The sequence below is a fragment of the Rhinoderma darwinii genome, chromosome 2 (genome assembly GCF_050947455.1).
Source record: "Rhinoderma darwinii isolate aRhiDar2 chromosome 2, aRhiDar2.hap1, whole genome shotgun sequence".
NCBI classification, from domain to species: Eukaryota; Metazoa; Chordata; class Amphibia; order Anura; family Rhinodermatidae; genus Rhinoderma; species Rhinoderma darwinii.
In genome coordinates, this window is record NC_134688.1 from 238,708,036 (window position 1) to 238,760,845 (window position 52,810).

Consider the following 52,810-nt stretch of genomic DNA (forward strand, 5'->3'; position numbering starts at 1 on the left):
TCCATGTACTACATTTAGTTGAATGGCCGTCTGCAGCTTACCCCGAAGATAACAACTGGTTATCGGTGGTTTCTGAAGCCAGACAAGCAGCAGCTAGGCCAACTTAACTGTAACAGGCTTTCTGCAGAAACCAACCACTATAATAAAGTGAAGAACATTTATAAGATGACTCCAGTAAAACATAAGAAAATCAGCTTTACAAGCCCCAAAAGTTTCATTGACCTTAAAAGGGTTGTCCCAAGATTAAATGTTATTTCCTAACCACAGAATATGTTGATCGCTGGGGGTCCGACTGCTGGGACCCCCACCGATCACGAGAACGACGGTCCCGTTCCTCCGAATGAATGAAGCGGAAGGTTGAGCATGCGAACTGCTGCTCCATTCATTCTCTATTCCACTGCTGAAGATAGCAGAGCGCTGTACTCGGCTATCTCTAGCAGTCCTATAGACAGTGAATGGAGCGGCAGTGCTCATTCTCGACCTCCCACTCCATTCATTCGGAAGAACCTGATGTCCCCTCCTAGGTCGCAGCAAAAGCGTTGAAGTCAGTATAGGAAATATACACAAAGAGAATCCCATAATTTTGCAATGATGACTACTCCCCTGCAGGATACTAAGTAGACACCAATGATGGGGCTTGGATAATGTTAAGATGTATAAATATCTAATTTTTCGATCGGTCAGGCTCAATGATACATTGTTTCTAACTACAGTTTTGCATTTTCTGCATGTGCTGGCTGATTTAAAACTTTTGGGCTGGAGTGTTCCTTTAAGTAGTAAAAAATGTTCTTTGGTAATCTTTCAAAATAAATGTCCTTAAAATTCAAAACTGTATTTGTATACTAATGATGAAAAGAAAAAGTAAACCACTTTGATGGGTTTCGACATGTCTTTACTCATATATTCATATGAAAGACTAATGGTATTAAAACGGAAACCAATCATAGGAGAAATGTAAATGTTCCCTGAGATTCAGTAGTGATTGATAGGAATAGAAAGGCACGCCATTCTGAATCCATTCATTAGTGAAATGGCCTTGATTGATTTTTTTTTCATTATGTAATTCTAGAAGGTCCATTTCAAATAGAATTAGCCAATGAAAAAGAATCTTAGAGACATTTCTGCCTAGTTTGTGTAGACACACGAAAAGGATCACAACCTCCTCCGTAGTTCGTCTTCAGCCTTATTACATTGAAGTCCTCAGCGTCTTCCGACGTATTTGGAGTCTTTTTATGTTATGGACGTTAAGTGGCTTTTTTGACAATGGTCTATTTTGATGTTAAGTCACATGACAAGGACATACGTCAGCGGTTGTAGACAGTTTCCCCTGAAGAAGCCACCGTTCATAGTGATACACTTTGGGATATTTCTTTACCTACAAAGCCTCTTGCCAGACTTTCATGATGACTTTTGTTTATCTACTAGACCAAGTATCTTACATAATGTTTTTGTGTGTTCCTCCTGGGCATAATGGTTATTTAGGTTACGGACACTGATCAAATTATAAGAGACTTAATGAATTTGTTATTATTTATTATCTACTTTATAGCAGTGTATATTTATGAATTAAGTTTCTGATGGTAGATGTTTATTTATCTGACTGTGTTTGTATCACCTGTATTAAATGCTTTGATTTATTTTGCACACATGCACTTTGTAATTTCTGCCTGGGGTCACCTTTTTTGCTTCTATTTCTTCATTCATATATACTTATTTTGGACAGGAGGTCATAGCAAGCCATGGGTTTGAGTGCCATTTCTATGATAGGACGCACCTTACAACTTATTTAGTTTTTAAGTGCTTTTAAATTGTTTGTTTGGAAGTATTTTTTTGCATACATACATACATAATATAATTATTTTGATTACTTTTCATACATTTTTGAGGGGCCTTATTTTTGCAATTGACTACCAGGTAATGTATAATGGACGGAGCAGCACCCATGTTAGGTTGTGCTCATATTATTGCACAACATGGTCCTATTCTTCAAGTCTCCCTTTCTCTCTTTTCTATGTTTTTTTTATATGTATACGTGAGTAAAAAACAGTGGGGCATGTTAATTACAGGGGTATTCTCCCCTAGCAGCATTGGGAGAATATAGTGCTGCACAGAGGACTATGCTTTCACTTCTTATCAATCTGTTTTTGGGTTTGTTTTATTAACTCCTTAACGCCGAAGGACGGATATATCCGTCCTCAGCAGCTGCTAGTTCGCGCAGGAGGACGGATATATCCATCCTGTGATTGCGCGGGTACTGACAGTGTACACACGCGATCAGCGGCAGGAGCACGGCTGTTATACACAGCCTGGCTCCTGCTGCAACTGCCGGAATCGAAGCGCGCGCCGATTCCGGCAGTTTAACCCATTAAATGCCGCTGTCAATAGTGACAGCGGCATTTAATGTGTTTGACAGAGGGGGGAGCTCCCTCTGTCACCCGATCGGCGCTACCCGCAAACAAATCGCGGGTCGCCGTCGGGTTTCCATGACAGCCGGGGGTCTAACAAAGACGAAGTATACGAAGTATACCAAAGCATTATATATGCGATCGGCACATCACATAGTGAAGTCCCCTGGTGGGACAAAAAAAAATAAATGTAAAACAGTTAAATAAAGTTTGTGAAAAAAATAAATAAATAATTACAGTCAAAGTCAAATAAAACTACTTTTTTGCCCCAAAAGGTGGTTTTATTTAGTAAAACGGTCAAAACAAAACCACACATACACATATATGGTATCCCCGCGATCGTAACAACTTGACCAATAAAATGAACATATTAATTAAACCGCCGGATGAACGGCGTCCAAAGAAAACGCAAAAAACAACGTCAAAATTCTCTCTTTTCTCCCATTCCCCCCATAAAAAATAAAATAAAAGTTAATCTATAAGTCCTATGTACCCCAAAATAGTACTAATAAAAACTACACATTGTCCCGCAAAAATCAAGCCCACGTATGGCCACATCGACGGAAAAATAAAAACGTTACGGCTCTTGGAATGCGGCGATGCAAAAACAAGTAATTTTTTTTCTAAAAGGGTTTTTATTGTGCAAACGTAGGAAAAACATATAAAACCTTTACATATTTGGTATCCCTGTAATCGTGCCGACCCATAGAATAAAGGTAACCTGTTATTTACGCTGCATAGTAAACGGCGTAAATTTATAACGTGAAAATTAATGCTGGAATAGCTGCTTATTTTCAATTCTCTCCTAAAATAAAGTTAATAAAAGTTAATCAATATGTTATAAGCATCTAAAAATGGTACAATTACAAAATACAACTCGTCCCGCAAAAAACAAGCCCTTATACGGCTATGTCGACGGAATAAAAAAAGAGTTCCGAGTCTTGGAATGCGACCGTGAAAAAAAAAAAAATAATCCTTGGTCATTAACGTGCAAAATGGCCCGGTCATTAAGGGGTTAAACTTCCATACAACATGGTAGGAAAGTCTAAAATCTGCTTCTTCCTAATATAATTATGCTACTTGATACTGGTTGATTATAGAATTGAACTTTTTACAATAATCTACAATTAATTACAGCCCAATAATAAAAAAAATCTTACAAAAAATAGAGAGCAAATGTCTCTAGGATTATAAAGTCGCTAAATCCATTTGCAAGCCGCTTATGCACAGACAGTGGATAATTCATTTATATGAACTCTGAAGATACACAGCACATGTAATGAGTTGAATGAAAATGAGCCTAATTAATGTTCTGGAAATTGAATAGAAATACATTACGACACATGGAGAAAAATTTTCATAGCAATAGGTGACAGATCTGACATCCTCATTAAACTTCTAGTCAATTAAAAACTTTATTCTCAACTCCAGTCATTGCCACTACTAATCATTATAGATTATTTTACAAAATGTATTCAAAAAATATAATATCAAAATATTGATACTGTAATTTCAAGAAATATACTTTGTGACTAACACTTCATTTAGTATAACCAGTCAGATATTAATTTCTTACTTTTATGTGTACAAAATCACTTATTTCAAATATTTTATCTGCACTTATAACCAAATCCTACCAAATAAAAGCCATTGTGTTGAAGGGGGACCCCAGTGAAAACTATAGTTTCCCACGTGAATTCCTACTTGTAATCATGATGTCTGGTGTCATTGCTGCCTCCAGTAGCTTTATTATTAGGCAGAATATGCCTGGGCCATTGCATAGCAACAATATAGGAATAAACTGGGTGACAACTGCTAATCTTATTAACATTGTGTATTCTGCTGTTGTCACTGAACCTCCTCCAGTTTCCTTTTTCCTGTAGATGATGTAACTATCACCAAAATGAGAAAAAAAACCTCAGAAACAGTAGTAATGCAAATACACAAACTATACATCTTTATTCAAGTATTAAAAACCCCATAAAATCCCCTTATTCCATGAATATAGGAATACATAACCACAACATTTTCTTTGCCATTCAATATATACTGCTACAGTATCTAGAATAATATATGCCGGTCAGAGAAAAATACTATTTCCAAATATGAGTGTGTAAAAGTGCAAACGCAATCTCAAGAGTAACAAATAATGGTCAAATAACAATGCTAAACAGTATATAGAGGATATTTTACACGATGGCAAATATACTGCCCAGGAGAAACACAGCTTTGTTTGTGGTTAGCGTCACATTGGGTGGAAGTACTATTTAATTACCGAGGAGCCAATAGGAGCCTGAAAGCCACAGCTGAGATAGGTACAAACAGTGCAAATAGGTGGGGAGAATACCTACTTTTATTGCACAGATGAAGTGGATTCAGTATTGCTGTGTAGAACTTCTCTCTAATGTGCAACACCGAAATTGGGAGTTTGCGTGACCATGAGCGCTAGAAAGATGTAAGCGTAGGAACAGCACACTTTGTCACTTTTTCGAAGGTATGACACTCGACACAGTAATAGGCTATAACAGCTCAGCCCAGCTCATGCCTAAGTAGTAAATCCACAAAAAGGTGTGAACGTCAGCATGCAAGCCCTAGTTATCAACAGTCGTGCAGAAGTGGATATTTTACATCCATATAATTAAAATAAAAATCCCTGTACTGCTTAACCCCTATATTTCTGTAGTCCTATGTCCTTTGATTGTTAACATTTCAATAAATACAATAAACATTCGAATTTATTATATACCTCTCATGAGTGATACAAAATAGGGGGGAAAAAAAAAGATTGTGGCGAATAAAAACATGCGATGAGTGAGTAGTGACCGCATGCATAAAATAAATAGTCCCTATGAAAAATATAGTTATATAAGTTGAAGACGCATTATTCAAATAAAATAAATTCACATTAAAAAAATCCTAAATATTTTTTAATGTAAATCAAATCAATCTGTGAATCAATTAGGGAAAAAGATTTAAAAAAAGGAATCATAGACACGCATTACATTAGTGGAACATTCTTGTAGGGCAACTTCAATAAAAATATATGTAGGAAATATATAAGTGAATATACATATTGGAATAAAAATATAGCTAATACATAAGATAGTATTCAAAAAATAGGCAGCACTCCGTAGTAAATGTGAAAAAAGTGGGTACTTTATTGCCCCATGTGCAGTACCCACTTTGCTGCCTATTTTTTGCATACTATATAGTTGGGAACTTGGTCTGTTCCCTGTGGCCTGCACCCACACTTCACCGGTGCTGCTGGATCCATTTGTTTTTTGTTAATATATAAGATAACTATATTGAAAGTGAAGATGAATTACCATATAAAGTCATATATAGGAATATTATTATAGGACTCCAATAAAAGTTTATGGGACAGTAAGCAACATCCCACAGGTTGTGAGTGGTATTGCAGTCCCTGTAACATCTATGGCCACGGTCCGTCGTTCGGTCATGGACATCTTACCTCGCTGCAGCGTCGTCCTCCTGTGAGGTGCCGGAACTCACTTCCGGACCTCGAGTGTCGCCGGCGGACACGCCCGCCCGTGCGTGCACGGCCTTAAAGGGCCAGTGCGCGCATTTTTGAAGGAAGTCTGCAATCTAGCCCAGGATGCCCTGGGCTATAAAAAGGGCTCTGTCCTCTTGCTCTTTGCCAGAGCGTTGTTTGTTACACATCGTTTGTAGTGCTTTTGGTCTCCCAGTGTCTTCCAGTTTCCAAGTGTACCTGGCCCCTGTATCCCGTATCCTGTTTCCGTGCTACCTAGTTCTAGTGCCTGGCTGTGCTATTGCCGTGCTGTGCTACAGTCTAGGCTTGATCTGCTACGCCTCACCAGATGACTTCCCGCTGCCTGGTCCTGGACATGCCTGCCTCGCTACTGCCTACGATTGCCTCAGGTACCCTCGCTGAACTAATTGAACCCTGTACTTACCTGTTTGGCCAGCTGCCATCCCACTACGCGGTACGGCCCAGTGGGTCCACACCCCGCATCGTGACAGTACGCTCTGGCCATGGACTCCACCGGTCAATTCAAGGGCTTGGCACCCTCCCAAGCCATGCAGGCGGATCTGCTGGATCTCCGAGCTAGGCAGGATCAGCTCCATGTGGCAGTGGACTCTATGGCGCAGCAGGTAGGGATGCAAGTTGCTTCTCTTCCTGCCTATATGCAAGTCCTTCAAGCAGATCCTCCTGTTACTCCCCCTGGCAGTTCCTGTCCGGATCCTCGGTTCTTGCTGCCATTGCACTCTCGGTTCGATGGAGACGCCAGTGCTTGTTGGGGGTTTCTGAACCAATGCCACATTCATTTTACCCTGCACTCTCGAGCATTTCCGTCAGATGGAGCCAAGATCGCATTCATCATATCCCTCCTGACTGGCAAGGCCCTGGCATGGGCTAATCCTATCTGGGAACGTCAGGGACCCGAGACCCGAGATTTCCAGGAGTTTGTGCAAATATTCCGAACTGTTTTTGAGGAGCCTGGGCGAATGTCATTGGTAGCCACTGCCATCTTCAACCTTCACCAAGAGGACACCTCCGTGAGCGAGTATACGATCCAGTTTCGGACTCTGGCAGGAGAGCTATCCTGGAACAATGAGGCCTTCGTGGCATTCTATTGGCATGGCCTGTCATCCGAGATCAAATATGAACTGGCTACTCGAGACCTGCTTTCTGCCTTGGAAGACTTGATTCTTCTTGCCACTCGGGTAGACATAAGGCTGAGGGAAAGATCTCACAAGGTTCGTCAGGTGCGTTGGTGCCCTAGACTGGCGCCCAACTTTCAGCAACCCCTCTTGCCTGCTTCTATTGCTTTGCCCGAGGTCCCGATGCAAGTAGACCGACTAAAATTATCGGTCCAGGAGAAACAGCGCAGGCGCACCTCTGGACTTTGCTTATATTGCGGCCTCGCTGGCCATGTAGTGCGTCTGTGTCCTCACAAGCCAAAAAAAACCAGCGCCTAGGTTTGGTTGGAGAGACAACCCTGGGCGTCAACACATTGAATCAAGAACTCTCTACCAAACTATTCATTCCCGTAACCATCATTGCTGGCGAGAGGTCCCATCAGGTCTCCGCATATCTGGACTCCAGCTCTGCAGCCAACTTCATCTGCCAGGACCTTGTGGATCTCCTACAGTTGCCTACTATCCCGCTTGAAAGGACGCTGATCGTTGCCTCGGTGGATGGACTGCCATTGCCGGACCCAGTTGTGTCCGTAACCAAGCCATTGAGACTCCAAGTGGGAGCCCTTCATGCTGAACTCATCTCCCTGTTCGTCCTGTCCAAGGCCGTCAACCCCATGCTGCTGGGTTTGCCTTGGCTTCGTCTGCACGCTCCCGTCCTGGATTGGAACTCTGGAGAGGTCCTCCGGTGGGGTCCGAAGTGTCTTGACCGCTGTCTGGGCCATATCCAGCCGCCACAGCCTGCTCCTCTTCAGTCTTTGACAGGGTTGCCTTCTTGTTTCTCCATGTTCTGCGATGTCTTTAATAAAAAGGAGGCTGAGACCTTGCCGCCACACCGGGCATATGACTGTCCGATCGACCTGGTTCCGGAATCTTCTCCTCCTTGTGGTAGAGTGTACCCTCTCTCCCTGCCAGAGACCCAGTCCATGTCTGCCTACATTAAGGAGAACCTGGAGATGGGTTTCATTTGTAAATCCTCATCCCGGGCTGGAGCGGGGTTCTTCTTTGTTAAAAAGAAAGATGGATCGTTACGTCCTTGCATTGACTACCGAGGCCTAAACCAGATCACGGCGAAGAACAGGTACCCCCTGCCTTTGATTTCTGAACTGTTTGATCGCATACGGGGGGCTCAATTTTTTTCTAAACTAGACCTGCCGGGGGCCTACAATCTGATTCGGATTCGTCGAGGTGACGAATGGAAGACTGCCTTTAATACTCGTGATGGGCACTACGAATACTTAGTTATGCCCTTCGGTCTGTTTAACGCCCCTGCAGTATTTCAAGAATTTGTCAATTACATTTTTCGTGATCACCTTTATGTTTGTGTTTTGGTGTATCTCGATGACCTTTTAATTTTTTCCCCAGATCCAGTAACTCATCAGAGTCATGTCCGCCAGGTGTTGCGCCGTCTAAGAAGGAATCGCCTTTATGCCAAGTTGGAGTAGTGTGTTTTTCAGAAGTCTCTATCCTTCCTGGGCTATGTTATCTCCGATCAGGACCTCAAGATGGACCCCGAGAAGGTAAAGGCTGTCCTGGAGTGGCCACGCCCCCAAGGCTTAAGGGCCATACAACGCTTCCTAGGATTCGCCAACTTCTACCGACTGTTCATCCCCAACTTCTCATCTTTGACTGCTCCTATCTCCACCCTCACTAAGAAGGGTATGAATGCCAAGATGTGGACTTCGGAAGCTGAAGCCGCATTTGAATCCTTAAAGAAAGCCTTCACGTCTGCCTCCATTCTGCACCATCCTGATGTATCCCTACAGTTTTCGTTAGAAGTAGACGCTTCCTCGGTTGGTGCTGTTGGACTGTTGTTCCAGAAAAGATCGAAAGGCAAGGCTGTGGTATGTGGCTACTATTCCAAGCTGTTTTCTTCCGCAGAGCGCAACTACTCGATTGGGGACCGTGAGTTACTGGCCATCAAGTTGGTTCTGCAGGAGTGGAGACATCTACTGGAGTGCGGGGTTCATCCTATCCTGATCTTCATGGATCACAAGAATTTGGCCTACCTACAGACGGCCCAGCGGTTGAATCCTCTCCAAGCCAGGTGGTTGTTGTTCTTTGCTCGGTTCCGGTTCGAACTCCTCTACCGTCCCACCGACAAGAATGTGAGGGCTGATGCCTTGTCTAGATCTTTTGAAACCGAAGACGCCATGGAATCTCCATAGAATATTATTGACCCATCCTGCATCTTCTCTGTGAATCCCCTGCAAGTTAGAGACATTCCTCCGGGTAGGACTTTTGTACGTCTGTCTGACCGAGGAAGAGTTCTTCGCTGGGGTCAAAGTTCTAAGCTGGCAGGTCACGCGGGTACTCGTAAGACCCAAGATCTAATCACCCGTCAGTTCTGGTGGCCCACGCTGCCCAAAGATGTTATGGACTTTGTCTCCTCATGCACGGTATGCGCAGCAAATAAAGTTGCTCACTCCAGACCTGCTGGCCTGCTCCAACCACTGCCTGTGCCCGTTGCCGCATAGCAACATGTCGCTATGGACTTTGTCACGGATCTTCCTTCTTCTGAGAGTTGCAGCGTGATCTGGGTGGTGGTGGATGGATTTTCCAAAATGGCTCACTTCATTCCCTTGACCGCCTTGCCGTCTGCTACGCGATTGGCTGACCTCTTCATACAACACATCTTCCGTCTGCACGGCTTGCCCCTGCATATTGTCTCGGACAGAGGGGTCCAGTTCACCTCGAAGTTTTGGAGAGCACTCTGCGGCCTCCTCGGTGTAAAATTGGACTTCTCTTCGGCCTATCATCCCCAGTCCAATGGGAAAGTCAAGATAGTTAACCAGATTATGGAGAACTATCTACGTCACTTTGTTTCCAGGTGCCATGATGATTGGGTGCAGTTGCTCCCGTGGGCAGAGTTCTCTTATTACAACCACACCAGTGAGTCGACCACTTCCAGTCCATTCTTCATCGTCTATGACCAACATCCTCGGATACCTCTTCCTGTTTCTACTATGTCCCAGGTGCCTGCAGCCGATTCTACCTTCAGGGACTTTCTACAGATATGGCAACAGACCCGATCTTCTATCCTGTTGGCGGTGGACCGCATGAAGAGAAAGGCAGATACAAGAAGACAGGCGCCTCCGCAGTTCCTTCCAGGACAGTCTGGTTGTCTTCTAGGAATATCCGGCTGAAGGTGCCGTCGTGCAAATTTGCTCCTAGGTTCCTCGGACCTTTAGAAATCCTGCTACAGATCAACCCGGTATCCTACACGCTGCGGCTCCCCCCTACCCTCAGGATTCCTAACTCCTTTCACGTCTGCTTGCTGAAACCCGTGATCCTGAACCGCTACTTCAGGACTCCTAGCTCCACAGTGGCCCCTGGCGGCTCATCGGGGACTTTCGAAGTAAAGGAGGTTCTGGCTACCAAGAAGGTGGGAGGAAGGACATTTTATTTAGTCGATTTGAGGGGGTTCGGCTCAGAGGAGAGGTCTTGGGAGCCAGAGGAGAACATCGATGCTCCTGTCCACGTGAGGAAGTTTCTCTCCCGCTCTGGTCCCAAGAAGAGGGAGCATAAGAGGGGGGATACTGTAACGTCTATGGCCACGGTCCGTCGTTCGGTCGTTAACCTCGACGGCCATGGACATCTTACCTCGCTGCAGCGTCGTCCTCATGTGAGGCGTCGGAACTCACTTCCGGACCTCGAGGGTCTCGGGCGGGCGCGCGCGCCCGCGCGTGCACGGCCTCAAAGGGTCAGTGCGCGCATTTTTGCAGGAAGTCTGCAATCTAGCCCAGGATGCCCTGGGCTATAAAAAGGGCTCTGTCCTCTTGCTCTTTGCCAGAGCGTTGTTTGTTACACATCGTTTGTCGTGCTTATGGTCTCCCAGTGTCTTCCAGTTTCCCAGTGTACCTTGCCCCTGTATCCCGTATCCTGTTTCCGTGCTACCTAGTTCTAGTGCCGTGCTGTGCTATTGCCGTGCTGTGCTACAGTCTACGCTTGATCTGCTACGCCTCACCTGACGACTTCCCGTCGCCTGGTCCTGGACGTGCCTGCCTTGCTACTGCCTATGATTGCCTCAGGTACCCTCGCTGAACTAATTGAACTCTGTACTTACCTGTTTGGCCAGCTGCCATCCTTATACACGGTACGGCCCAGTGGGTCCACACCCCGCATCGTGACAGCCCCATTTACTTGAATGAAGTGGAGCTCAAATACCAGACACAACCTATGGACAGGTGTGACAAAGTTTTAAGAAGAAAGCAGCCATGTTTTTCTAATCCTTGATATTCCCTTTAATAATGGACTGTCAAGGGCAAATGTAAGAGGACTGTTACAAGCAGATTTAAACAAACTGAGTGCTTGGGCGTCCACTTGGCAAATGAAGTTTAATGCAGATAAATGTAAAGTTATGCACCTGGGTACCAACAACCTGCTTGCATCATATGTCCTAGTGGGAGCTACACTGGGGGAGTCACTTGTTGAGAAGGATCTGGGTGTACTTGTAAATCATAAACTAAATAACAGCATGCAATGTCAATCAGCTATTACAAGACAAGACAAGATATTGTCGTGTATTAAAAGAGGCATGGACTCGCGGGACAGAGATGTAATATTACCACTTTACAAACCATTAGTGAGGCCTCATCTAGAATATGCAGTTCAGTTCTTGGCTCAAGTTCATAGAAAGGATGCCCTGGAGTTAGAAAAAATACAAAGAAGAGCAACGAAGCTAATAAGGGGCATGGAGATTCTAAGTTATGAGGAAAGATTAAAAGAATTAAACCTGTTTAGCCTTGAAAAAAGGCGACTAAGGGGGGACATGATTAACTTATATAAATATATGAATGGCACATACAAAAAATATGGTGAAATTCTGTTCCATGTAAAACCCCCTCAAAAAACAAGGGGGCACTCCCTCCGTCTGGAGAAAAAAAGGTTCAACCTGCAGAGGCGACAAGCCTTCTTTACTGCGAGAACTGTGAATCTATGGAATAGCCTACCGCAGGAGCTGGTCACAGCAGGGACAGTAGATGGCTTTAAAAAAGGATTAGATAATTTCCTAGAACAAAAAAATATTAGCTCCTATGTGTAGAAATTTTTACCTTCCCTTTTCCCATTCCTTGGTTGAACTTGATGGACATGTGTCTTTTTTCAACCGTACTAACTATGTAACTATGATTAAAACTGTCCCTTGCCGTCTGGTGCCGAATCACTGACCACAAAAAAAGCCATTTGTTTTACCAACTTTAAGCAGACTTGCCCTGCGGTGGAACTCTATGTAAAGTTCCTTCAAAAAAGCAGAAAAAAGTGTCTGTGCTGTGGCCGATGCAGCCACTTGTTTCAGAATTTTTTAAAGCAGGGAGTTTATTGAGTAACTGACATCAGACACGGTAAAACCACTCATTTTAGCATTCTGCCAGCTAAGAGACAGCCTCCTCCCTTCCGTACCACTTTACATATTTTGAAAAAGATTGTTATGTTCATTTTCCTTTAAAACCTGCAATACGCTATCCCAAACAACTCTATGAAATGTTTTTTTCTCCACAATATTACATAAAGATCTTCAATATAATAAATACAGGAGCATATTTATAAAGAGAATATAGTCATATATATTTCTTCTGCTTATTTTGCTGAAGGACACAAGACATGCAAAAACTCTTATAATAATACATCCAAAAGATGTTATTTAAAAGTTTAATATATTGAATCCAATTTAATTCTAGCTTTCAAAACAAGGTATTTTTATGATTGGATTCCCAGAAGAATTAATACAATGGTTTATTATAACATGATTCAACGTTGAATGGAAATGGAAATAAATTTTCTGGTAAACAGATACCGTATTTAATAGGGAAACTTATTTAAGTATCAGTAACTCAGGGAGATATGTTACAACAAATTGTCATGAGATATTACAGCTAATTATTAAGCGGAATATAAGAAACACAATAGCTGCAAACTATGCAAATAAGGAATAAGAAAATGAAACTGTAATGACTTCAATTATACACTACTTACCATTCAGTTGAATACGAGTCAAGTAATCTCTAACACATTTCATTCCCATGGTGTTCTGAAGCTCTTTAGTGACAGGTTAAAGCCAAACTCCAGTCCCTTGAACTGGACTGCTATTTTATACTATATTTAGTAAATTTAAGAGCCTTTGTTTACATAGTAAAGCACTCGGTTTATTCTTCTACCCGACACTGCAGTGAATTTAGCTGTTTAGCCCCTACATTTTATGAAAGTGACCCTCTGACTGGAGGCTTCTATCACTATTACAGAAATGTTACAAATGAAAATTACCAGATGAAGTTCGGTTCAGACACTGAACAAGCAGAGAGTGATGGAGATTTCAGTCCACAAATGCACAGAATTGAGAATGCAGTTCTGAATGAGAATAAACGTTAAGATAGGCCGAAGTTAGAACAAGATACGTAAAACAGTGCATTTTAAAATTTACTCAAACTTTTATGGAAATTATATCAATATAAACTGTAAAAAGGTGTTTAAAGCTAAATCTACATCAATAAATGTGTCTGCTGCAGTGAATCTACTGTGTGCATGTTGTTGTTTTTTCAGTGCACTAAAACATAAAAAAAGTACTGCATAAATACGCTTTTTAGATCTTTTATAGTATGAATTAATATATTGTCCTATTCCAACCCTTTTTCATATGCTTCTATAGGGCATAACAAAGAGAAGGATCACCATCATGGACCCCTCTCTTAGCCACAGTTGAGGCCCCCTGCAAATAGTGACTCGCAGTCTTAAAGACTCAGCACCACTATGTACTATGTGGTCGCCCATTAGTTTGCAGTGAAATGTGGGAATGCCCGCAATTTCGCTATGTCGTTAAAATAATCAATAGAGCTGCTGTAGTTAGAAGGAGGGTTATGGGTAGTCTAGATGGGGCAACACCTCTAAAGAAACCCTCTGCCAGGGAGATTGTCTCTCTTGTCAGTTTTTCCACTGCCACATTATTGCAATATTCAAAATTCTAGGGTGGAGTATTTAAGTTTGGTCAGTTGTTTCATTGTTGCTTGTGAATTTCTTTGTGTATGTAAGTATCTGATCACGCTCCTGCCTACACCCTGTATCACCTGACTATTTGGATTATTGGAACTGGACCTCGGCTTTGTCTTTAGATTAACCCTTTTGCTCACTGATATGGACATTCTGCCGGATTTGACCTCTTCAACTTCTGGTAATCTTCTGCTTTCTGATTTGGACTTACAGTCTCCCCCGGTTGTGTATTCTGTTTACTGTTTACTCTCTGTCTGTCTGGTTTTCGTTCTGGTATTGCCTGCATTGCACCTGCTGCCCAACACTGTATTCTTTTAATGCAACCTGCCTTGCGGTGGGCTCTGGTGAAGACCATAGAGCAACCTTAGACTCTGCTGATCAGAGTAGTGACGGACTTAAGGTAGCGGATTACCTGCACGCTTTATCCAGACAGTCTCCAGCTGCCTTTGGGGAATTGCTTACAGAGCAATTCCATAACTTGCACTCTGGGGAATTGCTCAACTAGTGACTCCATTACAGCTATCTTCTGGCATTAAATGTATATGCATTCCATTAAGTAATGTATAGAGGACTTTCACTGCAGAAAAGTAGAGGAACTATGTAAGAATTTTACATGACCTAACAAAATAGTATCCTAGACAGAAGGTGTTAATTTGGCAGTTCATTCAATCAGCATTACCAAAACTACATGATACCATGTCTAAAGCTATTTTATTGATGTTTTACACATTGGGGCAGATTTACTAATACTGTTTAAGTTGTAGACAGCATAAACCTAGACCAGGCAGTCAGAAAATTCCCCAAATTAATCAAAGTGGTGCATGCTATGTGATAAATTTGGTGCATCTAGCAAAACACTTTTCTATTCCTTATACCACCTATTAGTGGGCTTAGTATGCGACAATTTATTTAGCACAAGGTGTAGCATTTTAAGCCACGGCCCCTTTCTGCTAGACCATGTCCCCTTTCCCACTTAGCCACACACCCTCATCTAGCATGTCGAAAAAAAACAGGTAATAAATGTGGCGCACAGCATAAACTTAGCATTTTGAATAGTAAATCTCCCTCATTGATTCCTCTGTATCCTGATATTATATTGTCGCGTAGTCAACCAGTTTATTTGTTCCCCTAGTGTGATTACTTTTCTTTGTGATGAGTCTTTACAGCAGAATGATATCATATTCTTCACCTACATTTTTACACTTTTTCTCTGGTTTATCCTAATGACCACCTGTCATCTCGTGCAATTTTGGATCCAGCTCAAATCTATTAAGTCAGACTTCCAGTCTATGTGCTATATGAAACAAAATTTAAAAAAACTATGTATGTTTGCATGAGGAAATCCTATGTGTAATCTGTGTTTTTAAGCATTTTTGTTCTATGAGCTCTGCAGATTTCTGCAAATATTGTAATAGGAAATATCTATGTACTGCCCTGCCCGGAGCTTCCTCCTTAATGTCATCACTATAGAAATGTATTTTCCATACTCCTTTTTGTGAAGTTGTTCATGCACATTGTGCATTGATCCATAATCATGGCGGTAAAGAGATACACTCCTCAACATTGAAATTGCAACACCAAGAAGGAAAAGTTTTGGAATTGTGGAAATCACAGGATCGAAAGACATGTTAATAATATGCAAATTTAATTAGAAATGAAAACAAAATATTCCAAACATCTTGATTTATTCAGGATCGAGTGTGAGCGCCACGCGCAGAAATACACACACTTTCACGCCTTGGCATGCTATCAATGAGGTTATTAATGATTGTCTGGTTAATGTTATGCCAGGCAGAATGCACATCGGCACGCGAATCATCAGGATTGGCAGCTGGCAGCTCCCTTTGCAATTGCTGACCAACGATGTCCCAGATGTGCTCGATGGGAGTCCAGAGATGCTGTAGGCCATTGTAGAACGTTTAGACTATGCAGGCTGCTCACAGTTGCACAAGCAACATATGGCCTGGACACTTTGGAGAAATGGCCATACTGCTCATTCCACAATTAAATCAATGTAAAGCTGAGCTGTCAATGTACCAGGAATGAAGACTAGAGTGGTCTGGCTACCATACATTATGCCACACAATAATCCCAGGAGTAGGACCAGTGTGACATTCCCTTGTGAAGGCCTCTTCATGGCATTGCCCACGTGGTCTCCAGACCAATCTCCGGCTATTATTGCGTCCGAGGCAAAAGCAGGACATATCGCTCAAGAGGATAAACCTCCATTCCAGCCTCCATTGCCATCTTGCTGTGCACCATTATAGCGCTTGAGAGCAGAGGCTTGTCGTTAATGAAACACCTGTAGCCTCTGCGCACCTCTTGCTGTCATTCTTGTTCGTTGTTGTTCTCCCAAACTCCAGGACACACAATGTTGAACAGTGCTGACATCTTGGCCTAGTGATCTGCCGAAGTCATAAACCAAGGTCTCGCAGTTCAAGGATTCTGTCCCTCTCAGACAAGTGGCGAAAATTAGCACGTCAACTAACAGGAGGCATCGCACAATCATTCCACACCACTTGATCCGAATTTTGAGGTTTCATGTGGCTAAAAAAACATTGCTTTCAATCTGCCTTTTATATCCCTCCCACATGCCACAGATTGGAGCTAGGTGCTTGAAAATTTGATAATTTGCAGATCTTAGCGACATCCGCTACTTCCTCGATTTACATAACCTTACAGCTTGCCCTTCCTGGTGTTGCAATTTCAATGTTGTGGAGTATATAATAAATGTATCTCTCACTATAATTCTTCCACGTTATCATACTTGCACATTTGCTCATCATTATCTCGTTTGTATATCAGAAATCTATAGGGGCCGATCTAGGTTTCATGTTTTCTTTAGCCATAGATAGATATCATATTTACCATACATTTAAAGACTTTGTTGATAACTGGTTGCCTTTAAGAATACATTTGCACTATGACAGTGATTTTGATGCATTTTAGCACTTCTACAGCACTGACAACACTTGATATGTTATCCTTCTAGAGATACTGATGTGCTCCTCCTAGAAAAATAACATACTTAAATAATGACTGATTTGAGTGGGAACGGTTTCATAAATAAAAGTGTTTTCTTTGGAAACATGATCAATTTTATTTAATTAACTAATTAGCTTGCCTTGCTTTAACAAATGTCGCATTGAATTAGCATGTGTACTCAAATTAATTGCGTTTACGTCCTCAAGTGATTTTGTAATTTCAGTGGAGTAAAACATTGAACTGACTTGAAATGTAAAATGCCTGCGAAAAAAAGGAAAAGAAAAAAAAAGAAAATCAGCTATCAATATGCAAAATGCAACAGAAATCATCAGTGTAATTAAGATAAAATACTTAGGAAAGTCATAAATTATCATCAGCATGTCTGTGTGAATGAGCAGTAAAATATAAATTTAACCCGTTGGTACAAGAGGGGAAAAGGTTATGTATTGTAAATCTGTGAGCGCTGCTCATGCCGCGAGCCACAAGAGATCAAAATATTTTCATCTTGCTTTTCCTTTCTGGAGAAATGACGGCAGGAGTTTGACTGATTAAAAAGAAATCACAAAGGAGAGAATTTCCATCTCTGTGCACCTGTCAGAATACACAATTCTTGCTTTTATTTCCTCCTATTTCTATATTTTTTATTCTATTGTAGGATACAAAACTTCAGATGTAATACGTGTAATGTTTATCATCGATGCCCTCAACCTACTTCATTCTGTTTATGGTCTAATCGCCACAGATTAAATAGGAAAAATACATAGCTGCTAGCGAAAGCACTGTCTCAATTTAAGACTAGATCATAAACTGAAAATAGTCCATCAATGTATAATCACATGATTTGAAGTAAATATACGTCTATGTTTCATAGAAACATATAAGAAAATAGTATCATGGGGCATCGGGTGCTGTGCTCCCCACCATTTGTTAAATGGAAAGTGCTACTGCACTAAGTACACTTACTAAACATGTTACAAGCTCTCCAATGTCTATCAGTGGACATTAATCTGCATAGGGACCCTAAAGGCCACGTTCAGACATGGTGGATTTGTTGCAAAAATGTAGAGTATAATACATGTTAACGAATTTCAAAACCACATTCATATTCTGTATAGTGGATTTTTTCCACTGTGGATTTCAAAACCTTTTATGGCCTAATAGGGCATGCCTATTATCTCCAGCAAATTCGCAGAAAATGATTCACATGAGCGTATTTTCCGTCCATGTTACGAACGTTAAAACAACAGCCGCCACACGGACCTATGTAATTCAATGGGGCTATTCAGACATGTGTGTGTCCGCTTCGTGAAACTCACTTACTGTCCCATTTTTGTGCGTTTTTTGCGCACTACACAGCCCTTTAAAGTCAATGGGTACATGAAAACAACGGACGGCACGCGGACGTCATCCGTGTGCTGTCCGTGTTATTCACACACCAGTAGCTAATGAAATGATGAGGGAAAAGGAAACTACCTCCTCCAGTTTTTTTTGCCGACGTAAAAAACCCATGACATACGGATGACATATGTGCATAGAAAATGCAGATGTAGACTAAGTACACGGATGCCACACGGTACTGCAACGCAAGAAAATGCTGCGTTTTTTATGCGCGCAAAACGGAAACGCTTGTGTGAATCTAGCCTAAAAGGGGCTGTGCGGTTAGAGTATTTTTCTGAGATATATTCAGATTTTTCTATGGATTTTTCTATGGATTTTGATGTGGATTTATCCAGTGTAATACACTGGGTAAAATCTTTCAAGCCTTCCAGAATTTTGGAACAGGTAGGGCTAGATGTAAATGATGTTAACTTCCTTTACTTGCATTTAATTTACTATAGCAGTACCAACAACCTGCACAAAATTCAATCCATCAGTTCAATTCACAGGGAAAAATACCTAGAAATTGTGGTGTTTTGGTTGTCAATTTTTTTTATTATGGGTTAAATGTGATTTCAAGTCCAAAGAAACTGATGGCCTATCCTCAGGATAGGCCATCAATACCTGATCGGTGGGGGTCTGACTCCTGGCACCACTACCAATCTGCTGTTTTGAAGGGGCCGCATTGCTCATATGAGCGCTACTTCCCTGTCATTTCAAACTGCTCATACTGAGGATATGCCATCGATTTCCTCCGCAAAAAAGCGCAGGCAGGTCAAAATCCACCTCAAAATTCCTGAAGGAATTCTGAGGCAGATATTTTCTGCCTGCAAAAACTCTGTGTGAACAGGACATAAGGCTACATTCACACAAGCGTGACAGATTTAGGCGTGTAAAAAAAACGCGTGTAAAATCTGTCTTTTTTGTATCAGTGTGCTTTGCGAGTGGCATGTGTTTTTCACGCACTTGCAAGCACTTTTTTTTTCAATGTAATTGATGCGTAAAACACGAACAGAACCAATATAGGACATGCCGTGAGTTTCATGCAACAGACACTCGCTGCGTGAAAGCTCACACATGCGTGAATAGATCCATTGAAACCAATGGGGCCGTATGCTATGCGTTGTTTCAACGCACAGCACATAGACGAGATTCACGCTCGTGTGAATGAGCCCTTAGGCTTTATTTACTTGGATGTGAACATTGCGTATTTTATGCAAAAAAAAAAGGAAACTTTTCTGAATCCTTTACTTTGAAAGTTGTGCAACTGAAGCATGCAAGAATATATTTTAGGTCATCATTGCTTTAAAGAGGCTCTGTCACCAGATTATAAGTGCCCTATCTCCTACATAATCTGATCGGCGCTGGAATGTAGATAACAGCAGTGGTTTTTATTTTGAAAAACGATCATTTTTGAGCAAGTTATGAGCAATTTTAGATTTAGTTTCTTAATGCCCAACTGGGCGTGTTTTTACTTTTGACCAAGTGGGTGTTGTAAAGAAGTGTATGAGGCTGACCAATCAGTGACCAATCAGTGTCCTACACTTCTCATTGTTCCAGCCCAGCTTCTTTCACAGCACAATCACACTGTGCTGTGGATCATGCTGGGCTGGAGCAATGAGAAGTGAATGACGCTGATTGGTCACTGATTGGTCAGCCTCATACACTTCTTTACAACACCCACTTGGTCAAAAGTAAAAACACGCCCAGTTGGGCATTAAGAAACTAAATCTAAAATTGCTCATAACTTGCTAAAAAATGATCGTTTTTCAAAATAAAAACCACTGCTGTTATCTACATTCCAGCGCCGATCAGATTATGTAGGAGATAGAGCACTTATAATGTGGTGACAGAGCCTCTTTAAAACAGCAGCCCAGTTCTGATTCCAAGGTTAAAATTGGCAAATCATTCTATAACGTAGCTCATGATCCTAGCAGAGAGAGAAGCCCCACAGCGGGCAACTTGCTATTATAATAGTTCTAGCCCCAGTGCCCAAAAATTCTATTATATATATAAGTGAAAAACCACTCAGCTGTAACTTTGTCTACCTGTTCAGACTAGCACTAGAAGAAGAAATGTTGAGAAACAATGTAAACGGTTCAGAAGTGGCAGAATGTGTGGTTTGGGCGCCCATCCGGGGCCAGATGCTCCTAGGAAGCCCATGGCCACACAGAGATTTAAAGTACATTGCGGTTTTGTCCAGAACCTGCAAAAGGACCTGCAAACATAAGGTCACATGACTATATTTGTGCAGATAAAGAAGAAATGGAGACAGCACTACCAAATTTTCAAAGTGAAGATCCTTTTATTCCACGGTGCAACGTTTCAGCTCAATACGAGCCTTTCTCAAGCATAATAATGTGACATACAAAACGCATATATATGCAATACAGGGTCATCAAACCAATTACATACGTATAATAAACTTGTGCAAGAATGCTACAACAGGTATACAAAATTTTCATATCAATAGGATCCCCTGTGAATGTGCTAATACATAAATAGAAAAATAAATAAAAACATTACATATACATAGTATAAATCGTGCATTCACTGTAATAAGGCCAATCAATCAGATGGGCTACATGTGTATAATGACATGTGATAGTGTAAGAAAACAGGTGTATAAAATAAAGTTAAAAACATCTTACCCTCATTGGATCGGCTGATAGCGTTGTACACTTCCTTACTACATGGAAACTAAGCATTGCGTAATCCTAGCACCTGTGTGTATGAGTCATCGCATGATACGTCATTATACGCATGCGCATTGTCTACCAGAGGCGCTAGTCGCCATATTGAAAAAGGGCTATACACCCATAGATGTTTCTCATGAATGACGTCGGATCCTGTCTGTCTCAACTATGAGTCATTAGACATATCGTAGATTCACATCTGCGCAATGCCCATAAAGGATCGTCGGACCCATTTTGAAAAAGGGCAACATCACTCCATATGTTGCCCATACATCCCATCCACTGTAAAGTCAAATTGATCAAATATAAAACGATGTGAACTATGTATACTATCTCTGTAGACTGAGATTAAATGTCTCAGACCAATAATCCCTATACTTCATCTATTTAGAAGCGCATATGCGTATATATAGAGCACATAATATACAGAGATTTACACATCGTCTTAGATATACTGTGGACGGAAGACATGACTAATGTATATGAGAAAACTTGGGTCCGACGATCCTTTATGGGCATTGCGCAGATGTGAATCTACGATATGTCTAATGACTCATAGTTGAGACAGACAGGATCCGACGTCATTCATGAGAAACATCTATGGGTGTATAGCCCTTTTTCAATATGGCGACTAGCGCCTCTGGTAGACAATGCGCATGCGTATAATGACGTATCATGCGATGACTCATACACACAGGTGCTAGGATTACGCAATGCTTAGTTTCCATGTAGTAAGGAAGTGTACAACGCTATCAGCCGATCCAATGAGGGTAAGATGTTTTTAACTTTATTTTATACACCTGTTTTCTTACACTATCACATGTCATTATACACATGTAGCCCATCTGATTGATTGGCCTTATTACAGTGAATGCACGATTTATACTATGTATATGTAATGTTTTTATTTATTTTTCTATTTATGTATTAGCACATTCACAGGGGATCCTATTGATATGAAAATTTTGTATACCTGTTGTAGCATTCTTGCACAAGTTTATTATATGTATGTAATTGGTTTGATGACCCTGTATTGCATATATATGCGTTTTGTATGTCACATTATTATGCTTGAGAAAGGCTCGTATTGAGCTGAAACGTTGCACCGTGGAATAAAAGGATCTTCACTTTGAAAATTTGGTAGTGCTGTCTCCATTTCTTCTTTATCTTGACTGAGGGGTTACTCGGACTGTGACCCAGGAGACGTGCACCCTCTTGAAATATTTATCCTGTGCTGCTGATCTATACATATCTATTGCTGAGTCCCAAAAGCGTGCACGGATACTCATTTGTAAAGATCCTGACGGTTACATGGAACCTCAATCCACTTTATTTTCCTACTCTGAGGAGGATGTGAGTAGAATTTTACGGGGATTACCGGGAGAGGTGTCGTTTCTCAGTGTACCGGCTGTGGAGAGCATTAAAAGGAAATGGGAGAATGAGTCCAAAAAGGCCATTACAGTGGAATTGCATTTGATTACCCTGGGCGAGTATTGCAAAGTTAATCGCATACCCCGTGGTATGCGTTCACACCTGGCACCTAATTTGTTTTCCAATAATGCGGATTTCTGTCAAAGATCAATACAGATCGCAAATAAATATTCACGAGATATAATGTTGCTGAATATTGAATTTCTCCAAAAAGAGTTATGTGAGATCAGGATGCGGATGCAAGGTGTGGATGATACACTCAAAACTCTCCTGTCTGAAGATGATTTGAAGAATTTCAAGTTACGTATAGTGGAATCAATGCAGAAATTTCGCCTAAATGGTGAGAACGCCAAACGCCAGAAATGGCATCGAGACATCGAGGATTATGAATCCGGGAAGATCTATAATTGGCAACGAGACCCTACCATCAATAGGGGTAATACTAACACCAATTATATGAAAAGAAGAAAACGCTTTCCCAACACGTCCGATACTGATGATATTGAAACATCTACTGGTTTTTTAGGTGTCAATCTGGATATCGACGTCCGAGAAGAGGGGGACACAAGCACAGAAGGTGGCACAAGGACCCGAGCCTTCAGAGCAAAGAGGGACCGTCAATTTGTCAACAAGGAATACAAAGTCAACAAAAATCCATAGAAAATCTTGTGGTAAATATATCATCACGTGACTTATCTAATGTGGAGATTTCAGCCCTGAATAAGGGATCATCGTTTAGTCCTACTTCTAGTGTGGATTGGTTCCAATTGGAATTGGATCTTTTCGATTTTTTTCGTAAAATAAAATTCAAGGTATTGTTTGCCGGTAAAAATGTTGACACTAGATCTGTACATCATACTGAAGTCACACTAAGAGAGATTGGGCTACATAAAAAAAGTGTACATCAACCCTTTATTAATGAACCTGCAATCGATACATTTATTGATATTGTGAAAAATCGTATTCGTATTTTAAGAGAGAGTGACAATGGTAGATTCGTAGGTCCTCCTAATTTGACGAGGGATGAAATGGTGGCGGTCGATGGCCTTTCTCGTGATGTGTCCCTGACCATCAAGCCCGCGGATAAGGGTGGTGCCTTGGTGGTCATGGACACATCGCGCTATTTGCCTGAATTAGCCAGACAATTGTCGGATATTAATGTTTATGAGCCACTTCCTGGAGATCCTAAATTTAGAATCAAAAATACCATTGATACTATATTGGTTGAGGCACATAATGCGGGTATCATTGATGGTGACCTGTTGGATTTTATGACGGTGCGGCATCCGGTGGTTCCTGTGCTGTACTGTCTTCCAAAAATCCACAAGGCATTGGTTGACCCTCCGGGCAGACCGATCATATCGGGTTGCGGTTCCATTTTTTCACCGATAGCCATTTTTTTAGACAAAATGTTACGTGATTTTGCCATTAATGCCAAATCATATATTCAGGACACCACTGACTTTTTGATTAAATTGAATGAGGTTGAATTGACGGGGGACTGCACACTTGTATCATTCGATGTGTGCAGCCTCTATACCTCAATCAACCACACGAGAGGCCTACATACTGTATCTGAAGCGTTACAACAGTCTAATTATACCCATGAATGTATTAACCTTCTTATGTGTCTTTTGGAAATTGTCCTCACAGAAAATTACTTCTTATTTGGTGACTCCTTCTATGCACAGAGGAGGGGTACGGCCATGGGATCTAACGTGGCTCCCACATACGCAAATATGTTTATGACAGCTTTAGAGGAAGGCGCCGTCTATGTCTCTCCCCACTTCACCAAGGTTTTGAGGTGGTGGAGATATATAGACGACGTCTTCGTCATCTGGACAGGCACCCAAGTGGAGTTGGAATGTTTCTTTAGTTTTTTGAATAATATAGATGATGATATTAAATTCACTATGGATTCTTCAACAACATCTCTAAATTTTCTTGATACTAGAGTGTATATTCAGGAACATAAACTTACCACAGATTTGTATAGTAAACCTACAGATCGTAACAATTTATTGAGGTTTGAAAGTTGCCACCCCCATCCTATGATCGCATCTCTTCCCTACAGCCAGATGTTGAGGGTGAAAAGGATTGTGCAGGACCCTTCAACTCTCGACGTCAGGTTGAGCGATATGTCTCAGAAATTCAGGAATCGGGGGTATCCTAAAAAACTATTGGACAATAAAAAATCTAAAGTGGAGGGGATTTCGAGATGTGATCTTCTGCAAAATCGCAAACAATCGCCCTCCAATAGACTAACATTGGTGTCTACATACTCTCATAAGAGCAATGATATTGCCAACATCATTAAAAAAGAATGGGGGATACTTAGGAGTTCTTTTGATAAAATTCCAGAATTTGAGGTCCCACCACGCATAGCTTATCGCAGGACCAAAAATTTGAGAGATCGTTTAGTACATGCTGATGTGGGCTCTTTGACTAAGAATTATCAGTCTTTATTAGCCCCCCAAAAATTTGGTTGTTTCCCGTGTCTGGGTTGTAATAATTGTAGGAATATGGTTAGGAGCGAGGTGTTCACCCATCCTATTAAAGGCTCTACCTACAAAATTAAATATCACCTCACATGTAAATCGGACCATGTAATATATATTATTCAATGTCCTTGCAAATTATTGTATGTAGGTGAAACCTCTCTTGATTGTAGGAAGCGTATAAACAATCATAAGTCCACCATTCGTACCAAGAAAATTGACCTACCATTACCCAAACATTTTGTGGAAAATAACCATGGTGAGAATGACTTTAAGTTATATATTGTCGATCATGTACCGCGCCATAGACGAGGTGGAGATAGGATCTCCAAACTGAAAAGATTGGAGTTGGAATGGATTTTTAAATTAGACACCTTATCCCCTAGAGGTCTTAATATAGACTTCAAAATCTTTCCGAGTTTCTCTAGATAATCCAGTGGTACATTCTGATCTGAACATCTGCCCGTGCATTTATCATCTTCCCCTTGTTCCTCCCCCTCCTCTGTGCATTAGGAGAATAGGAAATAATTTGACTACATTTATATTATAATTATATTCTGTATGCTATTTACAATATTTAGGTCTGATATATATTATCAATGTCCTATAAACTACTTTATATATTTTTCTCCTTTTTCTTTTTATCTTAGATATTATTCTCAAGATTTTCCTCAAGGATCGGTTGAGGCTGTGTATCTGCACTACCCTTATACCTGAATATATGCATCTTATTTTTTGAAAAGTTTTCTCATATACATTAGTCATGTCTTCCATCCACAGTATCTCTAAGACGATGTGTAAATCTCTGTATATTATGTGCTCTATATATACGCATATGCGCTTCTAAATAGATGAAGTATAGGGATTATTGGTCTGAGACATTTAATCTCAGTCTACAGAGATAGTATACATAGTTCACATCGTTTTATATTTGATCAATTTGACTTTATAGTGGATGGGATGTATGGGCAACATATGGAGTGATGTTGCCCTTTTTCAAAATGGGTCCGACGATCCTTTATGGGCATTGCGCAGATGTGAATCTACGATATGTCTAATGACTCATAGTTGAGACAGACAGGATCCGACGTCATTCATGAGAAACATCTATGGGTGTATAGCCCTTTTTCAATATGGCGACTAGCGCCTCTGGTAGACAATGCGCATGCGTATAATGACGTATCATGCGATGACTCATACACACAGGTGCTAGGATTACGCAATGCTTAGTTTCCATGTAGTAAGGAAGTGTACAACGCTATCAGCCGATCCAATGAGGGTAAGATGTTTTTAACTTTATTTTATACACCTGTTTTCTTACACTATCACATGTCATTATACACATGTAGCCCATATGATTGATTGGCCTTATTACAGTGAATGCACGATTTATACTATGTATATGTAATGTTTTTATTTATTTTTCTATTTATGTATTAGCACATTCACAGGGGATCCTATTGATATGAAAATTTTGTATACCTGTTGTAGCATTCTTGCACAAGTTTATTATATGTATGTAATTGGTTTGATGACCCTGTATTGCATATATATGCGTTTTGTATGTCACATTATTATGCTTGAGAAAGGCTCGTATTGAGCTGAAACGTTGCACCGTGGAATAAAAGGATCTTCACTTTGAAAATTTGGTAGTGCTGTCTCCATTTCTTCTTTATCTTGACTGAGGGGTTACTCGGACTGTGACCCAGGAGACGTGCACCCTCTTGAAATATTTATCCTGTGCTGCTGATCTATACATAACTATATTTGTGCAGGTGCTGAAGCCAGAATGCAGAGCAGCAAGGTTCCACAGGAGGAGAGTGAGCTGCTGTGTAACTGTATGGGGTCTAGTCTGAGGTAAGTATTAGTTTAGGGGGTCTGTTGTGGGGTCTGTATTAGTTTAGGGGTTCTGCTCTAGAGTCTGTATTTAGGTAAGCTGGGGTGTGTATTAGTTTATATGTGTCTAGGGAATACATTTAGGGGGTCTGGTTTGGGGTCTGTCTTACTTTAGGGGTCTGGTTTGAGTCTGTATTTAGAGATTCAGGTCTTGGGTCTGTATTTAGTGGGTCTGGCATTTTAGTTTATTTAGGTGTCTGGTCTGGGTCTGTATTTAGAGGATCTGGTCTGGGGTCTATATTTGTTTAGGGGGTCTGTAATAGTTTAGGAAATTTGGGGCCTCTATTTATTCCTGGGTCTGCATTTATTCTAGGGTCTGTTGTCTGAATTAAGGGGTCTGGTATCTAAGTTTATTTAGGGGTCTGGTCTGGGGACGCCATTTATTTTTTGTTGCTATAGAGGCTGGGGATTGCTGCAAAAGCAAGGGGCCAAAAAACAGGAAACTCTGCGACCAAGAGAAGCCACGATGGCGGTCCAGACTGGATGGAGAAGAAATGGAAAGAGAACGTCTACAAGGAGAGAAGATGTCACCTGTGAGTTACTAAAATTACAGCGAAGCTATCGCCTCTCCTGATGTGTCTGTTATAGTAAATTCTTGTATTCCCCAAAAGTCTCTGTGTAGCCCAGGACTAATAGACAGCTGAATGCTACCATTCACCTTGTCAAAGGATATATTGCTACACAGTATGATACTGTCAACGGTGATTAGATACGGTCAGTATGTAGGGACAAAGCCTTTTGACAAGTGGAACGGTAAGACTTAGTTGTCAATACTAGCACAGAAAGGTGGAGTTGACAATAGACACAGAATATCAGGGCAGTGGTGGGGAAGAAGGGGGTATAAATACAACTATATCCTTGACTTAAAATAAAATTTATAATCGTGGTAGAGTTACCTTCTCTATCACAGCCTATATTAATTTATATATTAGATAAAACTTAATGCAATATATTTATTTGTACACTGATCTAATTCTCTTAATTCAAAAGTATTAATCTAATGTGATTATTCGGGATGTATAGATATGTGTATTAGCATGATAAGTTAGTTTAAATATTGTTATCTTGAGAAATGTCTCCCTTCGTCTCTACGTGTGTATGGAGTAGTACTATCTACTCATATCGGACACTATATAAGTTGTGCATACCTGGAGGGCTATGACGGCCCTGAGGAAGTCCCGGAGGGGATGAAATGCGTTAGCCAATCGAATCTTCTTTTGACGAGTGCATGTTTGACGTCACACGCCGTGTACCTGCTCTGGAGCTGACTCCATGCTGGGACATGGTAATTCGACCCTGCACCACGCCTGAAAGCGCTGATGTGCAAAGGCATACAGATCCAGATCAAGCCGTGAGGTTTATGAAGTTTTGAAGAATGCAATTGGGACCTATCTTGCATCCCAAATTTTGAGGTATGGATTGATGTATACCCAGCCACATGGCTTGAATTGGATCATGCTGGTATTGTTTGGGGAGCTAAATACGCCTTTCTCCCATACCATATGAAGGGAACTTTACGTTATCAACCTTTCAAGGGATTTCAATGCCTTTTCATCCTGGCGTATTCCTACAAGTTCCTCTTACCATCACTTATGAATGATTATCCAGCTGATTTAGTAACCAGTTTAACATTTTTACTGATGGGGTCCTTTGATTATGTCTAGAAATAGATAAGGACTTTTTGGATCCATGTGCATACATTATCTTAATATTATATTTGAACTGTATTTATTGTATGTCATAGACCCTTGTATTTTGGAGTTATTTATTCAGCTAATGAAAATTGTCATATATTTTTAATTAATAAATATATTTTGTAATTACTTTGATACTAACTGTGCTACCTAGAGTGTGCTGGTTTTGTCCATTGATCTTTTTGTTTTGTTTTGTAAAATTATCGTACCTTGGACGGCACCGTGCATAATTGTTTTTGCATTTTCTGGGTTAATTAATAGGATAATATCTTTCTTATTGTAAGAAGGGGGTAAGTTTGGGGAACAGGCCAGGGCCTATGGTCTACCTAATCCGCCACTTCGGTGCAGAGGTGTGGTGTCTGTCCTGTGGCACAGTTCTGTAGAATCAGACAGTATAACTAGCGTCTTCTGATATCAGAATATGCCGGTTGTAGAGATATTGCTTAGATATGCATCAATGGATAAAGTCCAATGATATGCATTGTGAAGAAATAAACTAGCTGTGAGAGCAGCATCTTTTAATCGGTGTCTTAGATGCACTTCCTTTAACGCTGTTAGACAATTTTCTTCTCTGACAGATGTATTTCATTATCTTGCATTAGTTGAAGAGAAAGTCCCCCTGGGTGTAGCATTAACATAAAGTGATGAACACAGGATATTCATTTAATGACTTTCCTTTTTTAGAAACTCATAAGTCCTACGTTTATAAAGAATTTTAACCCAGTACTGCCAAATTTTGCAGAAAGAACTTACTTCAGTATGAGAAATGATGTCACACAAATAAGTAAATGGTACATAGTGTAAGATAAATTATCGTTCAGAATCTATTTGTGTCTCAAGGACACATATAGCTAATAAATAGAGCACAACTCTCACTATGTGAAAATGATAAATAGGTTTGATATGAAGTATTGAGGCTATTGAAGGCCAAAGGCTACCATACACAATAAGATCTATACAAACATTCATACCAATAAGCTAGGAGTCTGTGACAATTAAATCAAATATGTTGAAAAGGTTACTCTTTCTAGAGCTTGTACAGTACCATGTAAAATGTAATCGGTCCAATAACTTCCATTGGCTCACACGGTAGCAGGTATAGCAGCAGTTATTGGGCCCAGCAAGGGGGTCTACTCCCACTCCCACAGGTGAGGTGGAGTTAGTGATTCCTGTAGATGTAGAAGGGAAGTAGAAAATTGAGGTTAAAAGAGGCAGTAGAAAATTAAAAGTAGGTCACTGAGAAAACAAAAGTGGAGACCAAATTATCACAACATTTTCATGTCCTGAACTCACTTGCTGCTGAAGGTGGTCATGGTTGATGGGGGCCCCTTTCTCATTGGTATGGGGCCCCATGGTTACTTGTTACACCCCTACAGGGCTCAAATACATTTAGGATATTGGCTAGCTACAGACGCTGTAGCCAGATAGGGCCAGGGCTTAATAGCGTTTTTCTATCAATAAGTGAAATCATCATTTAAAAACAGTATTTTTCGTTTACTTGGGTTATATTTGTGTAATGGCAGGAAGGAGGTGAAGGGAACAAGTGAGCCCTAATCTACCCACCGCCCTGTCCCTGCCTACTTGCAACGACCCGCCCTAGGCGACGGGGTACAACTTGGCGGCGGTCCCTACGCTGTCTAAGTGCAAGGGAGTACAAACAGGGAACACACAAGGGAAGGGGCAGTAGGCCACGGAACGCCGCGAGGAAACGGAGCGGTGAATGAGCCAGTCAGGATCAGGATGTAGTGGAGTATACCAACGAGAGCACGGAGCAGGAAGCAAGCCAGGGGCAAAGCGAAGCAGGATAAGCGGAACTGAAGCTAGGCAGAAGCACGGCAGAAGCAGGCTGGAGCAAGGCAGCAGTGGGGCCAGGAATCCAAGAAGAATAACAAGCACTGAGGAAGAGAACACGGCAGGTATAAATGGACAGGGGGCGGAGCTAACTCCGACTGACCAGGCCGCGATAGGCTCTCCCACTCCTGAGCCTGCCACCCTGGTTGGTGGGAGCCGGTGTCAGTCTAAGAGGTCTGGCCTCAGGTGTCGACTGATTAATCCCGGGAGTATACACAGACGTAGTACCTGGCAGATCCTTTACAGTACTCCCCCTTTTATGAGGGGCCACCGGACCCTTACTAAGAGGACCCGGTTTAGTGGGGAAGAGAAGGTGGAACCTCCTGATCAATACCCCAGCGTGAACATCTCGAGCAGGTACCCAAGTCCTCTCCTCCGGCCCGTATCCTCTCCAATGGACCAGGTACTGGAGGGAACCCTGGATCATCCTACTATCCATAATCTTGGCCACCTCGAATTCCACCCCCTCAGGGGTGAGAACGGGAACAGGAGGTTTCCTCGAGGGGGACCAGGACGGGGAGCATCGTTTAAGGAGGGAGGCATGGAAGACGTCATGTATGCGAAAGGATGGGGGCAGCTCCAGACGGAAGGATACAAGGTTGAGGACTTCAATGACCTTATAAGGTCCAATAAATCGGGGTGCAAACTTCCTGGACGGGACCTTAAGGCGCAAGTTCCTGGACGACAACCAGACCAGATCCCCGACGACAAACCGGGGGTTAGCAGAACGTCTACTATCAGCCTGAATCTTTTGTACGCTCTGGGACGCCTCTAGGTTCTTCTGAACCTGGGCCCAGACTGTGCACAGTTCCCGATGAACGTCCTCTACCTCGGGATTATTGGAACAACCAGGAGAAACGGAGGAGAACCTTGGGTTAAACCCGAAATTACAGAAAAATGGGGAGACCCCTGACGAGTTACTGACCCGGTTATTCAGGGAAAATTCGGCGAGGGGAAGGAATGAGACCCAATCAAATTGACAGTCAGAGATGAAACACCTTAAATATTGTTCCAGGGATTGGTTAGTCCTTTCCGTTTGGCCATTAGTTTCGGGATGGAAGGCGGAGAGAAGGACAGATCAATCTCCAACTTTTTACAAAAAGCTCTCCAAAATAAGGAAACAAATTGTACCCCTCTGTCAGAAACGATATTGACTGGGGCCCCATGGAGACGCAGAATGTGTTTAACAAACAAAGAAGCTAACGTCTTGGCGTTAGGTAGTTTCTTAAGGGGCACAAAGTGGCACATCTTGCTGAAGCGGTCTACTACCACCCACACCACCGACTTGCCCTGAGATGGAGGCAAATCGGTGATAAAATCCATGGAGATATGGGTCCAAGGTCTCTGGGGAATGGGCAAGGAACGTAGTAAGCCCGCAGGTCGGGACCTAGGGGTCTTGGACCTAGCACAAACCTCACAAGCGGCGACGTAAGCCCTAACGTCTTTAGGCAACCCAGGCCACCAATAGTTTCTGGTAATGAGGTGTTTGGTACCCAAGATGCCAGGATGACCAGATAGTGCGGAGTCATGGTTTTCCCTGAGTACCCTTAGCCGGTATTGCAGGGGGACAAACAGTATGTCCCCAGGGAGGTTCCCGGGAGCTGAACCTTGATCAGAAGCTAAATCAGAATCAGTGGCAGAAACGATTATACCAGGGGGTAAAATACAAGCAGGATCCTTCTCAGGAGGAGGATTGGCCATGAAACTACGTGACAGTGCATCAGCCTTAATATTTTTGAACCCAGCCCTATAGGTAACCAAGAAATTAAATCTGGTAAAGAATAGTGCCCAACGAGCTTGTCTAGGATTAAGCCTCCGGGCAGATTCTAGGAAAACCAGATTCTTGTGGTCAGTAAGGACCGTTACCTGGTGTCTGGCCCCCTCCAGGAAGTGACGCCACTCTTCAAAAGCCCATTTAATGGCTAAAAGTTCGAGGTTGCCAATATCATAGTTACTCTCCGTGGGCGAAAACTTCCTAGAGAAGTAAGCACAGGGGCGGAGATGGGTGAGGGAGCTGGTACCCTGGGACAAGACGGCCCCCACTCCCACCTCGGATGCGTCAACCTCCACAATAAATGGCTCCCATTGGTTGGGCTGAACCAGCAAGGGGGCCGAGTTAATGCACTTCTTGAGGGTCTCAAAAGCCTGGACGGCCTCAGGGGGCCAATGGAGGATATCAGCACCCTTGCGAGTAAGGTCCATAAGAGGCTTAGCGACGACCGAGAAGTTGGCAATAAATCTCCTGTAATAGTTAGCGAACCCCAAAAAACACTGTAGCGCCTTCAGGGAGGCAGGTTGGACCCATTCCGCCACAGCCTGAACCTTGGCAGGGTCCATGCGGAATTCATGAGGAGTGAGGATTTGACCTAAAAATGGTATATCCTGTACCCCAAACACACATTTTTCGGTCTTCGCAAACAGATTATTTTCCCGGAGGACCTGGAGGACCTTCCTGACATGCTCCACGTGGGAGGACCAGTCCTTGGAAAACACCAGTATGTCATCAAGGTACACTACAAGAAAATTACCCAGGTAATCTCTCAGAATTTCATTAATAAAATTCTGGAAGACGGCAGGGGCATTACACAACCCGAAGGGAATGACCAGGTATTCGAAATGACCTTCGGGTGTGTTGAACGCAGTCTTCCACTCATCCCCCTCTTTGATGCGGATAAGGTTATATGCCCCCCGTAGATCGAACTTAGAAAACCATTGGGCCCCCTGAACCTGATTAAAAAGATCCGGAATCAAAGGAAGGGGATACTGGTTCCTTACGGTGACCTTATTCAGGTTCCGATAATCAATGCACGGCCTAAGACCACCATCCTTCTTCCCCACGAAGAAGAAGCCAGCACCTACAGGAGAAGTCGAGGGGCGAATGAAACCCTTGGCCAGGCATTCTTGGATATACTCCCTCATAGCTTCACGTTCAGGACATGAAAGATTAAATATCCTACCCTTAGGAAGCTTGGCACCAGGCACCAAATCGATGGCGCAATCGTAATCTCTATGAGGGGGCAACACCTCGGAGGCCTCCTTAGAAAACACATCAGCGAAGTCCTGAACAAACTCAGGAAGCGTGTTTACCTCCTCCCGGGGAGAAATAGAGTTAACCGAAAGACATGACATCAGGCATTCACTACCCCATTTGGTGAGATCCCCAGTATTCCAATCAAACGTGGGATTATGCAGCTGCAACCAGGGAAGACCTAATACCAGATCGGACGATAATCCCTGCATCACCAGTACAGAGCACTGCTCCAAATGCATGGAGCCAACAAGGAGTTCAAAAACAGGAGTATGCTGAGTAAAATAACCATTAGCAAGAGGAGTGGAGTCGATACCCACTACCGGGATAGGATAAGGCAAATCAATAAAAGGCATTTTTAGAGACATAGCAAATTCCACAGACATGATATTAGCAGATGAGCCAGAATCCACGAAGGCACTGCCAGTGGCAGACCGGCCAGCAAACGAGACCTGAAAGGGAAGCAAAATTTTATTGCGTTTCATATTAACGGGAAATACCTGTGCGCCCAAGTGACCTCCCCGATGATCACTTAGGCGCGGAAGTTTTCCGGCTGTTTATTCTTGCGCCTGGGACAGGTGTTCAGTAGATGCTTGTCGTCCCCACAATAGAAGCAGAGACCATTCTTCCTGCGAAACTCTCTACGTTGTCGAGGGGACATGGAGGCCCCGAGTTGCATAGGTACCTCCGAGTCCTCCGTGGAAGAGCGAGGAGACGGGACCTCGGGGGGAATCGCAGGGAAGTCAGAGGGGAAAACATTGAAACGTTCAAGCTGACGTTCCCTGAGACGTCGGTCAAGTCGTACTGCTAGGGCCATAACCTGGTCTAGGGAGTCAGAAGAGGGGTAGCTAACCAGCAGATCCTTCAGGGCATCCGATAATCCTAACCTAAACTGGCACCTTAGGGCCGGGTCGTTCCACCGAGAAGCTACGCACCACTTTCTAAAATCAGAACAGTATTCCTCAACAGGTCTCCTACCCTGACGTAAGGTCACCAGCTGACTCTCGGCTAAGGCAGTCCTGTCAGTCTCGTCGTAAATGAGTCCGAGGGCAGAGAAAAAACGATCAACGGAGGAAAGTTCAGGGGCGTCAGGAGCCAAGGAGAAGGCCCACTCTTGGGGCCCTTCCTGGAGTCGGGATATAATGATACCCACCCGCTGGTTCTCGGAACCTGAGGAGTGAGGTTTTAGGCGGAAATAAAGTCTGCAACTCTCCCGGAAGGAGAGAAAAGTCTTACGGTCCCCTGAGAACCGGTCAGGTAACTTGAGGTCGGGTTCTAGAGGTGAGGTGAGGGGTACTACTAAGGCAGCGTCAGCCTGGTTGACCCTCTGAGCCAGGGCCTGGACCTGTAGGGAGAGGCCCTGCATCTGCTGGGTCAGGGTCTCAAGGGGGTCCATGATAGCGTCAGCGTAGGAGAAATGGTAGACTAGGTATGGGCTTGTTATTATGTAATGGCAGGAAGGAGGTGAAGGGAACAAGTGAGCCCTAATCTACCCACCGCCCTGTCCCTGCCTACTTGCAACGACCCGCCCTAGGCGACAGGGTACAACTTGGCGGCGGTCCCTACGCTGTCTAAGTGCAAGGGAGTACAAACAGGGAACACGCAAGGGAAGGGGCAGTAGGCCACGGAACGCCGCGAGGAAACGGAGCGGTGAATGAGCCAGTCAGGATCAGGATGTAGTGGAGTATACCAACGAGAGCACGGAGCAGGAAGCAAGCCAGGGGCAAAGCGAAGCAGGATAAGCGGAACTGAAGCTAGGCAGAAGCACGGCAGAAGCAGGCAGGAGCAAGGCAGCAGTGGGGCCAGGAATCCAAGAAGAATAACAAGCACTGAGGAAGAGAACACGGCAGGTATAAATGGACAGGGGGCGGAGCTAACTCCGACTGACCAGGCCGCGATAGGCTCTCCCACTCCTGAGCCTGCCACCCTGGTTGGTGGGAGCCGGTGTCAGTCTAAGAGGTCTGGCCTCAGGTGTCGACTGATTAATCCCGGGAGTATACACAGACGTAGTACCTGGCAGATCCTTTACAATTTGTCTTATATTAAAAGCAGTTTGAGCATCTGAAACATTCAAGTGTGACAAATATTAAGAAAATAGAAGAAATTGGCAAATACTTTTTCAGAGCACCGCCTTGACAACTGGGCGGTCTTGACCATCCAGCGGTGTGACGCTAAGCCAGAGCATCTAAAGTTTACATGCTGTAGTGCTGCATTTGTGGGTGAATGTGTCTCAGAGCCAAGGAGGCTTGGCGTGGCTTGGCAGCATGGGTCTTTTTGGGCCTCTGGGTTGCTCCCTCTGCGGGAGCGGTGCTGTAGTGGCAGTCACTGCCATGCGGTGCTGCAAACAATAGAGTAGGGACCCACTATAAAGAGGCCGTTGTGAAGTGTCAAGTGGGCTTATACAACTTGCTCAACAAAGAACCTCATGTTCATGTTTATACATTTTTGCCTAACAGCTATAGATCAAAGTATATATTGTGGATGTAAAGTCCATGTCTTGTTCTACAGTACTGATATATTATGCAGTTTATACCCCTAATTTTTTTTTGTTTTTTATCTTGGTATCAGCACTCCACACATTTGATCCGGGTGATTAATTAGGGAATGACCTCATAATTGTTTCTGCTCTTGCTTGTGCTCTCAGTTGGCCACTGGGAGCGCATGGTAAAGTGAGCTTTTTCAATCTGTTCACATGTTGTGGTGCTGTGTGGTGGTTGCTGTAATGCTGCACTTGTGGGAGCACGTGGCTCAGAGGCAAGGAGGCTTGACGTAGCCTGGCAGCATGGGTGCCTTTGGGCTTCTGGGTTGCTCCCTCTGCGGGAGCCGTGTGTCAGTGGCCGCGATGCAGTGCTGCAACCAATAGAGTAGGGACTCACTATAAAGAGGTTGCCGTTAAGTGGCAAGTGAGCCTATGCAATTTGATCAAAATGTTAACAAAGAACCCCATGTTCACGTTTATACGTTTTTGCCTAGCAGCTATAGACCAAATTATATATTGTGGATGTGTAGTCCATGTCTTGTTCTACAGTACTGTGAAGTTCACACTCCGTTGACATCTGGGTGGTAGAGATAGCCCTGTTAGTTATGAATTTATTCATAAATTAGAATATCAGCGCACGAGATGAACTGGCTGATTGCGAAGGAAGGTATGGAGCCGGATTAACTTTTATGGGGACGTGACAGGTCCTCTTTAATGCTTTTCATAAGTTACCTTGGCAGCAGCTGCCTGGCACTGATTACTACTGTTATGTTTACTATGCACCACTATGACCCAAACCCTTTCAATTATTTTGTCCAGTGTTGTTTTATTTAACATGTAAGGGTATGTTCACACGCTTAACAAAAAACGGCTGAAAATACAGACCTGTTTTCAAGGGAAAACAGCCACTGATTTTTAGCCGTTTTTAAGTAACTAGCGTTTTTTGCAGCCGTTTTTGTAGCTGTTTTTCTATTGAGTCAATGAAAAATGGCTCCATAAAAGGCTCAAGAAGTGACATGCCCTTCTTTTTACAAGGCGTTCCCTGTGGGAACAGAACGCAGTTTTTCCCATTGAAATCAATGGGCAGCTGTTTGGAGGCATTCAGCCCCCGCATTTTTCGCCATTTTTCAGGGCGTATACGGCCCGAAAAATGGCTTAAAATAGCTTGTGTGAACATACCCTAATACTGAAGTATGTTTCCACTTTCTAAGTGCATAATAAAGGTGAAATGGAGTAAGGAATATGTCAGGCGAACACTTAAGAAATAAGAGTACATTTTGGACACTTGTGTCCAGGAAAGATCAGCAAATGTTTTCAGCACATGGTTTGTAGCACAATACAATGTTACAATTAAATAGTATCATTAGTGTAAAGATAGCAGAAAATATCTCAAACTATTTTTTTGTATGTATGAAGTATGTATTTCCCACTACAAACACAATTTATATACAAAGGGCGCAATGTAGATTTGACATAAAGAGGCTCTGTCACCACATTATAAGTGCCCTATCTCCTATATAATGAGATCAGCGCTGTAATGTAGATTACAGCAGTGTTTTTTATTAAGACAAACTATCTATTTTCACGTTATGACCTATTTTAGCTTTATGCTAATGACTTTCTTAATGCCCAACTGGGCGTGTTTTTACTTTTAACCATGTGGGAGTTGTAAAGAGGAGTGTATGATGCTGACCAATCAGCGTCATACACTTCTCTCCATTCATTTAATCAGCGCATAGTGATCTTACTAGATCAGTATGTGCAGTCACATACACACACATTAACGTTACTGAAGTGTCTTGACAGTGAATGCTTGAGAAAGGTCCTGCTGGACTGAAACGTTGCACGGGTGATTAAAAAGCTGACATATGTTGGAAGTGCTGTCTCCTCGTCTATTCTGTCTATTTGACAGTGAATAGACATTTCTTCCAGCCAGGACGGGATGTCTATTCCGAATCTCGACACTTCGGTAACGTTTGTGTGGGATTTAGAGCACAGCAAAGCGTAATCTCACTGTAAACTGCCATTTACAGCGTGATCTCGCGAGATGATGCTTGCTCTGCTGTAAGTACCACACAAACGTTACCGAAGTGTCGGGAATGTGAATAGACATCCCATCCTGGCTGGAAGGAATGTCTATTCACTCTCAAGACACTTCAGTAACGTTAATGTGTGTGTATGTGGCTGCGCATAGTCATCTAGTAAGATCACTATGCGCGGATTACATGAATGGAGAGAAGTGTATGACGCTGATTGGTCAGCGTCATACACTCCTCCTTACAATGCCCACATGGTAAAAAGTAAAAACACGCCCAGTTGGGCATTAAGAAAGTAATTAGCATAAAGCTAAAATCGCTCATAATGTGGTGAAAATAGATAGTTTTTCTAAATAAAAAACACTGCTATTATCTACATTACAGCGCCGATCAGATTATGTAGGAGATAGGCCACTTATAATGTGGTGACAGAGCCTCTTTAAGCAGTAAGAAAACAGGTGCATGACTGCATGTTTCCTAATAATATATATCACCAATAATATCTGGAATATCTATGAAAACTCTTGAGAAAACAATTCTCAAGCAATTCAAGTTCTTCTCCTCTAGCTTTCTAAGAAATGGTTCAAGCAATATGAAGTTATTGACAAGTTCACATAGTATACCAAAATCTCTTGGAGCGAAATAAAGAATGAAATCAAATAGAATCCATTAATAATATATTGAGTTATCTCAGCAAGGGATGTACATCTGAGCCATTCTCCCACAATTGTACGTCATAGTGAAAGCTTCTGAAATAAAACAGTTTTGCAAAAAACATGGAAATATTGTTTGTTCCTGAAGTAAACAATGTGAAGAATCAAAACATCACGCGCCAATTATTCCAATACCATGGTAAGCGGAAACGTATTTGCAATGCTGGAGTGCTTCATACTAGAAATACAGATGTAGGAAAGCAAATCTAGTAAAACGTGAATTCATTACATCATGGATATGATGGATCAGTTATGATCTGTTATGATACATTTGGCAGATTCTTCATGATCTGCTTTTCTTCCTCTTGGCGCATAACGGGGCTGTCAGGTTTCAGGTTTTGTAACTGGAAACAATAATACAGTATGCTACACTTTCCTGGCTGTAAAAGAGCAATGGAAATCTGACAGAGGAGAACTTAGGTTCATTTTACACTATGTTTTTTTCTCTACACCTTTTGAAAAAGTTTTCTACCCAAACACTTGGCTTGTGGCCATTTCATTTGTTCCAATACAGTGCTGTAAAAAGACAGAAGTACATGGATATTCCCACATTTTAAGAAAAAAAAAGCGTTGAAAAACAAGCTGTGAAAAAAGGCCTTCTGACATCTGTTTGGATCAGCTTGTTAGAGCGTTTTTTTCATTGTCGCATTCCGAGAGCCATAACTTTTTTATTTTTGCGTCTACGTAGCTGTATGAGAGCTTGTTTTTTGCATGATGAGTCTTATTTTTTAATATAAACATTTTGTGGTCCATATAGATTAATGAATAACTTTTATTTGATTTTTGGTGGAATGGAAAAACAGCAATTACGTATTTATTTTAGATTAACGCCCTTCTCCATGCGACATAAATAACATGTTACCTTTATTCTATGGGATGGTATGATTATGGTGATACCAAATATGTGTATTTTTTTATGTCTTTCTTTTGCATAATAGCAAATTTCACGGGAAAAAAATAGCTTTTATGTCAACGCTTTCCAAAAGCCATAATTTTTTTAACTATATGTCGGATTGTTGCGTGACAAGTCATATTTTTAATAGAACAATTTTGGCTTACATATAAATTATTATTAACTTTTATGATTTTTGTTGAGGGGTAGATGGAATGGGAAAAAAAAACAATTCCATCGTTGTTTTTTACACCGTTCACCGTGTAGTTTGAATAACGTATTAAGTTTATCTTGTTACATTCGTGTATCACGTTTGCAAAATAAAACCATTTTGCAGCGGGATGTTGGCTGTGTAGTACAGCCGGCACTCGCTACTGATGGTGTGCTTACAGCTTCTTTGCCTGCATCATCACTGCGATGTAACTGTACGTCGAGGTGCGGGAAGTTAGTCCTCTGTTCAAGATGGATCATCTAAGAGCCCAATCACATACAAGTAGGTACAATAAATTTCCTTTGCATTAAAAAACAACTTGCTTTTTGGGTACAATGGACCGTATTAACCTTCTGGCCCTAACTGAAGGCACATTTTTTTAAAACATTGCTTCATACAGGACTGTTGCCTTTAATAGACATTCAATGTTAATGGCAGACGATTTGCAGTTAAAAAGGCCACATCTAATTCCATTGAAAACAGTAATGAGATCAGTTGGGTCACCAGTATCCCTCCAACTGTTATATAAAAGACAGAGAGTACCAAGCCTGAGTACCGGATATAGTTGAAAGAATTCTTAAAAACTGATCATGTCTTAACTGAGACTGAGGCAAATTAATAGTACCCGAAGATTGACCGTTATCATATTTTGTAACAAAAACATACTGCAAAACTAAGCAAATGTAACCTATCCTTAGGCCCCTTTTACAACAAATTTTTTCTCCACGCAGTTGTTTTTCAACAAGGCTAGCAAAACGTATTTCTGTTGCAATGTATGCACTACTATGGCACTGTGCAAAAACAAGTTAAATAACCATAGCATAGGTTCATTTGTTTTTTTAAAAAAAAGGGTTTGGAGAAAGTGAAGAGTAAAAACAAAAAGTAAAAGGAGTCTAACAAAACATACCATCGAATTTATGTTATGTTCACACCTGTGTGGAAGGCTCGTTTTTGCCAGACAAAATAGCGCAGCAAGCTGTGCTATTTTTTACGGCAAAATTACTGACATAATGACGGAAACCCATTGGAATCCAATTAAAGTTAATGGGTCCCATCGAGATTTTGCCCTTTAAGGCCGAATTCAGACGACTATAGTATACGTCCATGTGACGGCCGTTAAAACAACGGCCGTCACGCGGACGCATGTATTTCAATGGGGCCGTTCACACGGCCGTTGTTTCAAGAGTAACTAATACGAGAGTTTCACTTTTTAGTGTATTACATTTGCATTTCGGTGCAGGTATTTGCACAGATGAGTGAGTGGGGGTTTTAGGTGAGTACAAAGTGCTGGATTGCAGTATGCGTATATTAGGCTCATGGAGCACATTTCTTCATAATTGCTATGTACTTCCCCACAGTAATCTAACATCTTTTGCCATTCTATGTTGCTGAATTTTTCTTCTTTTCTTCTGAAAGTACATCCACAAAATAAATTTTCATTTCTAAGAAATTACAGATAGACTAAAAACATAGTAAAATATATATATTTTTAACATGGATTCCATATGAATCAGGGAGAAAAAAAAAATCTGCTTAGGGAAAAAGCGGTACAATATGGGTATATAACTGTTTGTGTCCACCGTATTATAGACTTGTACAAAGCAGATTTGACATACGGTACTGACACTGTGAATGAGGCCTTATAGGTATTGGCCAAGAGTAAAAAAAAACTAGCAGAAAAAGCATTAAATTAGTAAAAAACAAGAAAACATAACTCGCCTCCTAAATACCCTGCTGCCCCAGGGTGATGTGCTGATGGCCTCCTACCGGTCTCTGTTTACATTCCAGCAGCGATGACGTACCATACAAACATGAGTCCACTGCAGCCAAACACTGGCCTCAGTGGTCACATGCCCTACTTACTCATATCACCTCTGCAGCCAGTGATTGGCAGCAGTGGTCACAAGCGGGTACGGCACACTGGGAAAAAAAAAAATAAGTGGGGTTATGAACAGCACAGCAATTCCTCTTATTTGATGCAAAGTCTATCTTTTTGGCTCAGTCTCTATCCATTATACATAGTATCGAAAAAAAAATGAGATGGACGTCAGCATAACCTTGAAGTGTGTTATTAAAGTAGAGTTCTCAAACCCAATACTGACGTTTCGGCTTACACAGAAGCCTTTTTCAAGCGTACACATTTCTTGTGTAAACGGAAATGTTTGGTGTTTGAGTACTTTGCTTGTGTAAAAGACTTCAAGGTTATTCTGACGTCCATCTCTATATTTATAAACTGGTATGGCACGTCTTCGCTGCTGGAATGTACAGAAAGACCAGCAAGAGGCCATCGGCACATCGCACTGGAGCAGCGGGGTATTTAGGAGGTAAATAATGTTTTGTTTTATTTTTACTATAATTTATTTCATTACATTTTCTGTTGCTCAGCTGTGAATATAAGGATCACATGACAGGCCAGTCCGGCGTCAGCATGTAGAAGTAGCTGCTAAATTATGAGTTCTAAGGGGGCTGCACTGGACATAACCTCTAAGCAATAGTCATTAGTAGCCTTTTTTATTTAGACACACAGATGAAATCCAGGAAGATTACAATTACAAATATGTGAAGAAAATACCACTCACATAATGCAGAATATATTATAAAGTTCTAAAATGTTTGACCAAACAAATAGAAAAAGAGCCCTAAAATGGCAAATGTCCTTCTAATACATTCTTTTCAACATGCCACAATGCATATATAATTCTATAAATATTAATAGATTTGTTAGCAAGCTTTACTATACCTATAACAAAGAAACAAAGAAGACAACGGGCGCTTTATGGTGCAATACCTCTGATAGATAAATGAGATACGTATAGTTAATAGTAGGGAAACTGCTGCAATAACAAGGCACAACCCTGTATGAGAATTTTTTAATGAATTCTTTCCTTGTCGCTGCTACACCCTTGGGCGATCTGGAAACACTTATGGATTGTAAAAAGAGCGGGATTTATGGGTGCTGACTAGCAAGGCCAGCCTTAGGATAGATGGCGCCCCGTGCGAAATTATTCTTCGGCACCCCACCTCCATCATAAAAAAATGGCCCATAAAAAAGTATAATGCCCCCCCACTGTCTAATGCCCTATATAGCGCCCGCACACAGTATAATACCCCTTTAGTGCCCTCATACAGTATAATAGTAATATTTAATAATATATTATAACCCCTTCAAGGAGACAGTATTTTGTCCTCTAATTCTGCCCACACAGTATTATGCCCCCCTAAGTGCCACACACAGTATATTGCCCCTTGTAGTGCCCCTACACAGTATAATGTCTGCGTAGTGGCCCTTACACAGGATAATGCCCACCTGCCATGGCTGCCACACACAGCCCTCCCCTTGTAGATAGTGCCTCCTGTAGATTGGCCATACAGCCTCCCTGTAGACAGTGCTATAATCCACACCTCCTCCTTGTAGACAGTTCCATAATCCCCCACCTCCTCCTTGTAGACAGTGCCATACAGCCCCCCACATCCCCCATGTAGACAGTGAAATACAACCCCCACCTCCTCCTTGTAGACAGTGCCATACAGCCCCCCACCTCCCCCTTGTAGACAGTGCCCCCAAACAAACAAAAAATTGTACTCACCTAGGTCCCGTTCCCACGACGAACTGAGCTGCTCCACGATGGGATCCTTGCATAGGCCGGCGTGATCCTGTAGCCTAGTACAGAGTTTCCCAACCTTTTTGGACTCGAGGCACCACTAGAAAAAATAATTCCTCAGGGCACCATACCAAAAATAGTTTCGTGAAAGACAGAAAACGTCTAAAAACAAGCTCTACACTCTTAGGGTATGTTCACACAGCGTTTTTTGTAAGGCAGAAAAAATATGCCTCAAGATTCCTTCAGGAATTTTTAAGGCAGATGTTGAATTGACAGCGTTATTTTACACAGGTTTTTTTGCATTTTTTTTTTAAGCCGTTGAAGCTAATGCAAAAGACGCAGGCAAAAAAAGCACCCCAAACAAGCGCCGCAGCTATTTTCTGCCTCCTGTTCATTTCAATTGGAGGCCAGAGGTGGAAACTACTTGAAGCCCCCCACTCACACTAAAATGACCATCAGCCCCCCACTCACACTAAAATGACCATCAGCCCCCCACTCACAGTAAAATGACCATCAGCACGCCACTCACAGATCCCCCCTGTAGATAGTACCACACAGCCCTCTTGTAGGTAGTGCCAAACAGCCTCCTTGTAGGTAGTGCCACACAGCCCCCTTGTAGGTAGTGCCACACAGCCCCCTTGTAGGTAGTGCCACACACAGGGCCGCTATCAGGGCAGTACTGGCGGTACTGCCGTCATGGGCGCGGCCATAAATTAGAAATTTGCCCGCCCCTTCTCCTCCTCTACAGCAGCATGACAGCGTGTGTGGAGGAGACAACGAGAGACTTCATGAAGGCAGCGGGAGATTTAAGTCCAGTGGAGGCGTCAAACAGCAGCAGCAACAACAGCAGACTTCTGATACAGTAAGTTATGTCTGTGTCAGGCTGCTGCTGCTGCCTCCTCACATCATATTCCTCCCAATAGAAAGCAATGTCTTGTCCATGTCTGTACTGTACTATACCCTCTCAGCACTACTTCATAGTATTGTATCACTAGTAGCAGTTGTTATGTCGGCTCTTATCTCCCATGCTGTGTAACCAGAGGGAGGAGACTGGTTTATTATCACGTTACGCTTCACGGGAGATAAGAGCCAGTCGTAGAGCTGCTGCTAGTGATACAATGCGATGCTTCAGTGCCAAGAGGATGTCATACAGAGTGGGTAAGACACTTGCTTTCTACGGGGGGGGGTTAGATGACAATGGGGACAGGGAGATGTTATTGGGTGGGGAGGGAAAAAAATGGTGCATTGGGAAGGAGATAATAATGGAGGGTGGATGACACTGGAGGAGCCACACAGGCCCCTGGTTGGTAGTGCCTCACAGCCCCCTGGTGGGTAGTGCCCCACAGCCCACAGCCCTCTGGTTGGTAGGACCCCCCCTAACCCCTTCCAGTATAGATAGCGCCACTGTAGCTCCCTGAAGGAGCGGAATCTCCATGTGGCCGTGGATTCCACTCCTGGAGCGCTGCTTGATGTCTCTGTCCATATATGGACAGTGACATCAGGGGAAACTCCTGAGGCGGAATCCCCGTCCACAGCGTTGCTGACGCTGTGACCGTCGATTCCACTCCAGGAGAAGCTCCTGTCGTCTGTGTCCATGACGTCATTGGCTTCTCCTGGAGTGGAATTCCCGGTCATAGCATCTGCAACGCTTTGACCCTTGATTCCACTGATGTCCCTGTCCATATATGAACAGAGACATCAAGCAGCGCTCCAGGAGCGGAATCCCCGGCCACATGGGGATTCCGCTCCTTCAGGGAGCTACAGTGGCGCTAGTAGATAGCAGAGCAGGGAGATACCTCCCTGCTCTGCTATAGTGCCGTCACTACCGATATAGCAGCCGCAGCAGCTGCTAGCGGCGCCACCGCCCTCATGCCCGGTGTCACCACTAGCAGCCGCTATGGCTGCTACAGCAGTAGCGACGGCCACTAAGTTAAGAAGCACCTGGGTGGAAAGGTGACTGCAGGTAGTGTGTGTGTATCCCCGCTGGTAGTTGCAACGGCGCGGGGATACACACACCCGCTGGCGTCCCTCTTGCAGTGTGGCGGCTTGCGCCCTGTGCGACCGCACTGCTCGAACGTATCCAAGGCCGGCCATGAAGATAACGATTACTTTGTGATATAATTATGTAAAATATATTGTTTGTATGGGTGGGGAGAGGAACTATACATGGTCTCAAAATGCCCCATGAAGACATTTGAAAAACTTGGGGCGTATTGAGTCCCCATAGTGCAGGCTTTGATTTGTTGAAAGATGGTGGACTCAAAGCTGAAAACAGTGTTAAGATGAAATGATTCATTAATGAGGAATTGTTTTTTTAATAAGTGGCATTAAGGGGTATTGTGAAAGAAAATGTTCTACCAATTGTATGCCTAAAAAATGTTGAATGTTTAAATAAAGCGAGGTAAAGTCTGCTGTTAGAAAAAGGATAGATTGTTTGATATGTTGTAGTTCAATATGTAGGAGTTTGTCAACCAACCATCTAACTGCAAATCTGTTCATGGGGCATTTTGAATCCCCACCCATTTTCACTCCGCACCCATACAAACAATGCATTTTATATTACCGTTGCTATATAGATGATTTATTTTTCTTTTAGAGTGGCATAGCACAACAAACCAGTGTCTACATCCAGTCTCTTAATGGCCATTCCTAGGGCATAGAATTCACCATGAAATGCACAGAGGAGAACATAGATTATCTTGATAATATCTAAGGACAATATGAACAATTTTTCCCGATAACCTTCCTTAAAAGTGTGGATATTAATGGTTACCACTAATATCCATTATCTTAAGTGGCATAAAGACATTCCATTAAGCCCATATACACGCATAAGAAAAAAAATGTAATACAATAGAACTTTTTTCCAACCATCAAAAATTCTCCAACAGTACTTTAAAGTAAAAATATCCTAAACAATTAATGACAGCCACCCTCAAAAGAACAAAAGATCTATCCCAACAGGATTGCCTAAAAAAACAAAATAGAAACTCCAAAAAATTACAATAATTAACCCCTTCCCGCTACAGCTCTTTTTCAGATTTTCATTTTTGTTTTTTCCTCCCCACCTTCCAAAAGCCATAACGTCTTTATTTTTCCGTCAATATAGTCCTATGAGGGCTTGATTTTTGTGGGACGAGTTGTAGTTTATAGTAGCACTATTTATTTTGCCATATAATGTACTAGGAAACAGGGAAAAAATTATTTGTGGGTTAGAAAATGAAAAAAACAGGGATTCCTTCATGGTTTTTTGCGCGCCGTTTTTACGGAATTCACTCTGCAATTAAAACAACATGTTAACTTTATTCTGTGGGTCAATACGATTACGGCGATACAAACTATATATAGATTTTTCTATATTTTACTACTTTTACAAGTAAAAACCTAAGTGTAAAAAAGAAAACTTATTTTGTGCCGCGAAATTCCGTCGATTAAGTGGTATGGGGGCTTATTTTTTGCGAGATAAGCTGTAGTTTTTAACCCCTTAAGGACGCAGCCTATTTTTGGCCTTAAAGAGGCTCTGTCACCAGATTTTGCAACCCCTATCTGCTATTGCAGCAGATAGGCGCTGCAATGTAGATTACAGTAACGTTTTTATTTTTAAAAAACGAGCATTTTTGGCCAAGTTATGACCATTTTCGTATTTATGCAAATGAGGCTTGCAAAAGTACAACTGGGCATGTTGAAAAGTAAAAGTACAACTGGGCGTGTATTATGTGCGTACATCGGGGCGTTTTTACTTCTTTTACTAGCTGGGGTTTCTGACGAGAAGTATCATCCACTTCTCTTCAGAACGCCCAGCTTCTGGCAGTGCAGACACAGCCGGGTTCTCGAGAGATCACGCTGTGTCGTCACTCACAGGTCCTGCATCGTGTCAGACGAGCGAGGACACATCGGCACCAGTTGATTCTGCAGCAGCATCAGCGTTTGCAGGTAAGTCGATGTAGCTACTTACCTGCAAACACTGATGCTGCTGCAGACTCAACTGTAGCCTCTGGTGCCGATGTGGCCGACACGATGCAGGACCTGTGAGTGACGTCACAGCGTGATCTCTCGAGAACACGGCTGTGTCTGCACTGCCAGAAGCTGGGCGTTCTGAAGAGAAGTGGATGATACTTCTCGTCAGAAGGCCCAGCTAGTAAAAGAAGTAAAAACGCCCCGATGTACGCACATAATACACGCCCAGTTGTACTTTTACTTTTCAACACGCCCAGTTGTACTTTTGCAAGCCTCATTTGCATAAATACGAAAATGGTCATAACTTGGCCAAAAATGCTCGTTTTTTAAAAATAAAACCGGTACTGTAATCTACATTGCAGCGCCTATCTGCTGCAATATCAGATAGGGGTTGCAAAATCTGGTGACAGAGCCTCTTTAAGGCTCAGAGCCCATTTTTCAAATCTGACATATTTCCCTTTATGTGGTAATAACGTCGGAATGCTTAAACCTACCCAAGCGATTCTGAGATTGTTTTCTCGTGACACATTGGGCTTCATGTTCGTGGTAAAATTTGGTCGATATATTCAGTGTTTATTGGTGAAAAATTGCAAAATTTAGAGAAAATTTTGAAAAAATAGCATTTTTCAGAATTTAAATGCATCTGCTTGTAAATCAAACGGTTATACCACCCAAAATTGTTACTAGTTCATATTTCCCATATGTCTACTTTGGATTGGCATCGTTTTTTGAACATTCTTTTATTTTTCTTGGACGTTACAAGGCTTAGAACATAAACAGGTATCTCTTGAGTTCTGAAGTGGCTTTGAGGGGCCTATGTATTAGAAACCCTGATAAAACACCCCATTTTTAAATCTAGACACATCAAAGTATTCAAAACAGCATTTAGAAAGTTTTTTAACCCTTCAGGCATTTCACAGGAATTAAAGCAAAGTGGAGGTGAAATTTGCAAATTTCATTTTTCTTGCTGAATTTCAATTTTATTCATTTTTTTTCTGTAACACAGAAGTTTTTACCAGAGAAACACTACTAAATATGTATTGTCCAGATTCTGCCGTTTTTAGAAATGTCCCACATGTGGCTCTACTGCGCTCGTGGAATAAAACACAAGCCCTAGAAGCAAAGAAGCACCTAGTGCATTTTGAGTCCTCTTTTTTTATTAGAATATATTTTAGGCAGCATGCCAGGTGTGAAGAGGTGTTGAGGTGCCAAAACAGTAGGAATCCCCCAATAGTGACCCCATTTTGGAAACTACACCCCTCAAGGAATTCATTTATGGTTGTTGTTACCATTTTGACCGCACAGTTTTTTCACAGAACGTATTTGAATTGGGCTGTGAAATGAAAAAAATTTAATTTTTTCCAATAAAATGTCATTTGTGATCAAAATTTCTTATTTTCACAGGGAACAAAAAACCCCATTTTGTTGCCCAATTTGTCCTTAGTGTGGCAATACCCCATTTGTGGTGATAAACTGCCGTTTGGGCTCATGGGAGGGCTCAGAAGGAAAGGAGCGCTATGTGTTTGTTGGAGTCCAGATTTTGCTGGATTGGTTTTCGGGTGCCATGTCGCATTTGCAGAGCCCCAGAGGTATCAAAGCAATAGAAACCAACCACAAATGACCCCATTTTGGAAACTACACCCCTCAAGGAATTCATTTATGGGTGTTGTGACCATTTCGAACCCATAGTTTTTTCACAGAACTTATTTGAATTGGACTGGGAATGAAAACAAAATTATTTTTTTCAAATAATATGTCGTTTTGGCTGAAAATTTCTTATTTTCACAAGAAACAAAATACCCCATTCTGTTGCGCAATTTGTTCTGAGTGCCGCAATACCCCATTTGTGGTGATAAACTGCCGTTTGGGCCCATGGGAGGGCTCAGAAGGAAAGGACCACCATTTGGCCTACTGGGGATTTTCTAGTGCGAAGTCATGTATGCAGAAGCACCTGAGGTACCAGTACAGTTGAAACCCGCAAGAAGTGACCCCGTTTTAAAAACTACACCCTTAAGGCATTCATCTAGAGGTGTAGTGAGCATTTTGACCGGAGACCTACACCCCATAAACTGTAATGTGGGTTCTCCCGGGTATGGCAATAGCCTAAATGTGGCTGTTATCAGCTGCCTGGGCACACAGCAGGGCTCAGAGGGGAAAGACGAGGGGGGATAAGCTGTGCAGAGTGCATCAGGGTAAGTAAAATTGGGGTAAATTATAAACCAAGGGATGTATGATAAATTTTAAAACACTCTTTCATACAGAGCTCTGGTTATTCGGGACACGTGTCACATTGATATATTGTGTCATCCCTTATAGCCCTCTTACAGCAGACTTTGCACCTCTTTTGACTTTTTCCCTTCTTGACAGCTTGGGGAACTTCTCCTGGAAAGTGTTGCCGCCCTGGTATGATGCGTGTGGCCCCGCTTCCAGAAGTACTGGGTGCCCCCCCTTCTTGGTCCCTAAAGATTAGATTCTTGATAATCACCTCTTGAAATTCCAGGAAAGTTCCCGTCTGGCCTGCACATCGACGTAGCACGTACGCATTGTACAAAGCCATCTGTATGATGTGCCCAGCCAGCTTCTTATACCACACCGCATGGCGCTGTAGGGCTTCAGGATTTGATCTGACAAGTCCATCCCTCCCATGTACCTATTGTAGTCCAGGATGCAGTCTGGTTTGGGGGTGGCCTTTCCTTCATATATCCTAAACCTGTAGGTATACCCTGATGCACTCTCGCACAGCTTATACATCTTCCCGCCATACCTTGCTCTCTTACCCGGCAGGTACTCGGGGAATTCCCTCCCTTTAAAATGTACCAGGGACTCATCAATAGAAATACACTTCTTGGGGGTGAATGCTTGGGAAAACCGGGCACTGAAACGGTCTAATAGGGGTCTCCGTTTATACAAACGGTCAAAACTGTGGTCATCTAGGGGTGGGCACGGCTCATTATCAGTATAATGTAAGAAGCGAAGTATTGCCTCATTTATTTATTTTTTTAGGTTCCAGTTCAGTTCTGAAGTTGCTTTGAGGGGCCCATATATTAGAAACCCCTATCAAACACCCCATTTTAGAAACTCGACCCCTCAAAGTATTCACAACAGCATTTAGAAAGTTTATGAACCCTTTAGGTGTTTCACAGAAATTTAGAGCAAAGTAGAGGTGAAGTTTACATTTTTTTTTGTCAGAAGATCCTCTTTATATCATTTTTTTTACAACACAAAAGGATTTATCAGAGAAACGCAACTTAATACGTATTGCCCAGATTCTGCAGTTTTGAGAAATATCCCACATGTGGCCCTAGTGCGGTAATGGATTGAAGCCCCGGCCTCCGAAGCAAAGGAGCACCTAGTGGATTTTGAGGCCTCTTTTTTATTAGGCACCATGTCCGGTTTGAAGAGGTCTTGTGGTGCCAAAACATTGGAAACCCCCCCAAAAGTGACCCCATTTTGGAAACTAGACCCCTTGAGGAATCCATTGTAGTTTTCCTGGGGTGCTTTTTGATCGGTTTTTATTCTATTTTTAGGTGACGTGGTGACTAAAAAACAGCAATTCTACTATTGTTTTTTTATTCTTTTTTTTTTACAGCGTGCACCGTGCGCTATAAATGACATATTCACTTTATTCTGCGGGGCGATACGATTACGGCGATACCATATGTTTATAGTTTTTTTTTGTCTTATGGCGTTTGCACAATAAAATAAGTTTTATAAAAAATCATTCACTTTTTGTGTTACCTTATTCTAAGAGCCAGAACTTTTTTATTTTTCAATCAATAAAGCCGTGCGAGGACTTATTTTTTGCGTAACGAACTGAAGTTTCGATCAGTACCATTTTTCGGTACATGCAACTTTTTGATCTCTTTTTATTCCATTTTTCGGGAGGTGAAGTGACCAAACAATTGTGATTCTGGTACGGTTTATTATTATTTTCTTTTACGGTATTCACCTTGCGGGATAAATAACGAAATAATTTTGTAGTTCAGGCTGTTATGGACGCGGCGATACCAATTATGTATAGTTTATTTGTTTGTTTATATATTTCTATTAATAATAAATGACTGATAAGGTAAAAAGGGGGATTTTTACTTTTAATACTTTTAAAACTTCTATTTTCTTATTTTTACACATCTTTTTTTAACTTTTTTTTTACTGTATTACTTTGTCCCACTAGGGGACTTGAGGGCAGGAGGCCCTGATCGCAATTCTAATACACTGCACTACATGCGTAGTGCAGTGTATTAGAACTGTCAGCTACTCACTGACAGCAAGTATAGTGGGTCCTGACGTTGTCAGGACCCACTAGGCTTCCGTCTATGGCATAGCCGGATGCCATTGTTTGGTGTCCGGTTGCCATAGTCACCATCGCCGGCCGCTATCGTGTAGCAGGCCGGCGATGGCAGCTTAACCCCTAAAAAGCCGCGATCTCTATAGAACGCGGCTTTTAAGGGGTTAATCAGCGGGGACACAGCGATCGGTCCCCGCTGTAGGAGCTGTGACAGCTCCTGTATGTGTCGGGAGGACGGCCGAAACGGCCGTTACTCCCGAGACGTACTATTAGGTCATGGAGCGCGAACGCTATAGTTACCATGACCTAATAGTACGTCCAGGAGCGGGAAGGGGTTAATAATACCATTTTGGTGTACACGCGACGTTTTGATCGCTTTTTATTTCATTTTCTGTGGGAGATGAGGTGACCAAAAAATAGAGATTGTGACGTTTACATCTTTTTTTTTTTTTACGGCGTTCACCGTGTGGGTTAAATAATGATATATTGTAATAGTTCAGACTTTTACATACGCGGCAATACCAATTATGTTTATTTTTTTATTTTTTTACTATGCTCTAGGGGGGAAATGGGAAAAGGGGGGTTTTTTGAACTTTTAATTTTTTTAATTTTTAAAAAAACAAAAAAAACATTATTGAAATAATTGTTACTTTTTTTATTATTCCTCCTAGGGGACTTCAACCAGCGATTGATAGATCGCTTGCAAGATATACTGCAATACTAATGTATTGCAGTATATCGTGATTCTGACAGGCTGCCGGAGGCAGGGCTTAATAAGTGAACAAAGATGGAGGACCTGGGGGCCTTCATTAGGCCCCCAGGCAGCCATAGCAACCATCTCCCCACCCGTGATTGCGTTGCGGGGGGCGCGATGAGCTGTTAGAGGGGGTCGTCTCCGATTTCTAACAATTTAAATGCAGTTTCTATTGACCGCAGCATTTAACGAGTTAAACGAGCGGGATTGCCCTCGAGCGCGATGCCGCTCGTTACTCTGAAGTGTCAGCTGTAACACGTTCCATACTTCCCCTACGCGACTTTGGCATATGCATACGTCAAATGTCGGGAAGGGGTTAATTCAAATATAACTTCATAACATCCTTCACAGCTAAT

At 42.3% G+C, this 52,810-nt stretch overlaps 1 long non-coding RNA gene across 2 annotated transcripts; it reads right to left on the reverse strand.

Annotated features, from left to right (window-relative positions):
- Positions 1-17,209: 17,209 nt before the first annotated feature.
- LOC142741017 (uncharacterized) lies at positions 17,210-40,268 on the reverse strand. 2 transcript variants are annotated; one of them, XR_012880966.1, is made up of 3 exons: positions 40,252-40,268; positions 29,689-29,812; positions 17,210-17,312 (listed from the first exon to the last, which is right to left on the reverse strand). It is a non-coding gene; the product is annotated as an uncharacterized LOC142741017 (long non-coding RNA). The 2 variants fall into 2 exon arrangements; XR_012880965.1 differs by having other exon boundaries at positions 40,033-40,262.
- Positions 40,269-52,810: the final 12,542 nt, after the last annotated feature.